At 41.2% G+C, this 72,089-nt stretch overlaps 2 long non-coding RNA genes across 7 annotated transcripts in view; both read left to right on the forward strand.

Moving 5' to 3' along the window:
* Nucleotides 1-27,326: 27,326 nt before the first annotated feature.
* LOC111259508 (uncharacterized) lies at nt 27,327-46,737 on the forward strand. Of its 6 annotated transcripts, XR_015310623.1 has the most exons (7): nt 27,438-28,625; nt 28,817-28,932; nt 32,787-33,315; nt 34,119-34,447; nt 45,505-45,656; nt 45,813-45,899; nt 46,158-46,737. It is a non-coding gene; the product is annotated as an uncharacterized LOC111259508 (long non-coding RNA). The 6 variants fall into 6 exon arrangements; XR_015310624.1 differs by lacking the exon at nt 45,505-45,656; XR_015310625.1 differs by lacking the exons at nt 45,505-45,656; nt 45,813-45,899; nt 46,158-46,737 and adding an exon at nt 27,327-27,426 and having other exon boundaries at nt 28,311-28,625; nt 34,119-35,918.
* A 21,535-nt stretch (nt 46,738-68,272) lies between these two features.
* The window catches only part of LOC111259510 (uncharacterized), a 10,804-nt gene continuing 6,987 nt past the window's right edge, over nt 68,273-72,089 (forward strand). The window contains exon 1 of the long non-coding RNA XR_002679678.2: nt 68,273-69,016. This is a non-coding gene — a long non-coding RNA (uncharacterized LOC111259510). The remainder of the gene's footprint in view (nt 69,017-72,089) is intronic.

Raw genomic sequence — 72,089 nt, forward strand, 5'->3', positions numbered from 1 at the left:
CTCAATCCACACATAAATTAGGCAAATGATCTTGTAGAACCGTGAGCCATCGAAGAACAGGGTTGACAAAAAACGAGTCTTTGCAGGTTAGTCGCTTTTATAGTCGTTGCTTTCCAAATAGGACCAAATCGGTTGTGCGTAGGTGGGCTGACGTGGCCAACAACAGGTCGACGTCAGCTCTCCGCGAAAGGAGTTGCTCTTCGACTCGCTTATTTCTGAGGAAATCCCTTTACTTATACACAAAATCTGCTAACGGTTCAACGAACGATCCCTAATGATGAGCTGAGCCCGTGTAATTTCATGGATATGAAGTGATTTTTAGTTCTAGCTACTGTAGAACTTAGAATTTTTATAAATACAACCAAGTAAAATGTATGTTGTCCTTGGGGAATTCTGGTTTTACCGTGAAAGTATTTGAATTTATTAGGTTATCTAAAGCTACTTGGCGGGGCGAAAAATACGCACATCGTAACGTTATAGTTCGGGTCTCAGTCATGCTTGTGATTAATTCTAGCGCCACTTGGTATTACGAGATATTGCCCGAGACTTAAACGGTCAATGCACCGAAAATATCTGCAAGTATCTCATATGTAGATATTCAATGATAATCGGCAGCAGCGGTTACTCGTCGCCGTCGCCGTCGCCGCCATTAAGACTTCGATCGAAGACAGAGTCGATCGATAACTTTATCGCCCATAATCTCCATGGTAAAGTCTGCGTGATTTCAATTGGTTTTATGTTTTCAAGAAGACAATAAATGGGGTAGCGTATTGCACCGTTAGTTCTTTCAATAAAGCGAGCTGAAACGCGATAGTGTGCGCTATAAGCACACAGTAGTTGAAGGACTTTTCGGGTGCTGGCTCTAATACGTATATAAAGAGAAGCGCAATTTGCATATAATTCATATTTAACGTGCAAAAGAATCGAAATAAAATGTATATTTATTTTTCTATCGCAGATACGAACTTTAGCCTGTGCACCGCTAGTGACGGCCTGTTAATAAACGTCCCATTGGGTATTTCGGCACGATTTCTCCCTCGGTTAGCCTTGGACCTGAAGAGCAGGCGAGGTGTTCCATGAGAACTTTTCGTATAGCCCGTTTATTTGGAGGACTTTGCACTGTTATATCGCGATGACACTGCGCATATGATTCCTCCTGTGAGGAACAATATTCGCCATTTTCATCAACAATGCGTAGTGAAATAGATTCTTATGGTAACTTCAACAGGTACCATTTATTGTATTATCAAGAAGAGATGCCGTAAGAAACGCCACACCACACGGTAACTCCAACGGTCCTATAAATGCAATTCGACTTCATTCGGGCGTAGCTTCATAGATCTAAACATTTTTCTCTCAAACCTGTTTGTGTATTTTAGGTGCCGTTCAAGAAATAGTTTTCTCTGATCCGAGACGCAGTTGTTCCATTGATAACAATGTCTTTGTACGATGGACACTTGATCCACTAATAGCACGTTCACAGTTGGATCAACTTTCGGCATGCTACGCTATAAATTTTCGCGTAGGCCCGTCTGCCTGAAACGTCCCGCGGCATTTTCATATTCTAGCCACGTTTTTCTGGTTCAATCGACGTCGAATTAACTACACCCTGAAAAATATACACTATCACAAGTCTATGCTGCGTTAGCTAGTGTATTATATCGAGTTGTTGGATTGTAAGACCTGCCTCGAATGAGCTTTTGCTGATAAAATAACCAACCCCAGAGCGAGGGGCTGCTTACGCCTAAAAGCGACCCACCCACCCACGAAGTTGCCATGAAATACAGCCTCACAAAATCACAGCTGTTCGTTTCTAGAAGAAGGTTGCCTAACCTTCCAGTTTTCCAGTTGCGTATAGAAAATCATCGTGACGAATTAAAGGGTCAGATGAACTGATTATGCTTGAATAAATTATGCCTTTTCTGTTTCCTCGCCTTTTTTGGATGGCGTGATTTTTTCTTGAGCATCGTTTCATTACGTCAATGAGCAGCGTTTGCCAGATTACCTGATCTACTATTTTAACACCAGTCAGGCTTATCACCTGAATGAATAAACATAACCATCGACCGCTAATCAGGCCAGTCAGCTGCCGAATTTCAGCTAACTACGCTTAATACCCGCCCGCAAAGGGGTAGCTCAAAATCATTTGATACATTTATGATATGCGTCAGCGACCAGTGGCTTTTCTTACAGAATCACGGAACTACTGAGAATTCATAGAACTCAGATAGCATACCTCTAAACTAGTAATCCTTCCCTCTATTTGTAAAACAACTTGGCACCCCAAATGTATATTCAAGTTTAGTGTGCAAGCTTTTCATGCTTCCAAATTCAGCAAGTCCATTTAGTACAAGGTACCCGCATGTCCTAATTATCTTTCCCTATGGCTGGCAGTACTGTGAGTATCAAAGTGTTTGTGTTAAAAAATCGATTAGCTCGTTCTGTCGTAAAGCGTCGTTAGCTTGTTTATCGACCGTCTCTTTCGTTAACAAATAACTCTATCCGCTCCTTTCTCTGACGGAAAATAGAAATCCTTAACTTCTCAGTAACTGTAGTCAAGTCGGTCGCATCTATGCTGACTGTAAACGTACGAAAGGTGAAGTTGACAATGTGGGGGGAATCAGCTAAAAAATGCTAGATAATGCCTATGTTTTCTGGAACGAAATTCGGATTCGTCCCATGAAATTGGCTAGTAAGAACCTCTTCATTATTCTTATCAATAAACATCGCAACTCGAGGAAGTATTCATTTCTAGGATAAATGTAAACATACCAAGTCATATGCGAGCATTCAATCGTTTCTAGTTTGTCCTTCGCATACCATAATGGAGTTTGTATCTTTATTAGTGTAAGAAGAACATGAGTGCTGCTTAAAGAGAGCTTCGATTAAAAAAAAAGGGGTAAAGTTATATTGACCAATTGCGGTTTCGGAGAAACGCAAATTTACGCGTCCTAGTTACATTTGTTTTGACCCGACGATGGGTAGAGGTCGTTACAAATGTGGGGTCAGCCCACCGATACAATACAGTGTCTATTGCACGTTAACGGGGCTTTTTCTCATTCACGTATAAAAGGACTATCGTATTGACGGTTAGGAAAAATACTGAACATCTGCTTACTGTGCCTAGTGGCGACAGCCCGCAGTGGAAATAAAGCCTCCGTTTCTTGGTAGTGCCGATAATAATTTCTTTTCTTCTGAACCTCTGTTTAACCAACAGTAATGTCTAACAATTGCCCCCAGTCGACGAAGGACTACAACAGAAACAAGTTAAAGAAGGACTTGTTGGCAAAAAATAAACGCCGTAAAGAGGCTGTGCTGTATTGTGAATTTTGCAGTGATAATCGTAAAGAGTCGACCACGGATGGTTTCAACACAAAGATTGTGAGCCACACCATTTACGTCGCTGGATTTTTCATGCACTTCCACGTATCGTTTTAGAGTCCGTTTCCAAATTCATATTGTGCTCAACATATGGACCACGTTTACCATCAATACAGAAGCCACAAATGAAAAGTTTCATGCACAAATACGTTCAGTTAAAAAAACACACGTTCATACAAGCCATATTTGACAAAGGATCGCTTCCTTAATCGACAATAGATCTGCATGCATACATGTGACGAGCAATCTTAACTAGCCCGCCTAAGGCGCATGATTTCGATAAAAGGTGAATCTATAATCCGGCAAGCGCACTGCTACGTGTCTGCTCGTCATTGGGCAAAACTGGCATTGTTCCTTTATTTTCCATTTTTAGAAGGTCCTGACGCGTGGAACTGGCTAGGCCTCAGCCTCGTTCTCTTCATTCTGGCGGTCGCTAGGTCCCATAAGGACAAGCAGAACCATTTTTTATCTTTTTTTTTTTAGCGTTTAGCGCCCCATGTTATCTCGTAATTATTCATCCCATATGAACAAGCTCTTGGACTCACCTAGTTTCAGACACAGTATGAAGGACCTGCCCTCGTTATGATTTTAACCGAAATGGATCCTGCTGGACTTAGCTTGGCTTTCTCCAACTGATCTATGGACCGACATGACAACCTTACAAGCAGCTATTAACCTGAACAATCACACCTAATCTTCTTTAGTTCTTCATCTTTCCTTGATTCCATTTTCCTGAGTATTAGTAGCTGGTTATCATTTTTGATAACGTTGGGATTCGAATTAAGGCAGCAATATGCTTCTGAGTTATGATTAATATGGCAACGCACCCGGAAAAACGTGCATCAGCCATCCAGACCAGGTACCCTAATAAGTAACGACGTAACGGTGTACAAGATTGGAAATTACCGATGCAGATGTTGCTAAATCAGAGGAAACTTGCTGATGTGGAGATGGCAATTCACATAGCAGTAACTCTACCCTCAAGACAGCTTAACGCGCTCAGCAGTAACAGCAGTAGTGATAGCAGAAATGAGGAAAGGAGTATTGAAAACAAGTAAATGAATACCTTTAATCTGTCACGTAAGATCTCATCTGAGACAGACCCTGCTGTCGTGGGCTTCGAAACAACATCTTTTACATTTTCGACGGCGTCCATTGTATAAGCGTCTTTCGATTGGAAATCTGCAAAGAAAAGGCAAGAATATTGGTGCAGACAAGAGAAAAACAATGGCCTTTGTAATTGATTGCGATCCATGGAGAGTGTACGCAGCATTTAGGTAGATGGGCGAATTCCGGTGCGCTAGTTTTCTTTACTCTGTCCTGATATATCGTTTGCCTTTCCTTCTACATGCGTTGAGGAACTGGCTAGCGACAACTAGCAGATAACCCTACTGTTACGACCACTGGTCATTCCACCGTTGGATCCTTATCGCTACCCTTTTCCATTCCGCAGGCCACATACACATGAACGGGGACCGAATGTAAACGTCTTTACGGGGCAGAAGTAATCGGGCGTACATATGCGTACATGAGATGAGATCACAAAAGATGTAGGCTACAGAAAATAAAGGCCTTACTAACACAAATTGTACCAAGAGCTTGATAAACATTCGTATTATAGGTTCCTATCAGTCCATATCTCAATAACTCTTCATCTAGCTAGTGTTCCGAACTGCACAACAAAATTCTGCGAGATCATTTTCTAGAAATACGTATGCGATATAAACGCCGTTTTGTCTGAGTTCCCAAATCCTATCCGTTTTTCGAGGCGCCGATTGTGACCGCAATTTTTCTCTCGAACAAGCACCAACATCGCTACGCCCTCCACCCATAAATAGACAGGCGTTGCCGTATTGCGACTAGCTATCTTAGTCGGCGATTACTTGAACAGTTGTACGGGAAGAGCTTAGCTCTCTTATTTTTAGCTACAGCTGACTACCACCGTTTCGTCGCTTCAATTTGGCTAGTGAACTGCTTGGTTTTTTTCTCTAGTGTAGCCTTCTGCACCCCAATGAGAAGAATCAATAGACCGACGCAGTACGTAAACAGTATAACCAAACCAATCCAGAAGCTCAGGGTTCAGTGCTTAACGCCTGTGGCACTCACTCCCGAATGGACGTCCAGTCGCACTATCAGTGGATACACCATCAGCTGCAGGAAATTAGTCCTCCACCATCCCGATCACGCATGCGCATTTCCTCTAATTGCATGCCCACCTTGGGCATAACACCGTTCCGTTTCGCCAGTCGCATAGTTATAACCTAACGTATGTATTAAGCAGCGGCCACTGGCGTTAGTCAGAGTGACAACGGCGTTAACACCAAAATCATTCCGTCGGCCGGCACAAAAACAGCTTTTCCAACAGGAAAAAGAACAGCGGACCCGAACGTGTCAGACCGAAGCAACAAAAATGTCAAAAACTATTGCACACTCCCTAGGGCCCCATCTGGCCACTGTATGGCGCCGATAGGATTTTTCTACGAGGAACAGATCTGGCTAAAGTCAACTCTCGTGTAGAAGGCACAGCCAGTTACACTAAAGCGCTAATTTGATTTAATTCACACACGGAATTTTTACGAGAACGATAAGCGGTGTGAATAGTGCCCTGTTAATTTATGTGCAACTCAAGATGAGCGCCGGGAACAAATATCCACATCCTTGGTTTCTGTGCTACCGCTTAGTTTCTGCGACTGCTGCTACGAATTTTCGTTAAGATACATGAACGAAGGGGTATTGGGTACCAGGGGGGGGGCCATGAGATAGAAGCGTTATCTGGAGGATAAACGGAGACAGCAGTAGAAAACGCAGATGGGAAAAAGAAAGAAAATAGAAAAGAGAAATCGAAAAATTCTTACTTTTATAACGACATTCTGGAATACAGCCTATCTGGTAGGGTACCAGCAGGAAAAAAGCGAAACACTGTTAATCAGATAGTGCTAAACTAACAGTGTTTATTTGGATAATATTTTATTATTTCACAATCGCATCAGAGCTCTCTTATTTTGAAAAAAAAAAAGCAATTTTTCCCTAAAAAAATCAGTGAGATACTGGTTGTTGCTATTGATGCCTCTCGTTCGTATTTGAGGCAGCTATCCAATTATATTTTCTAAGAAGTTAATATTTTTATTTGCAATAAACTGGTCAATATCAACGTAATCGTTCTTTGTAGGTTTACCCTATCTTAGATATCGTTGAATCTTCGACTTGGATCTTGCTATTTTTTCCGCAACCTGATGAAGGCTCATGTGTGGATTCAGTGCGAATTTCAGTATCCTCATTGTCAGAGGACTGAGCTGAAGTCGCCAATTCGAAAACGAGCAAGCTACTTCCCAACCAGTTAGATTATTAAGTTCCTCACGACCTTGGGATGTATTCAATCCTTCCCAAATACAAAGCTTCAAAACTAACATAAATAAACCTTTGAGACCTTCACCTTTAAGAATTTGTGCAGCTTAATGAAAACATGTAATCGAGGACGGCACTAACAGAAAGCTGACAAACAATTCTAGAAACCACTGTCCCTCGTTTATTTAACATGGTTTGTGGTACCAAAATGTAAATCGACAGAAAGAAAAAAATGGAAATCGAAAGAACCGGTGCAAACGAATGGGACAATTGACCACGTAGATGCAGGCAGAGACATGAATGGTACCTTCAGTACATTGAAACTGCACACCCGGAGGTAACACTTAGGTAGGTTTCAATGACAGGAACTGCGCAGCTTCCCAAAGTGACGATGGTTCTGACAAAAATAACAAGCTTTTTTATGCAACGGAAATCGAAATATATTTCGAAATGGTCATTTCTTTCATAGAGTATGACATGACAAACAAATGATCACGTAAGTACCTTGTTTGTTGACTGCTTATTTCTCGGACTAATGTGAATTGATGCTAGTAAAAAACATTGGCAATATTCTGGGTCGCTACTTCGAAGGAGCTTAACTATTTCTTTTCCTACCATGTTCAAAGCTGGTTTACTCTTATACAACATCCCTTTAAGGATACGACGTGGCAATGCGGGTTGTATTGGACGGAACAGTAATATAATTTTTAAAGTTATCTCAGTTCGTGTGTAACCCTGAAGAAATCGTCAAACCTTACACTTCCTTTAGACCACTATTACTGAAGTTGAAGGAAGGTATTGGATGCAATTCTAACCAATCCGAATCACGCTCAATTTGTTATATCTATGCTTTAAAAATAGCATCTTTTAAATTTAAGTCGCATATTGAGTTACTAGGCATACAGCCACATATTTTCTATATTTCAGATCAGATCTCAATGGCAACGTGTTTTTTTTGAGCTAGATTGCAGAAAAGCTGCAGGCAGAATGCTACGGTTATTAATCAACTCTGGTCCGCCAGTCATTTTGATATAAATAATGAGGAAGTTATAGTTAAGCATTGAAAACGGAAGGCAGTTTACAAAACACGCTTCAGTCTGCAACGTTTACGTTGCAGGCTGAAGCGTTTGTAATGTATATTCTATATTACCTGAACTATCCGCGTGACTTTACTTGTATCAATATGCACGTACTAATGAACGGATTTAGAACACATAAAGATCTACCTAGGATACAGGTATTTTAAGGATGCTCGAAAACTTTTACATGTTCGGCACGTAATCTAAGAATTTACTAAGACAGGAAATGTGATTTCCTGTCTCCATCTGGTAATCCATCTGGAGTAATCCATCTGCATAAAACTGCGCCTTAGTCTACCCAAGAAATGTTCAGCCTAAATTACAATGAAGCCAGATATATGTTTTAGTTATTCTATTGTTCACTATCATCACACAAATGATGCCTTCATGAAACATTTCCAGAATCTCAAATGTGATAGCACATTCCCCGCGAAGCGGGATTGTACATCAACTCGCGAAGTCAATACAGATTCTCTGGAAAAGCTTTACAAGGGCCAGTCGAAAACTGAACCAGATCTCTTCTCAAGGGTTTCTTTCAGTTATTGGCATAGTTAATGACTTCCTGCTGAAGGGCCGACGAGCTAAGCAAACGGACCTACTAGTATCGTATTTTTCCTTTAGCATACGAAGTCCCCGAGCCGTTTCTTTGAATGGATCGTTTACCGGCAATAACGGCCTTGAGCCTGTTTATGCACTCCTCTGGCAATATTCTAAATTGTATTCCTAAGGCTTGTTTTACTCTTCAGATACATGGGGGTCTTCACTGTGTATGATCACCCTGAACGCCAACTATAGAAACACACATAAAGCTTTTGAGGTTTGTAGACTATGATCAAGCACTTAATTTGCATATAATGATACGTAAACTTACTATCTATCAGCCGTCAACTCTCCAAACCTTCCTTATCGCAGGTGACTCACATTGCTACCAGGAGGAATTGTCGCACCCCACAACGCTTCGCATTATCCGGTGGGAATTAACCGCCTGGTCACAAGCAATAGGATGCTAGCATTTCCATGCATAAATCATTGAACTCATGTTCTAAATACAACCGGACAACACTTATGGTTAAGGATGCTAGCGCCAACATAATATCTAAGATTACAAACTTTTTGATTACGCCTAATCGGCTTTGTAGAGTTGGCACTCACTGTAGGACTTCAAAATTCAAGAAAGGTTCCTATACACACCCGAAAATCCACGAAAGAGTTAGAATTGAATGGATTCGAAAGCCCAGCTCAACAAACATACATCTCCGTTGATTCCAGTTTGTATTGCGTCAGTATTGAAATAACGTAAGAAGGCATCGAGCACACACATATTTTGAGAGCTCTTCCATGAGATTCTCGATGGTTACTTAACTGCGTATACTTGTGCGCTAGCATCCTCTATCGAGTTGATTACCATACAACGTAGCCGATCATCTCTGGTTGTTGTCCAACGAGAAAATATCCGAGGTTGATGCCGAAGCGGTTTGGAGATGCGTCAAACGATCGAAGGCGTTCTAATTGCGGCTAGACCAAATGTTCTTAACAATGTTCATTATGCAAGCGCTGTGCCTTACGGAAGACGTCATGTCGATACACCTGTCTCAAGAACGCAAAAAACAATTTGATCCATAAGTACGATTTGCTATGTACGATAGGGTTGAAGACTAGTTTTCTGTTAATGTGAGACATGTTTTGAATCAAGAACATGTAGTAGCCTAAAACTTAATCCTCTACATCTTCCTGTTGACGGCATAATTAAAAGTTAAATTGCCGGTAGGCACGGGTAATTCCTGAAAAAGAGCGTGCGGTTTTGATCACCAATTATCGAAAGAACTATCAAGTCGAACGGTATCTGCATAGAATAATTCGTCGGACATGATTTTACCGAATTAATTTGATCGATAAAAATAAAATGTTTACATAAATTAAAAATAAATTTTAAAGAATTACATATTTGATGCTAAATAATGCTTGCCGAAATCATACGGTAGAAAACAAGAGCCTATAGATACTGAAAAAATCGTTCGACAGTTGGAGGTGCTTCGTTTTGCATCAACTGAATTAGTAGGAGATACGCAAACTATTGCGATAAAGAACGGATTTGTTTAATGAAAACTTCCAACAATTATTGTTCTTTTATCTCAAGAGAATTTTGCCGCCTCTTCGTACAAAAAGCTACAAAACCAACCGTTTCAAACAGCCCATTTACGAAGGCGGTAACCCATTCACCGATTCAACGTCAAGGGACAAACTCGTAATACCCCAAGCGCAACGCCGTTACCGAGAATTACGGCGACGAGGATGACGAAGATGACAACGATGGCTGGCCCGTCGTCTCTATCAAAGAGAACCACCCAGTAAATTCTTTAACCTTTCTGCTTTCCGTTCTCTTGTGCCCCCTTACAGAGCTGAATATGGCTGCGCTGCTAGGCCGGCAATCAGGCCGACGCCAGAGGAACCTCTTAGTTTTAGCTAGCAGGCATGTTGAACCTTTCCAGCAACCTTCTGACAGAACTTGCAGCTCCAAGCGTCTTCTATCGTTCCTTTCAAACCTCGGGTTGAACTTTGTGTTCCTCTCCCGATTGTTCCCGGACTTCTGCGCAGAAATCCCTCAACGAAAAGTCATTGTCCTCGCTGTTGTCGGCGTCGTCCAGCAAAGCGGGATAATATATCGGACTTAGACGGGGAAGGTAAACCCATTACTGGTAGTTCGTCTTGTTCCTCGCCGCCTCCAGCCTGCGGCTGTCTCGACAACAGCAAGGCGGATTTACGCAGCCTAGCTCAGTGGCCTAAGGCTACGCCGACGCAATACTGGGGGGGCAGAACAGATCCAAAAGAATGACGGAAGGAAGAACAGATTAGGATAAGGGCTTTGGGATGAGCTAAGGCAGGAAATCCGAGGATGCCTTGCCCGTAGGCCACCGAAGAATAGTATGGTGCATGACATGAACTCAATGTTATAAAAGCTGGCGGAGAATCCAAAAAAAAAACGTATGTGGTATATAAAAATACGTCCGAACAAAAGGACGTCTAAAGGGACGTCAGAGGTCACCGCATAAAATGGTGCTGTTAGAAGCGAAGGACGGGGGACAACAGAAAGAAAGCTCGTCGTCCGTCTCATCGCCCTTGTATCGAGATAATGTTCAAGGAAGAGAGCAACAGTCTGTTGGCGGTTCATTTGGGCTGACCGTGTCCAGCTAGTTGATAGTGTTAAGTTCCTTGTGTCTACAGAAAAGGCTGAACTGCGACGCCTGAGCTCTGCTAGCTGCTTTCTCCAAAACTATACAAGTACACATTGATCAAACGCTATGGCTTTATTTTACTTTATATTCTACGGCTACATACGCCTCTATGGTTTTTACTTCAGTGTCCCTCCTACAGCCCTTTGCTAAGCCTTGTCTGAACCTTCAGTTAACACATATTGAATGTTGCATATATGTGTAACAGTTACCCCTCGACCATCCGTTTCTAACGATAACATAATCATACAGGTCACAGGTCGCACAGCATAAACCAGGCTCATCCGCGTCACTTGCTGGACAGGACTATAAAACGCTGAATGCCTGTGCCCCCTGCTTCTCAATATTCCTCTCGCTATGTTAAACCCCCCAACAGAACAAGGGGTAAAAGCACGTTCGGGGCTTATGGATGCTCCAGTTACGGTGTCGCACGTATCAATAGGATTTGATATTTGGGGGCTGGACTTCGGCCGAACATGCCGTGCCTCTGGCTTCCAATCAAAACGCAATCATCCAGTATTTCTCTCAACAGTCCGCTGAAATTATTGGCTGGAAGTCGAGCTATTTTTAGTCAAATGATTTTGCATCGTCTCTAAGTTGTGCCGCGATATATTCTTATATAATTCACAGGAAAATGCACACTCGGAAAATTGAACGAACCAGCTACTATGAACGAGAACCATGAACTTGCAATGGAATGAGCCCAAGTAATACTGAAATAGCAGCAGCAGCAGCAACAGCAACGATGTCCGCTAGCAAAAGCAAAGCAGTAAGCAAAATTGGATGGGGCCCGGTTAGACGGCGTCTAGAAGTTTTTCCTCCGAAGAACGGGTGTTAAGCCGTAGTCTTGCATATCTTCCTAAATTCTTGTCGAAATCGGAATCTACCTAAACCGTATGGGCAAAAAACGAATACCTTTATTCTGGAAATTTAGACTAATCGGTTATTTTAACGAAAGGTGAAAGTGATGAAAAACTCTGCGAGCAATTTTTATTATCACGCTTGCTAAGAGTGTACCTTTATGATTGAACTGTGAAGTTAGTTTGTCCATTCAACCTGACTTGAACTAGGAGAACATTCAGCCTCGAAGATAGAGTTATAGTTATGCCATCCAAAAGATGAACTGAGATAATATCCAAATCAAGTATATTAGGCCGCAATGGCTTGAGTGAATTCAAATTATTTTCAATGTAGTTTAGGCTTAAGCTACTTATTACGTTACAGAGATATTACCGAACAATCTAACACAATGTGGTCAAATGGGGAAAAAATAAGTAAAGACCAAGTATAATTCGTCCGTTTCTAGATGTATAGCTTGAGGAAGGGGCCAAAATTCACAAGACTAGTTCAGATACTTACGTTCTTACAACCCAACTACATCTCGGAGTTCTCTATCTTATTACTTTTAGAGTGTGTTAGTTTTTATCTATTATTTTTCAGTTATTTAAATTCCCTTCAAAATTTAAGTGACTTACCTAATCTCAAATCAGACATCCATAATGTGAAAAGGTTCCTTCAGCATGCATGAATTATAGATTTCACTCTTGCCAGCTGAGATATGGTACCACTGTCCTAATTTTCTACAAACAAGCCAATTTCGAAAACCTTACATGTACTTTAGCTGAAGCTACCACTATTAACACAGTGTGAAAATAGCAGAACTGGCTTGTCGCAGTAGTTTTATAACGCGTGGCTACGTTGAACCCATTTGGCCTAGCAGCCGGCCTCAGTAAGCGTAATATCGCACTATCATGCGGAGTCATATCGTATCTTCATTAAGGATCAGCACGTAATGTATAAGAGCTCACTGAAGCGTAACGATATTGAGCATAGCAACCCCCGGATGGTTACTAAGCATAACGGTTTGTCGATATTCCGTAATCATTCAATTTACGAATGGAGCTTGATCTCTCATTTTCAAATGGGGGAACTGCTGTTCTAATTGTGTCTAAATCTCTGTTTGTGCTATACCTATGAACTATGAACCAATCGAGACCTGTGCTTGTCAAAGGAACTAGCAGCCGACGGAGAATGCAAACCTAAAGATAAAGGTATCTAATGATGATCATTTAAAACTAGTTTGGAACCTGATTATGGGCGGTAACTCCGCAATCGATTCCAGTGAGCCAAAAGGCTGTACTTCACAGGCTGTGCAGCTTGGGAAGAAAATCTGCGATAGGTGCAACTGAATTTACATAGCTCTAAGAGAACGTAATGCTGATTAATGCTCACCAGATGGAAACGCCAAAAATGAGACCTTTGTCAACTGAGCATTTCAAATCATAGTTTATACGTGATGCGAACTAGTCCCGTATAAGCTTTTGTTACAGACCCGTATCCGAGTTACAAGAGCCTCTAGCGTATGATACGCTTTCGTTGTTTCTTTGCGTCCCTTTCACTGTCAGCGTTAATGGGAAACGAAAGCTAGATCATCCCTTGCTCATTATAGCGAACAATAGTATTTGAAACGTTTGCACGCCAAATTTTTTTTCTCAAAACAGCCTTAGATTTACGGATATTTAACGATGTTCTATTTAAACTAATACGTACCTTTCAAGCAGTTTAGCAAACTCGGAAACATTTAGTTCAAAAAAGTTGGAACTTATAGAATCTCTGATGGCAGAGCAGACTGATCCGAAGTACTCTGCTTGAACACATGCAGAAAATTCGTTCTTAAAGGCGTATGAAAGCCATCTAGAGTCTTCACGTCCGTCTCATATCGACTGTCTTAGGACGAACTATATCTTCCGCACGTGTGTTGCTTCTATTGTGCCATGATGCAGGAAGTTATTTATGACAACTTCGTTCCTAGTCTCACGTTTTGGCGACATGAAATGAACAGGAGTATTCATGGTAGTTCAAATCAAAGGCCGTCTCTCAAGTGTACTAAATGCAATCGAAGGTTCTGTGGACGGCAACCTCTTATCCCTCTTATAAAAGAGCATTCTAACGACGGAACGAAACTGACATATGGGGAATCAACGAAAGAAGACATGACACCTTGACAAAATCTTCTTCTTGGAGTCAGTGGCCATACTGTTATCAAGTTTAATAGGTGGTATTGATATTGTATGACATAGTGCCATGTACGCATGATTCAAGCTTTGTGCCACGCATTGATTGCGTTCATTAACCCTAATGAGACACGCTTCTCGGTTGTGTTTGCTGCTAAACGTGTCGATGTAATTGAAGTTGTTCAATAAAATGATTTTCTCGAAGTTAGTTTGACACATTCGATACGAATTTATGTCCAGAAGTTAACCGACAGGCCAGGTTTGCGCCTTTTCCACCGTGGGCGTTTGTGGGGGTAGGATTCTGTGAATCGGCTAAAGATAACACTTGAGCATGATGAACGACTTGTGCACGAAAGAGGAACGAGTCAATTTATGTCAGAGCAAGATACTAAAACTCAGTGTACAATAAAAAAGAGAAATAAATTATAAGCTAAATTAATTTTAAACTTACTGTGGTTAATTATTTACAGGCGTTGCATGACGTTTACGAGGTGAACAGGCCTAAGAAATTATTTTTCGGAAAACACAAATAGCAGTCGTGGATGACTGACCCTGATGCCTAAGCGGTAGTGACAAGACAGCTCAACGGATAACCAGCGAAGATTCCAGTACGAAAATGGTTATCGTTGGAGTTCTTTTTTTCTATAAGTTATGAAATTCCTATCCAGCTGGCGTGACATGATTCGTCTTTGAAATGACCAAACTTTACCATTTGTTTCTTCTTCAGTTTCTTGAAATGTGTTTTCATGTGCCTAACTATTCAGTGACTTATCAACTTCCCTTTATAGAACAGCGCGTATAATATTAGACTCTTCTGTCGAGTTTTTTTTGCTTGATCTAAAATTCATTGTAGGGACTATAGAGAGTATTTAAATAGGTAAGAAGCTTTAGTCTGTGGATAGCTCTACAGAAGCGGTTGTCTGAATGCAGTCGCCCTTTATTTGTCTGTGTCAGCAACGTCTGCATAGTCGTTAATCAAATTACGCCATTACCTACTTATTAATTATCTGCATATATTTCCTTCTTTGGGTTATACTTATATACTATATCGAAAGGAAGTACGTAACAAACGAAACTGAATCGAAGAGCGATCCTGCCAACGGTAACGACCGCCTCGCCTATTCGAAAATTCAATTAGTATAGTTCTCCGTTCGGTTTTCGCCGCATGTGTGCACTTTGTCTACTTTTTTCGTCTGCCCCTTGTTTCATCCCAGAGGAGACCTCAGACCTTCTCAAGAACCTACTCTGAGACCTAGTGCTACATATGATTGGAAATACATTGCACACATACGATATATCCTACACTCAAGATGCGTTCAATATCGGCCATTTCATAAGTTTCCATGTAAGTAAGTGCGCGATACAAAATCGTCTGCACCCCGCGGATAATATCGATTATTGAGATATGTTACTTGGAGACACGGACGCATACGTTCACTACTCAATAAATTTCTCATCTATTCTATAAGGAGGGCTGTTGCTCACAATAGGTATGCAAACTGGTTCCAAATTGGATCCACCGCTTAGAGGAGAATCAGGTCATGTTTGTGTATAATCATATATATATATATATATATCTGTAAATTAGTCCTACTTCTAAGCTAGCCTGTCATTTTCAGTTATGCTAGGACTCAAACCGTTCGAATACGTTTCCTTGCGGAAGCAGTGATTTTCATCTGTCACTTGAATTCGTCTGGTTGTCGATGATGTAATGACTTTGTATTATAGGCAAACAGTCTAATGTAATTTCGGGGTACGCTCCCGATATATACGGGTAAACACTTCGTTGACGTGGATAAGAGCATTCCTACATAAACTACAAGGAAATAGGGTACTTCGTTATGCTAAATCTGATTATGATTAGTAATCCGATTCTCTGTGTATACAATATGTAACAAAAGCGCTGGAAGCAAGTAAGAGTAGAAGGAAATTTTCCGGAATAACTGGAAGTTAGATTCGATTCTCCTTTTACGACATGCCCTAAGCGGATATGCGGCTTCGAGATGTCCGAAAGAAGGCTTCCATAAAATATGGTAATGACTGCCATTTAATAAAGTTAGTAAAGTTCCGTCCTTAACGTAATTACAAGGCCCTCCGTCTGTCCACAGATCGCGCTGAGACGGAATAGTGTTGATGTCACCTCTAGAATAATTACTGTGCAATTTCACAGCGAGTTCGTCATAACCAATCTTCGGTGGTTTGCGAGCACCTACAGCACAAATTTTTTTATTCATCAACCTGTTTTGTCAGATTATCACCATATACAAATCCTAGACTAGGAAATACGAAATAACATGAAACGATTTTTGAAAAGGTATTTTTTTAAACCGACCCTGAGCCTCGAGTAAATGTTCGAAACCCTTAGGAAATGTCCTTAGATTTTCATTATTCTATTTGTTCCAGCACAAACTAGACTTAAGTAATTGAAAATAATTTAGCTACATAACATTAGACATAAGTAAGTTCTTACTGGCAGTGAGGAAGGGCGAAAATGTTCTTCCCTTTTTATTGTAAGACTACGCCGTATGTTCGCTAAAGGCCTAATTATCTATTAACTTGTTACATTTATGGCCATCAATAGTTCATTTAAGTAAGGGGAGTACCTAGGGATATTACCAAAACAACAATCACTTGGAAATGGTAAAAACATTAGCTAGAAGCAAAACTTACCCAAGGCACCAGGTCGTCTTTAAAGGCCTCCAAAAACCTCCTTTTATTTCATATAAGCGTAGGTTTTTATATTTCTTTTTTTATCTAAAATGCTTTTATGCAAGTTAATGCGATGAGCGATAGGACTTATAATATCCATATAGAACTGACCATCAGAAAATAAGGGTTCTTGAAATTAATGTATTGGCCGTCACATCATTAATAACGAAAAATGTAAGCTTCTACGCGTATAATATATAGCAATGTAAACATCCACTTTATGTATGGACAAAACCTTTCAATCATAACTTTAGGATCGATATGTGTAAATTTAAAAAGTAAACTCAATGTGTCTGCAATGTTACTGGTTTGTGAGTACATTCAATATCCTTATGAGCGCGCTATTAGGACATATTCGAAAGAAACTACAAGGCTTATTCAATCAAATACGCCACAGCGATATGCTTAGTAACGCCGGTATCTGAGCATATGTATCTATCTGCAGTAAATATAGCAAGTCATAAATATAATTCTTGATACGCACTTTCTCCGAGCAGGACTAGGAATGACTAGTTAATAGTATAGTATCTCTAGACAGAGTAGCTTTCTCTATTTAGATACACCTCTGAAATGTTTTGGGTTGCCATTGCACAATGATCGTGTATCTTCAGGTGGGAGATCAGTTGTGTAACTACGGCTATAGGCAGCCGAAAAAAGTAGATATCCTCTCACTCGAACTCAAAAAGCCTTTATCAAGGATTTTTGGGTTAGTTAAAAATCCAGAAGAAGCAACAGCGAGTAGCGATAACATACAATGGATTACTGAGTTCCAGGCCCGGAGGACGTACTGGAACCTTTAAAGTAACAAGGAAGGCCACTCTAGAAAGCATCGCATAACGCAACCATAAAACAATAGACGCTCTGTTGAAAATTAACGGTTGTAACGAACCAGCTTAGAATATTTTAAAAATGAGGTAAGTGATGTAACCAGCAATAGTTACAGACAGACTTAATTATGATACAGATGACTTGTTTCAAGCTCTATTGCACTCTAGTTGCAGCAGCAGTAGCAAAAGCAGGGCAAAATGAATTTGAAAATAAAACATTACCTAATTTTAAATGATCGTGATAAAAAATATCGCGACTAGATGTGATTGTACCTCATAAATGAATATTGTTCCGTGAAGCTTGGAACGCCTGAAAATCGCGCTGACATCCAGGCCACATGCGTAATGCAAAAAACGCTAGACCTCTAATCAGGCTTGTGATACATTTTACATCACAAATTACTTCTAGCAAGCAAATATAGAAGCCGCTCAAGGATGACGCTAGCAAAAAACGGCTTTTGCATCACAATGAAGGCCATACTGCATACTTCTCTAGAAAGATAATTGTTAATGTATTATGTGGATCTTACATCACGGTATAATATTAAGATATTTGTCTGTGACTGCGGGATTCTTACCCAGTAAACTCTGGAATTCGTATCTGTGAGCCTTGTTGTGTACTTAATCAGTAATAACTGGAAAAAAGCTTTTCTGGTTTTTAATTAGTGAGCTGGTAGGACTTGGGGAACTAATTAAAAGCCCAAGCAGACATATAGTAAATAAAGGTGTATACACTCCCATCATTTAAATGTGAAAGGTCAACTGTGTAGTAAGTTGTTGGTCAATCTGTCAACTTTGATATGTTTAGACAATATTCAGTTCATATATATATATATATATATATATATACGGTCACCTAGAAACTTCATATATTGTAGATTTTTATCGAAGATAGCTCCGCATCCGAACTAAATATCTGTTTGCTACTTTTTTAATGATAGCGCATGTGATGACAGTGTCGTTAGAGAAGTTTTTAAACTGCTGTAGAAGGCAACGTACTGGTTTTGTCCCACCTTTGGCTGCGGTCAACGCTGCATGATCTGAGCATGCTCTTTTACATCATCTACGTGACACCCAAGTCCCAGGCTCATAATGAGGACACTATATCATTGAGCTATGAGGCGTTTGTGATCTCCTGTCGGACCCCCGACTCGCTCTCTAAAGGAATGCCACATGTTTTCGATTCGGATTTAAATTTGGTTAATTTACAGGCCATTGTCATACATGAACACAATCCGGAAACTATTATGGTATCTAAGGCAGTGTTGTTCTTCTGAATTACCTCACTGTACTTTTGTATTTCTATAACCCTGCTAACCAAATGTGGAACTCCTGCATTGTAAATGTAAATCACGGCTCACGCCGTTAGTTTGCTCAGATGCTTGACCCGCTGACTTATATGGAAGTAGTGTAATCCTTCGCTGAAACGCTTGTTAATGTGTTAAACGTGACTACCCAAATCCTCAAATAGAGTTCATCTAAAACAACAAACCTTACCCCCTAACTTTGTAACTGTTTAGTTCATTTAAAGCTTTGTGCAGAGTTTAGCGAGCACCTTTCGGCTGATTTAGGACGACTTATTTCGATACGATGTCGAAGAGCCCTTTTGAACGCAGTAATTTCGCGTCCTTCACCCCTTCGAAGTACTTGAAAAATCATTACAAATAGTTTTTTTCGTAGCTCGACTTCCTGCATCCTGTCTGCGTTGTGTTCCGTTTTCAATTCCTGTTTCCTATTTTTCAAGATTGTAGAGGCACTCTATCGTTAACTGTACAATTCAATATTCTGACCCAGTGAGCGATCTCTCTTTCTAGTCGTGTTTCTTCTGTAAATCTGTTATTAAAGTCCATATTACAAGCTCATGCCTAGTCACAGGAGCACGAAGATTCTTGAGCATCAATTCAAAAGAATGTATGATCATAACAACCTTATTGTCATATAATTAATGGGAGCAACTATCAATATTACGCTATATGTGTTTTCGTATGAAGATGAAATATATTGCCCGATTCAGATGCTGTTTGTTGTCAAACAAGATACATAGTGTAGTAAATAGCCATTGCGTCACATGTTCCAACAAGTGGCCTCTCTTTCAAAAAAATACTTTTCGACGGCGACCATGCCATCACACGTACTAATATAGCTTTGGTGTAACGAAATATTTTTCCTTAGTAACTTTGTGCCGACTAAGTGTAGAGCTTAAATACGCTGCGTACAAACAGTTTCATCGAGATGTTATTTAAAGGCTAATAGAATATCAATGAATTTAAGAACACAACAAGCAAAAAATTCCAGGTGCCCTAAAGAGTACAAAAAGGCACAAGAAATTTCAAAAAAAAGTTAACCGTCTAAGTTTATCTGTACCACTCAATTAATAATCGGTATCTTCTTCACTCCAAAACGGATGTTAATTAAAAATCTAAATATATCAAAAATGGGTCCTTGAGCATTTTTAATAAGCTTTTGAATGTTTACTTTACGGTCTCTTTAGAAGTCGCATGTGGGCCGGCAACGACGTAGATCATAAGCGAGAAAAATTTGCTTCATTGACGCTTCTTATAGGGTGAAGGTAGCTGGTCGTCGCTCGAATCCCATGAATGACGCACTGTTTTTTCGTTGTAACAGGTTTACGAAACAAGCTGGCTTCTTACTGGTAAAATAGCGGATGGTCTTATGACCACTATGCCCGCCAACGTATTCCTGCAACAAGAGGCACCAGTTTGGGCTGTACGTACGGTGAACTAACTTATAGCCCCTAACGTATGGCGTAGCGTCTCTAAATTAACGTTGCGTGTTAAGGTGCATCACCTTTGCCGGTTATGAAACCTCTTTTGCAATTGACATTAGTAATAAGTAATGTATCGCCAGTTATTACCGACGCGTTTTGTTCCGACGATCAGACGCGACCATTGTCTTCTTCTGACATAACGGGACAAAATGCCGTTACTGGAATAAAATATGCTAAACTTCTAAAACTAACCGTTCTATATGCGTAGCCATGACTTAACAATACAACACTTATTTAGCACTTATTAGATAAATAATTAAGTAATTCAGTAATTTGAACCTATATTTTCAATCTCTATAAATCAATCGATCTGTGTACTCTGCTATCTTGGGATTTCCTCACTTAGTGCATGATACGGATAAATACGTTATCCGCTTTAGACTAGCTGTTCTGATATAGATACTAAAGCATCGCCTTACGCAGATAAAATCAGCACGATGTACTGTCCGAAGTTGTCGCTTGCTCAGTGAGAATTTACTTTGTTGTCGAGCAAGATCCTATATCATCTCACTCCGAAATTATCTTACAATGATGCTATCCAAGATAACTTCAACAAGAACAACTAGCTTATAGAGAGGCTCAACTTAAATGATAAATGGACAACTTATTCCAGTTGAGTCAACAGAAATAGGTAACTACTCTCTATCTACGCAAACTCGATATTAACCTAAATCCATTAGTAAGACAAACTGTCTACGGCGAGGCCACTTGTTACATTCTGTTTCGCCATCGTATGTAACGTGTCGTAAAGCGTTTTGGTTATTTGGTAGAAGTCCGTGGTTACTTCCTTTACCCATTCCTGACGCGTTAAGATAGGCTGGTTTTGATAGGTTGACATGACAAGTTTGTGGCTGATAGAAGACAGCAGAGAACCTAAGTTTGACCAAGCAAGGCAACTTTTGCAAATTACTACGGCTTACGCAATTGAATAGAAGCGTTTCTAGGTACGACTAGGTTTGTCGGTTGATATCAGCTTACTTTTGCCACGTATTTAGAATCCGATTGGTCCACCCGTGTTCCCGTCACATGAGGCAACTAGGAGGAGGTCTTGGCGTAGTTTCGAAGGTTGTAGCTGAACGCCCTAACCGGATATTTACTACTACGGCTAAACCACACACCAATCGCAAAGAGTATCTTGTTAGCGGATGGAACGCATTTGAGCCTTAAATTGTAGTTATGCAAATGACTATAGGGTTATATCGGGCTCTACGCAGGGTCCATAGTGGAATCACAGCGTAAGACATTTCCAGAAATACTTTGTTGGCCTGTCCCGTTTATAGGTGGACGTGGAGTTCCCATCCTTATATATTCGATACTATCCTGAGGAATATTTGGAAACTGAATCAGTTTGCAGAGTTGGAAATGTATTTAGCAGTGCACCATCCACGTACCGTTTTTAAATAGGAAAATTATTGTATAGCCTGTGCAAAACCTCTACGCTGCTCATAGACACCCTCGAAAAATGTGACAAAAGGACAGTTCTCAGTACCAAGCACTTTATGGGAGATGGTGCAACCGCAAAAGGCCTTCCGCGGATACAGCAGGATTCGCCGGCTTTATCATTTCCATAAGACTACTACATGAGAAGCTGACTTCTCTTTACGCAATGAGGGTTCCCCGACGTTAAATAGAGAAACCACTGTAGCAACGTAACTTTAGCACACAATGGCCCACATAAACGTTGTAAATATTCAAAAGTAACGCTGATGTCCGTCAACGGGCTCCAAACATGTTCGTCTTATAAAAGTATATAAAAAAAAACTAGATGGAGGTAATTAAACGATTTCGAATTCCTGAATTAGCGGTCACGTCAGAAGTTACTGACAACGTCACAGGCCCAATCAAGTGACCATAGTAGACCTACATACTTTGATATATCCTTAAACTACGTTTATGAGCCGTAAATGTAAGTAGATATTCATTGCATTAAATAGAGTCTGAGATAACAATTGCAAGATTATCGAATAATGAAAAAACGAGCAGTCCTAACGTTCTTACCTTTACCCGTACTGCAAAATGCCATTTATTTATTCATTTCTTTTTATGATCTGCATAGAATAGGATAGATTTTGTAAAACAGGTAAACGTTTAGTTTAGCCGTATTGTATTTATAAGAAAATATTCACTGCCCGATGTGCAGTGGCCTCTTGATCTATGGGGTTCAGTTCAACTCAATTTTCTGCATTCAGCAGTACGTACATTTCGTCTTTTTCGTTCTTATGTGTACTCACGAATGATCGATTCTAAGCAAAAAGCGCAGATGCTTATCACTCAGCTTCCTGAAAATGATGATCTTGATGGCGTCAGACGACTACTTACTCGTTTTTCGTTCTATTTCGTATTCTCGTATGGCGACGTGAGCAGTTTGTTCTAATTTGGGGCATTAGCCCTGGAGACATGGTTTTAGCGAAACAAGCTGATGCACAGAGTCTGTTCAGGAAGATCTAATATATGATTCTGTGTTTTTATCCACCTGCGGCCGATGGCGACCGGTCTAACAAAACAGTCCAGAAAAGTATCAATGAAACTAAAAGAAGTGGCTTAAGTGATGCCTGATTTGCTTGAAGTTGCTGTCAGCAGTAACACTTATCGTTAATACAGGAACAAAAGCCTCGATATTTCCGTTATCGATGACGGGAGACTGAGTGTTTCTCTGCTAAACTCTGGTGTTCATTATCTTTGGAACATATCATTGTACGTTGATAATAACTTCTAAGTCTAAGAACTGAAAGAAACAACTGTGAAAAGTCCTCTACCTTTTGAGTTTAGAAGTAAATATCGACGGAAACATCTCTGCATATTATCGTATCTATTTGAGCTATTGACTGCAATGTTTTATTGCGCTGTCATTTACGTGCTTGGAGATGTCAGGCCTTTGTACATTTACTGGCAACCTACAATCAAAGAAACTCTAGACCAGCTGCTTTTACCAGAAAGCTGCATGGCCAGGAACATGAACACTACACAACCTACTTTTTAACTAGAATTCCATCGATATCATTCTTGTCCTAGTTATACATCGCGGTTTTAAGGGCTTTTTTGACAATGTGCTTATTGATAAATGACCACCATACGCGCTCGTTCTACCATCTATTTATTATTATATAATAGATCCAGAGCGAAAAGCTGTGTGGCAGTCGAGGCTCAGCGTCGCCCAGTCAAAAGATAACGTAGTTTGAATACGATAACAAAGTATAAAGCCGATTATCTGTTAAGTCAGTAAACTTTACATTTTAGTCAATGTACATTTCTGCATGCAACGAAAGAACGAGGCTGGAAAAAATTTAGGCGCATTTTAATAGTTATTATTTAAGGGTTCGTTTAATGGTTAAGGGTTCCTTTGAAGCATGACGTGAAAAAAACGAAAAATTACTATTGATACATCGGTGTACAGCATATTGAATGCAAGATAATGGAAAAAGTCGCACCTATATAGCTTGACTTTAAATAGGACGAATGGGCTCAGAGAACTTATCTACGTTATTGTTTTCACGTTGTTAGGATAAAAGAAGTCCTTACGATTCGCTTAGGCCAAATAGGTTGAGAAAAAGGTCTAGAAATCCCACGGTGAACAAGTGACCAATCGAGCTAGTGATCTTGCTAGAGCAACACCCACTCTTCGCGAATCGGAACATACAATGAAAGCATCCACAATGTTGAGCACTACCATTCGTAGATAATTTTGATCCACGCCGGTCACAAGTGTAACAGTTTTTCTCCTACCGCTTAAGACAGATCTTTTTCCTATTTAGAATGATTTAATCACATAAGCATCGGTCCTATTCGGTTTGTGCCATGTTTGCGAAAAAGGCAAACATGCCCCTTAAACACCAATCACGACGCAGACGGTACGCGGAAACAGCTCACTCAATTGTCTTGCCCTTGACTGTATAAACATGTAGTAATTAAAGCAGTTAAGCGTAACTACTCAAAACGCGTTGCGAGATAATCAAGTTCAAGTTCACGTGTAGACGGGCATATATCTTCCGTGCCCTTAACCAGCGTATACGTTAGCTTGTTACTCTCTATCCAAAATAACGTTAGGTTCATTTATAAATATTCGAAGACGATGTCAAGTTTTGCCATTCCATTTGACTCGATGGCTGCAGGACCACAGCTAGAATTGCGACTGTACCTTTAAATACTTCTACCTTAAAGCTCTGCTGCTAGACAGACGTTTAGTTCCCCCTGCTTCTGCCATTTCACACAGTCATTTACGTACTGATAAGTGGACAACGCGACGTTCACTTTCATAGTCCTTCATCGTTGGCGTGGCCGCTCGCCAAAAGATATTACTGCTTACGATAGGACAGAGAGGCAAAAAGACGACGTCTCGAGACGAAAAGTTCTACGAGCGGCTGAAGTTGCGTCCGTGAGTTCGTGATTTGAGACCTCATCTCCAACCCACCAGCCTGTATCCACATGGCAACGTGACACATCTGTCACGTTCCTTCAACTCAAGCGGTAGTATTTCGCGCCGGTCACGTCAATAAGGGCCACATGTCAGTAAAGTGCATTTGTTCGATGATTGCTGTTGAGGAGCATATATACTAATTATTTCATCAGAATTAGCCGACGCCAGATGTCCCATTCTACGCTTACCACCATCCGACCCTGTTGCCATTAGCCTTTTCTTATGCTGTCCGGCTTGACGAGCTTCTGTTACATATACCAAATGCACTTCACTGGACAAGAAGCGGCAAATTGTGTTATATACGTCAGTTTTCAGATAATATGCATTTATTTCTCTTTTTAATCCATAAGCTGTGCGAGACTCCGCGCCTCACATTTGCATGCAAAGCAGGGAGTTCCGAAGCGTCAATACAGACGCTGCTCCAAGACGGCTGGTAAATGATCGCAAGGTTGGCCTTTCGACAGGGCAGTTAAAAAGGCAGAGATAGTCGACCCGCTGTACACAGCGACTCAGTCGGCTTACTGTACACAGAGACTCAATTTAAGTCTGGAAACTTCAAAGCTTGCTTGAGTGCCTGGATTTGCTGCCAAAGGCCACTATCAGATGCTGTGAAAATTAATTATTGTCTAGCACAGCGTTGATGGAGTTAGTAGCTGCATAGTATGACGACAGTGACATGGGAAATGGTGCAGACTAACAGTCGAGGAAACAGCAGGCATTTGCTAAAATGACTGCCGTAGCTTGAATTCGTTTAGATTGTTTCTAGCACACCAGTCTATTTCCCCAAGCTATCGCCGAGTCGCACGAAATAGATTCATAAACCATATAATCGTAATAAACCAGTCGGGCGGCAATGATGCATAGTATGAGACTAATCAACGAGGATACATGTGTTTCGCTCTGTGCTGGATTCAGATAGGATGTATGGCAGCATCTATTACATATGTTTATGTAACACACATGTATGCATATATGTGTGTTGCATAAATATTGATGCACATATATGCACCAGACTTTCTGCTAGATTCGAACAAAAAGTCCCGTCGTCAGATGACCTGTTTCGTGGCTGATCAACCCATTCACCTTCAATCGTGGGGCACAACGAATAATGTTGTCAGCTACTAAATATCCATTTATTCTCTATCGGATTGATTCCCTTCCTACCGCCAAACCACCTCCGCGTTGTACCCATCGTTCTCAATAGTGTTTCTCTCGTCGTAGTGATTTTCGCTGTCTGTGCAACCAATGCCTGTTTCCTCACTATTCCAGATTAACAAAAATCCCCTATGGAGATGATTGCCTCGTTTGCACCGGTTCCTGTGGCGCCAAAGAGCTCGGGAAAAAGGATCGGTTATTTGAAGCCCTGTTTGATAGAGTTTGTGGTTTAATGATGAGCGGTATTGCTCGTCCCCAGAGCTCGTTCTAGGACCGGCCTCAATCTTCGTACCATCGTTCACAAACTTTCTAGCTTGCCGCTCCTAAATGCGTTGGCTTGAGTAATGTACGAGTGTGAAAATTGGGCTTACAAGACTGATGTACCATGGTGAAAATATTAACCCTTAAAGCATAGACCAAACAACTCAGCTATCGGTTATTCCTGACAGTGACCCTTGGATCAATGTACTCCAACCGTTGCGATTCGTACCCCAGCACGTCGTCGAACCACTCATTGGCTGGAGGCTACGGCAGCAGAGGCAGCATTAGAAGCACTTCCAGGACACCGATAGCGGGCTGCTGAAGCAGACAGGCCTAGCAATGAGACCAAGATACAATGACAGCAAGTGAATGTATGGGAGACCTGAATCCAAAAGATAGAAGAGAGGACCTATAATACCAATAATGAGAGGCCACAGTCACTATTTGGTGGCTGCTTCCGATTCATCTCTCCGGAAACTCCTTTTGCCTTTCCATGATTCCCGTGTTCAGTTTCCCTCCGGGATACTAGCGAAACTAACGGTGAATTTAACCTTAGGGCGATCTCACTATCACTGCACATTACAACCTAGGTATATATTGGTGTTGGTAGCCTACTTTTTCATATACCAGTTTTCATTTGGGTGACAGGGAAACGGATATTATCAAGCAAGCGCAAGAAATGTTGCAGATAAAGAAGCACCTCAAGGATGTCTGTTAAGACCCGTAGACTGTCAACTTTCTCGACTGCCCCTGTTATCGTTAATGCCCTTCATTCCCATTTGCCCTACAACACCACCGCAGTCTCGTTGGCAACGCGGGCCATTTTCGTGCGTTTTAGCTTTTATATAGTATACGAGAGTAGTAGATTTTCTGTCAGCAACAGCAGAAGTAGTCAATCAATAGCACTCCTGCGCAAACGATCGGACTGGTAATGAAGCTAATGGGACAAATGCGCTACACGAACGATACAAAACGAAAGAGAGAGGTATGAGAGTTCAACAGAATGGAAGTACGTAGCAAAGGTGTGCACGATGCGACACTTCCACAATAACGTGTGGGTGGATGTACAAAGGGCTTATGCGTATTTTAGTTACTATTGGTAATCGTTCAGGTCGTCTAAAGAGACTGTCTGATTTACTGTTGCAGCGCCAACAATACCAGCGAGAGGTGCTGAGGTTCAATTTTCACTGTTTTTCTTAGTTGGACAAGACTTATAAAGTTTGGTAAGACATGATTAGGATTCCTCGACATGATTACGTAGTGCGCAAATTGAAATGTGAAGGCATCTAAAGAAGTTGTAGAGAATGGAAGTAGATGGCCGTCAATTGGATTTACGAAACGTATCATCTGTTTTCGACTGCTATAAAGGAGAGTTGTTTTCAAGGAAAGGAAACACAGTTTCTTGTTGTCGACGTTAGAAGCAAGTCAGTTTAGATGAAAAACTTTTACTATGGTTGTATATTTTTCTATATTACCCTGCTTCGGTGTTAACGCTATCACAGAAGTTCGAGTGTAGTCGTTTGCTACTTCACGTATCTTCCCAGTTTAGTATGGGTCTATTCATTTTACGTGGGTTCCTCTTCAGTCCATTTAACCAGATGTGCGCACCAGAAACTGCCCCAGGTTTTTAACCTGCAGGCTATTCAAGTTGAACATTGTTCATCAGGCACATACATATGAATTTTGTTGAGAAGTTGCTTCCTTGGAGAATAGGTAACCAAGTAGGCTCTGGAATCGACTTCGCCAGAAATTCCAGTACGAAGGCTAAAGCCATGCATTTATTTGGAACGTCTACTTGTATCTAATGTGCTTAGCTCAAAAAGTTGAAAATGTTGAGAATACCGAGCATATGAGTGAAGCTACGAAGTGCATATAATGCCGAGTTATAGCATCTAACCTGGTTTTATCAAGCCTCCATTATCTATTAACTGTTATCAAACGGTGTAGTATATCCTCGTTATGTTTCAACTGTTACGGCCGGCATCGCCGTTAGTAGGCCGCTGGCAAGGTGTGCTTATACCGTAATATGTTCCCCACTGAGCCATTACGTGATGACGAATTTATGTCTATACCTTGTACTAAAGCGTCTATATATATATATATATAGGCTTTACATGTTGCCTAGTGATTTCGTGAGCGTGCGAAGATGAATAACAAGCATAGGAGCTCACTGCTGGGACGGTTTGCCATGGTGCTTTGGCCTGCAAGGAGCGGCCGAGACAAGCGACCAGCTGCGTGAACATACAATGTTTATATATAATTCGCGGTATAATTATCAGTCACAAAGCTGTAACTAGTCAGGCTTGCTATACCAACGGAAGAGGTGTGGTGCGTTCATTTCGTATTTGACGCAAGAAGATCAATGTAGCGACTGATTTTTACACGTATAGAGATCCGTGAAACAAGCGCACGAGTGGAAAACGTAAGTTTCGCTGTACTCTTGGTATCGTACGGTGAACTGCTTAAGTAACAAGACTTTTTCCTTATAACAAGGTGGAGCTTTTTGTTCAATTAATGATAGAAAATAATTTTTGTTGAAGATTAAACAAATCCGCGCCTAGGAAGAAGCAGGCGTCAGATTAGTACATTATGATTGCTTAATATGGTTTTCAGACCAATTGATCCACGACAGATTGCGAGGTCTATGAATACAGCCTTCGAGGATATGGTGTTCTTTCTAGGGTGACGTCAACGAGAGAAGCCCTTTTCGTTAAATTTCTATCGAACAGGTACTAGTGAAGGTTAAAATAGCAGACTGTTTTCTATTTGCAGTACTTATATTGCTGATAGAGATTTAAAAGATACCTTAATGCGTACACAGGTTCTTTAAAGCGAATGTACCTCTATACGTTCCTCGGTTTTCACGTTAACGTTACTTGTATTAGCTAAGGGCAATTTCCTTTTTGCGTAATTGTATTATCAAAATATTATATATATATATATATGTATATATATATATCGCAAAACACAGTAGCTTGCGATGCTGTTATGCAATTTCATTAATTAATGCTAATTTTTCAAATATATTTTTTTAGTTCTATTTAAAAAAAAATTACTTATTGCTTTCCTTACTGCTTTCCAGGAAGGAGTGTAACGTTTTAAGCTAAGCATTATGAGGTTGCACACATTTTCACTGAACGTTTGTTATTCTTTGGCCATATTATATTCAGACGAATGCTTAATAAAGTATAAAAGTTACAACTGAAGACAATGAGGTGTCAGCAAAGCACCCTTTCCTAATGAAGGGATTTCATCCAAAAATACTGTTTTACACTATTGTACGCCTTGTATTTTTTGTTTTCATTAATGATTACACCGATCTTGGCCAAGCAATCAAATCAAAAAGATCATATATCGTGCCAAATCCGGGCTGTGCAGTCTTGCATCTTTGGCTAGCACAAAAATTAGTTCTAATAGGCGCAATACTGTGTGATAATACGAGAAGGTCAAAGATGCCTAAGCCTCAAGGGTTGTTTTAGATAGGCTTGCCTTCGAAGTATAGACGAGCTTGCTCCCGTTTCGCAGCCCAAGAAACAGGTCGATGCTCGATGGGCAATGATCATATTATGTGAAATGCTGTCAATACAGCGCTCTCAATCTATATTCGGTAATACACACTAAAGTGGGCAGGCGTGCAGCCCAGAAGTAATCTCGTGACCAAAGTGGTCGGCGATCCAAGGAACTTCGTTTCGACACGTCCTAAATATCAAACAGGAGCGAGTGCCAGTGGCCTGCTAGCAGTCTGCCGTGCTTTTATTAGAAAAATAAGGTTAAAGTCTAGGGCTCGAACATCTTTGCTATAGGCTTACGCTAGAATGGTGACGAAGCCTAATTTCAAATTCGCTTTAGCAGCTTTTCCTCTCAGGTCCGAGCTGCATTAACAACTGAACGCAAACAGCCGGACACTTCTATACGTGAATCAGCCTTAACAGAAAAAGGAGACGTGACCAAACACGAGTTCCACTAGCCGAAAATCGTTGATGGAAAACGCTACTTCGACACCCGTAATACTTTGTAAATATAAACGCAAGAGACATTTTAAAAAACAGAGCATTTTCACCAAACATATGTAATTATATACTTTAACAAGATAACTGAACGAACATCCCGACTTGTTTTTGTGCTTTATGCCAGATTCGAGCGACACTAAATAGATAATAAGATAGAAACAATAATATGGAGTAGGACATGTATTAAGAAGAGTGCTGTTTATTCATTTCCTGGTGCAGCTCGTTCTGGGACATAATAAATACGTTGATTGTCCAGGAGTGACAGTTAAAGGCTCTTCTTTAAGGCATTCTGAGATATCTGTCAATGAGTCTGCTGCCACCTTGGTGCCAGCTATACCAACTTGAGCAACAAACAGAATGAACTGGATGACAATTTGTTCGCCTTAACTTCTCTGTAGGTATTCTTAACATTTAAATTCTACTCATATTTAACGTTACCGTTATCGAGATTTGTTAAGCCTTTTGTTACTATACGTTTCGTGTGCACTTTTACACAGTTCTAGCGTTCTATTATATCTACAATAACGGTATACATTCGCTCATCAACCATCGTCGCCTGTTTTGCAGTTATCGACGAGGCACATTTTTACACGCGTTTCCTATACATACACGCCTATACATACCTATACATACGCATGTATATATCGCTGTTCGAACTGGTTCTAGTTACTCAGTTCCGCATGCGTGCATGCGTTGTTTTTGCAACTTCACGTAAGATCCGAATAACTGATGATGGCGGATATTTCCAACAATCTCCAAGAAGAAACGGTAGACAACGAGTTCCGAGTCTCCATCATGCTGATCTTATACTGCTACCGAAGGCCATCTAGAAGAACATAAGTTGCGTATGACGCTGTCGGGTAACAAAGCTTGGCCACCGACTTTCCGTACATCTATTACTCTTTTCTCAATTATAGTGCCGACAACTGTTACAATCAAGTTGCATTTACATAAATTACATAATGTCACACAGGAAAGCTGCACTTATACTCATTAAGTCTTAATTACTTATTTAGCATGTTTTACTGCGACCGCTAACATCGGTACGCCGTTGTCAATAATGTAGCAGTAATAACGAAAGCGATTATAGCACACGACGAGCAGATCCGTGAAGCCCCAAAGGCGTAGGGGCACGCACAGTAGACACTGTGTTACCGGGTATGCTGCAGGAGCCTGTCAGATAACGGGGGTTGTGGAGCGTTGGGCCAACGACCACCGCGAATGAGTAGCAGGTCTTAGTTTAGGAGGGTCCATTGCTTATTTTGCTGCAAGAGACTAAGCTCGACATACGACACTACGTTTACTTAGTTAGCAAAAACAAACAGTGCCCGCACACTCGAGTACTCTACTTGAGCAAGCGAATCTTAATTTTTTTAAAATAGCGTTGTGATTGGATAAGTTGAAGTGAATGGTTTACGTTGCCGATACCAATCAAATCATTTGCGTACTGCCATATAGTAGATGTCTAACATGGAGCATCAACGGACACCTTTAGTCGGCAATATGGACTGTTAAATTGAATTTAATAATGAAGTCGTTTAATAAACGACTTAGTGTAATTTTTGTGGCACAAGACGAATCAACAACTTTCTTTTCTCTGCCGGTAAGTTGAACAAGAAATTTTCCGGTTTCTTCGAAAATACGCAAGTGTGTATTGTTCACGCCCTATTACCCTGATCGAATGGTAAGCATAAAATCTAGAGCCAGGTATGATTTACACCCTAGTGACAAAGGAAACGTTCAAACAAGCCTTCTGGTCGTACTATATAAAAATCACTGTGTGTGTCAGGGGACAGACTGTAAATTCAAGACTTCTATGACAATTAATAGAGAACAAGTTGCTATTCAAGGGTGTACGCACGCTAAATACCGGAATTGTTTACCTTACCATTAGCCTATCATTCCCGCACCCTTGATCCATGTTACGGAAATATAAAAAGGATTATTTTGGGTTCCTTGCTTCGCTTGTTGATTAAAATCATTTTTTTCTTTACTAACTGGAGCGTTAGACAAAGGCTCGTGAAATACTAATACGTATATGTCTATAATACGTCTAGTAATTTGAGTACATCGTTGGACGCCGATTATATTAATCCTCTTCAAAAATTACGAGTTCCGTTAGAATGTTCTCCTAAGAATAACCAAATAAACATTCAGGACGTTCGTTAGACTAAAGAAAGGCCAGGCTCTTCAATAGAGGTGACCTTAAATTTTACGAAAGAAAAAAAGTTTGATAACAAGAGTAAAACGATAGGAAAAAAAGGAACCTGATTGACGAATTGTGTACAATGATCAGCTGGTGTGTTAGCAGAGATTCCTATTGGAATTTCGATTATAAAACTATTTCAAATGATCAGGGAGCGCATATTTGCCAACATCCGGCCAGGTTTTCCAGTAAATTTGGAACACTTAAGTTAATCTAAATAAATAACGGATAGGACAATCCAGAACACATTTAGCATTTGATTGTTTCAAATTATTCGTGACTGCTGGCGAGCAATCGTTAGGCTAATTATTTTTATGTAAGTTTATTCTCGTTTAACTTAGCCATGCGTACGACTGTTGTCCTCCAGGATCGAGCGTTGTGAACAGAAAAATATGAGCCTCAAATTCCAACGATCAGCTGGCGGCTGGACGAAGACGTGCATTACCCGCTTAAATCGATCATAACGAGGAGCGGTTGAGCCTGTCATTTGTGTCACATCTCATGCACGGATGCCGCTGCCTTCGACAGCAGGTGCAAAAAGCAGAGAAGCTGGTCAAAAGACTGCCCCTCTAAACACTTTTGCGGTTGTCAAGCAGTTGTATGACACAGTCGGATTGTGTACAACGGCCCTATAGGTCATTTTAGGTGACATGGCGTGACCATTAGAAAAATATGAAATGTGAGTGAGGCTTGCGAGCTTAAGCCTATCAACCTTCACCAAAGAAACAAAGAGAGACAGGGGTAGTTTACGAAGTGACATTATGCTATGTGAATTTCTCTAACAGCAATGTTTTCACGTACTTTTTTTCGTTCTGTACTGCGAAGATATGACTCAGCAAGAAACCACTTCTAGCGTGCAAGCACCCGTCATCTACGCAGGAGAGCAAAAAAGAAAGGTATTAGAGGTTTAAAGTTGAGCTCCAGAACGAGTTATCTTCGTCGTAGTGATACGGAGCACGTTTTTACACTAGCAGTATAATATAAATTAAACTATTGTGAAATATGCTAAAGTATTCCTAATCACAACGCTATAGATTGTGCAAACAAATGTTTGTTGTGTATTCTATACGAGATCACACAAACGCATGCACCGTTGCCTCTGGATCTGATATTGCTGTGTTTCAAGTCAATTGCTCTACAACCCTATTATGTCCAATAAACTTAAGGACATCCTTGCCATAAAAATCGAACCGATAGTGGAACAAGGCGCTGGATGATACGTAAAAACGCTCACTTCCGTCTTGCAACACTTGTCCACAAGGAGCGATTCGATGTTTGCTGGTATTCTTCTAAAAAGTTTCATCGCTTAATATTTAGCCGAAGCTAACGCTATCTGTTTTTGTTCCGCTCTACACCAAAAGGCTAATACAGATACAGGTATAGGTTTCGTAAGTTACGAGCCGTAGTACTTCAAAGTGTACTTTTAAATCGTAAATCTCTTCGTTTGTTCCACAGTAGTACAAATGACTGTAGTTAAATTCAGCTTTTCTGCTATTATTTTCAAAATGCTTGTCCGAGATGACCGTCTAACGCGCTTTGTGCTTGGCCTTCTCTCAGCAAACGGCACAACAGCTATAAATACTAGCTATGCCCTGGGGTACGATACATAAGTTCACCGCTGTTTGTCATCGGGTAAATGCGGTGTCGCTATCCGTTATAACCAACTGCAGTCTAAAGCCCGTTCAAAAATTGTTTGTAGGTGTCTCGTAACGGATCGGTCACTGCTGAGCAACTATTATTCAACACAACGAACTTTGAGTTTGTAACATCCTTCGTTGGACAGGCAGAAAGTGAAAACAAGCCACAAAGGACGACCTTTCCCACAAGGGCCTGCTGTAAGTTGACTTAGGGTGCTCATAGAGAAGCAACGAAATGAAATAGACAAGATCCGCAAATGAGTCGCCAAGATAAGCTACACTACGACTCCGAACAAACGCAAATAGAGACGCAGCACCGCACCGAGGCTACTTATTATCTAGCTAGCTAACGGGTAGATCAACCGTACGGATGTTTGGCTTGTACACTAATGTGAGTCTATTATTCAGCTTCGCTTTTGTACAACTTTATACGAGAACCGGTAACTGAAGATAACGAAGCCTCTTTACGGCGATAAAACCAATGAAGAGGACGATGACAGCAGCAAGAAAACTAATTATTTATGAAACTAACTATTGTGTTAGTCTAGAATGCAATCACGATCATACTATGGCGCTGGAGGCGTACTAGCAATCCACGCGTGAAGAACGCCAGAGCACTACAGGCGTGTCGTGAAGCCGACAGGCTTACAGATTCACTGACAGAGTTTTTTTCCAGTTATCCATCTCTGACTTCTAATGGCGTTCTTACGCGAAATAGAAGTAGCTTGCACAGGATCGCTTCTAAACAATCTCTCCTTTTCAGAGAATGAAGTGTCACAGCGGCGATTTGATGCTTTCCTTATAACATACATAAGAATTTTGTTGGCCTCTAAGCATTTGGGGTATGATCGTTGCCACCGAGTTGATAAGCGATACTTACCGACACCGTAAGTAATGTCGCAAAGTTTTCCATCTATTTGTGGTATATATATGTGTCCATATATCAACTGGACGCATGAGATATGAAAAAATGTTGAGCTATGTTTTGACCGAACATTTCTGACAGGGCTGTCACTCTCGATTGGTTATATGAGTTATGGTAAAAGACGTTTGACGTAACACTAAACTGTGGCCAACACCGAAACTGACGGAGGAGCGGGAGGGAGGAACAGAGGCTTAAAAAATGCCGCGTCTGTATCCGCTATTGCAGCCGCATATCGGACGACACAATCCCGCTATAGTTTGTTTAGTCCAAAGGAAGAAAAATCGTTACCTTGATCTACAAGGTCGATCAACAATATTTAGAGCTTTGATATTCAATAAAGTGTTAGACCGAATGCATTTTTTTTTAGTAAACATTTTTTTATTATATATTAAGAGTTGTTTAAAGCGATTATTATGTGCTTTTGCTTTGAGCGGAGCGAGTGGAACCGTTACCGGATCTTAATTATCTACCTATTTCCAATTTAGAGCGTTATGTAATTGATAATGACAAGGCTTATGTAAGTTAAGCTAGGGTAAGGTCGTATAATTCAGTCCATACTGTTATGAAGTGGTTATTATCTTTAATCAAAGTTACTATATTCGGCCCACTAAGAAGAAAAAATAATCTAAAATAGCGTTGATTTTATACTTGAATAGATAGACAACGGTTCTAATATATTATCTAATTATTCAGAAATTGATTAGTTAACATGTAATGGTAACGGGCACCATCCAGGCACTAACGTAATTGACTTTGTTGATAAAGCCAGATCCTATAAAGACTGACCTGCAGTACTGAGACATTATTTTCTGGTGGCGCGAAACACGTATATTTCAAATAGATTTCTGCTGGGCCATAGGTGAACGTCTCGGCCATTATTTACCTGGTGTTCTTCATACGTGGTGGAAATAAAATGTGCTAAATCAAATTTTCCAAAGCGCTCGGTTAATTGATAGTTCCGTTTGTTCTTTTAGCATTGGCTGTCGGTTCATGGCAAACTCGGGAAACCTTAGGCATGGCCAGACTATTCTGTATTCTAAGTGGAGTCCTCGTGAACGCCATTGATTTTTCAAAAAATTTCAGTCACTACATGATGTCGCACAACAGAGGCCTGTTCTATTAAAAGCAGGTATCGTAGGCAGACAGTCTTGTTGTTGTTGTGATGTTGATGCGAAGATGAGAAGTCCTGCTTTTCTATATAGAAATTTGTGTATTATATTTTGTCTATTAGCATCGAGATCTGAATTTGAGGCTGGCCTACCCCAACTAATCCCTTCTTTATAGATGAAAAAGGGTATTGCAGAATTACCTGTTCGGGCGTCACTGTTTCCGCCGGTGCACGTATCGCTATACTCTACGCTATACCGCTGTGCACTAGTCGCCCTTGTTCAAATCACTATGCGATTAGTAATTAAACGAGGCTTGCGGATATGCCAAAAACAGTTTTGTTTAAATTAAAAAATGGAGAAAAGCAACATGAAAAAATTAGGTACCTTTGAGAACCAAAGATTTTAGGCTGTTGATGTATGGGGGCCTGTCATCGTCTTAGTTTTAAGTTCTGCGTTAATTGTGTCGCACTGAACGTGGATTAAACTACACTTGTCTCGTACGCTTTTTTAAAGTGCTATCAGAGAATAGTTATCGCCTAAATTAAAGAGAATCTAATAAGAAAGGTAAACAACAAGGTCTATTTTAAGCAAGTTTAGTTAAAACAGTTATGAAAATCTGGTACTGATACGCAGCACTCTGCCAAATCATCTAGATAAGAATGATGGGTCTAGAAGAATTTCTAGTTGAGTTTTCCCCTCGAAACTCGACCTTGCGGCCAGGGCAAACTATTTACATGAACTGAAGTACCCTTTTATGAGTTTGGTGTTTTAGAGACACAGAAAAGATAACCTTGCCAATTCCCACGGCCAAACAGCTTCGATTTGGGATACACCTATAATTAGGGCCTTCTTGCGCATCTTCACAAGTACTGCTTAGCTATTTTCTATGCTACTGCCATACTCACATACTGCATTTAGAGCAACTCTCAACTATTCTTCAGATTCCCTTTCTTATTCTGTATCTTGTAGTGCCATTTAGTGTTACCCCTTTAGAGAAAGGAAGGTTGATGGAGTCATTTTTGGAATATTTTTATCAGTATCTTGGCTGCCAACAAAAACTCATGTTCTAAGTTGTAAGTGATAGCTAAAAGCTACAATATCGATGAGTAAATTTCAACTGACTTGCCCACTTTTAGCTTTTCAAAAGACTCCAAACCTAATACAGCGTAGGGCACGTGTGTTTTACCTCGCTGTCGCGATAATTTCTATGACATGTTTCTGCCGGCAGGAAGAACTACCAAGCCGTAGCAACCTCTAGTATTATGAAGACGGTAGAGGAAAATGGTTGACATTTCAACGAAAATAAAAATTATACCCATGTATTTTTCCCGAAGGCTGTGACGAATAGAGATTTATGCGAAGCACGAGTTCGAGACGATATTTAAAAAAACACGCACCGAGGAGACGAAAAAAGCCTAAAATAACTACAGGGTAGTTCTCATCAAATCATGTGTGGTCCAAAGCTACCCGTTATCAATCGAAGCGTTCCTAGTACTATAAAGGTAAGCCAGTGTTTGATAAGCTCAATGGCACATCTCCAAAGCTGGGCACAAAAAAAGCGACTTCTCTCAGAAAACGGAAAATATAATTCGCTTAGCCTGCACACGTACGTTTTAGTGCTAGGCAAATTTAACTAACAAGTGTATGAAAAACGTCTTTAAGCCCAAGCTCCAGACTTCTATTTTGATTAATTCTGTTTTAACATGGCTAGAAATCTGTCACCACTTAACAAGCATTCAGCAGTTTCGTAAAGATAAGATAAATAATAAATAAATAAATACACCACGTCACTAAATCTCTTTCAATACAAACCAACGGCTCTCTATACGCCTCTAGCTATAATGATTTAGTATTGAATAAAGCCCATTGCCGCTTCGTTGAATCAATTCTTCATTTGTTTTAGTTGCATATAGATAGATATGTATCTGTTCCAGATGCCCAGTCATTTCCTTACACCTATAGGTGCCAATCCTGAAAGAAGATGGAACTAATTTATCGAACGTGTTTCGCTAGATGCAACAACTAAGTAGTCATTTGATGTTAAGAAATAAACGCCTATATAAGGTACATACACCTTAGTGAATTTTTGGGAATGATGTTTGTCTACTGCTTCGTGCCTAGGACAGCTGATCGCAGTGCTGCGACAAGATGCTTTCAAACCCAGGTTACAAAAAGCGGAAAACGTAAGTTTCACAGTTAGCACAAAATACCAACCCACGCTGAAAAGAATTTCTAACCTGTACAGCCATATAGTCGGGTTTAACCGCATAGCCATGGGTTTAAAGTGCGGCTCCAATCGATACGTCTACTGCTTTCTAATTTACTTTTCGACTGATCAAACATATGCGCACCTGAGGAAAGATGTCGATTCTCTTGTACTATTTCAACAGATATCAATCACTGAACGAAATTACAAACAATAGCTCCTGACTGCGGGTTAACACACGTTTAACGCTACACACAAAACAGGCCGAGGTAAGTTATTAAGCTTGTTAAAATCGCTCGTTAAAAACTTCGCTCGCAGACAAGTGCAGATCGCAAAATACGTCTTGAAGGTACTTTTAACTATTCTGTGGTTGTACGATGGCGATATCGTAACTTATCAGAATATCATCATAACCTACTATACTAGTCGTCCCGCAAAAACCAACGAGGAAAAAGAAACCCTATAAATTAGTAGGGTTCCGAACCAGGTATTGAATTCACCAGATATGACAGTGTCTAATCAAGTTGGTTCTCATAATTTAACACCTAATAGTTCCCTGAGGTTTATAGTTATTGTTTTCAAAAAAGCCCTGACAAAACGTCAAAAAACTTCCTTATTCATTATCATAGGCGCTCATTCTTTAGATACCGCAGAATTTTCAAAGATTGAACATATATGTTTTCAAACGCAGTTACGGCGGTAATGAAAGATCGGCGTTTTGGCAAAACCATCTATTTCCCTACAGGTAATGAATTCTCAGCCATCAGCTTGCTCGACTTCGGAATTTATTGGCCACAAGTGGCGGAAAAAGGTATATTTTTTGTAATAGGTCGGCTAAACCAGATGAGCATAAACAGCAATAGTTCAATGTAAGTTTTAGACGCCATCTTAGTATTCCGTTCGGACAAATCTTCTGAGGCGTCCATGTGATTCAGGCCCATTTCCGACATCTAATTATTATTGATCGACCTAGTTTACAGGTGTGAATTTTCGTTATACTATCGATAGATATTACACATCTAAGTAGATATAGGCTCATTTAACACAAGTACTGATAATTTCTGTCAGAGCTTTCACAGTAATCTAACGATTTTCTATAGCGTAGTTTTGTCGTTCCTGCACTGTTTGCCCCGATAATATTATTGAATTAATGGCATATTTGTGGGCATCGTACCAGCATCGAAAATATTTTAAAACTTCAGATAACTCGATTTCCTCTAGAAACGTCATGCCACGTTCTATTGCTTTACATAAAACCGAAACCCAGATCGTATCCGTATGAAATATTTTCTTGTAAGCGTGCATGCGCCTCAAGTGAGAAAAAACATAGAATACAAAATTGTAGAAACAATACTGTTCTAGTATTAGGGGATGACTAAAAATTTTACAATTAGGTTCATACGCTGACCATTCATCGTTTACAAAAACGAACATCGAACAAAAATGTTTGTATTGATCGTTTGTTTACGCTTAAAGATGCATACAATCAAATAGAATGCCCTGTCTGTAAGCTTTCATATATATGGAGTTACCGTTTAGGATCGCTTTTTTAAATGGCAGCGAAAAACAACGGTCATATTTTCTGTTTGCAGATTGACAAAACTAAGGATTGCCGATTTAAATGTCATATTTTTTAAATTAGCTATATTAAAAAAATCAAGTGTATACAATTCAACAAATAACGGCTTGACGTGGACACTCGGAGAAATATGTCTTCAAAAACACTAAGGCCTCCGGTCATCACATTTACAGCTATTCCTTTGTTATCTTTTGAAACAGAAAGACTCAATAGTTCTGCTGGCAAGATTTCTTTCTGGGTATTGTAAGACTAACTTCTGAATACCCCATTTTTATAGAAAACTTCATGAATTTCTACATGCACCAAATTCGCTGGTAATCATAGTTCGTTGTGTATACTGATTCGTCAATAGATACGCTCTAGTCTTCAAAATCGCTGCATGACCAGTCTGGAACAGTCACTAAACACTAAATTTTCTAGATAGATAGAGGGTAACTGAGCCTGCTTTTTAAAACAAGACAGCGGGCCATTGGCCTCACTAGCAGCTTGCCAAGGTCGGATCCCAGGGTTGTCGCTGTCCAGTTCATTACACAGCCGCTGCTTGCAGAAGCACCAATGGTATACGTACAAAAATGATACCTAAGGCATAACAAATCGTGACCTATAAAAGGTGAAAGGTTTACATTAGAATTTTTCTGTGCGAGGGATGACGTGCTGGAAAATCGTAACACGTAAATGATCGTCAAGTATGTTGGTGTAATCTCATAGCCGACAACTCGATATCTTTTGCTAATCACGGTTCGTTGTTTCTTTCGAAATACACATATTTATCGACGTCCCAAAGGTTTTTGCTTCCCTAAAAATTTGAGCAGTCTACCTTCTGCACCACATCTTTATGAGAATTAGGTATCACAGTAAACGGCTTTTACTAAAACGGTAAATGCAAACTACTCCCTCAGCGTCTCAGGAACCTAATTAATAGTAGAAGCTACACATGTGGACGCATAATTTACATGTGTACGAACGTCTTAGACGCGCTGGTATAGTCGACGGGCAAAGAGAGTGCCTCCAGGGAACGGCGGTCCTTCCTTCCATATATACATCTTCTTTTCAGCCACCGACTGTCAGGATTATTGCAAGAATTTTTCAAGAGCAATTGCGTTTTTCTTGCAGTCTTGTAGTCATGTCAGGGAAGACTTATGGCGTTGACGGACGCTTCGTGAAGTAGATGGCGGGCTACTTCTTGCAAGAATAATTTATGCACAGCAATGAAGCCATATAGATGTAGGCGACATACCGTTCCGCATAAGTGTTCTACTACATCAAATGACTTATGATACTACTACTACTGGTGTCGAAAGGGTTTCTTTGAGCCTTAGCGCGCCTTCAACACCCAGTACGGATACTTCATGTATCGTACGTCCTTTCCAGACAAGTAGTGCTCGAATCCTTCACTCGAAGTACAGCGTTCCCCTATTTGGGTTGATGTAATGCATAGTAAAGGACTGCAGGCTAAGGCGTCGGGGTGGCGCTAAACTCGATTCTGCGGCACAGAGCAGAGCTTGTTCCTCAATCAACAGCCATCTACCGAGGAAAGTTTGCAATAGACTAAGAGCGAAAAACAGCTGTTATACTTTCTGTCTGCGGACCGACAAAAATAACTATTGATAAAACAGCATTTAATCCGACTTTGAAGTATACGTAAACCAAATCAAACAGTCACTCGACGCGACATGATTGGATATCACTGCTTGCTTTGCTGTTTTCAGGCAACATCATGGTCGATTTTTAAAGTGCAAAATCTATTAGGCTGATGAGTAAGTTAGGTAGAGCCCCGGTAAACCAATTTTGACACCTCTCTTATTATAACTCACGCATCACCACCAATTTAACCTAAAAATTAGTTGAAAAACCTTTCTACGCTCCATTAAACTTTAATAAAGTATATCAATTTATCAAAATATAGAGCATATAACATTGAGATATCGTTAGTGTCATTAGTAACGTTAGAATATGCATACTTTCGTATACGCTAGAAAGTTTGGTATCTCACTGGGACAAATTAAGTCTGAACAGAAATCTCCTTTAGGGATTTGGCTATCTTCAAAGGGTTACGAAGTTGCACTGTCGGAAATCACGCCACATCCGTAAAGCCTGCCTGTTTTTAAACTGAAGACTAGTTAGATGAGATAAATTATACATAAATAAATTTCTTATTTTGAAAATATAATCAACTTTAACCGTTAGATAAGCAGGTGCTCATTGAAGGGAAGTTCTCCCTCGAAAGTTCTTTTTAAATATTTTATATGTTTTATTTATTTTATAGGAATGTGGACCGGCACGTCCGGAGCTATTTCCTTTTATAGTCCGTTTAATGGGGAATGGGTTTACGACTTATTCAATTCCCCGCAGATGAAGTAGAACACGACCATAGCCGCTAAACCGTTATTTTTTTTGTTACTCCGTCTTAGGCCTGCAACCATTTTAAAGCATTTATCAATAGGTGGAAAGAGAAGTTGCTTTTTTGTCCTTAGCCTCCTCCTGCATTTATATTTCCGTGTCAGTTGATTTGATGATTAACATCCCACATTTCATAGCCAGGCAGAGAAGATTTCCATAAGCGAGCCAATATTACTCATTCTATGACTAAACGCTACGCTATACACCATCTGCCATCTTGGCAGAGCAAAGCACTCACAGTTATATTTCAAGTTACACTTCAAAGTTATACTTAAAAAAAGACCAGAGTAAGCTCGCAAAGTTTCGCAGGCTCAATCCGATCATCTATCATGTACACTTATCTAGCTTCTGGTTGATTACTGTAGGCATTTGTTAGCCGCCATACGGCTCTACAGCAGCTTGAAAGGACTACCAAGCGTAATGTACAATAGAAACAAAAACGCAACGACTGTTCCTTTGGTTAAAGACTTACCATACTGGAATTTGCATACTGAAATGCAGGTCTTGTTAGTGGTCAACATTGTCGATAACTGCTAACAACGACTGGCACCAATTGGAAAAGGTCTTTTCCAGTTTCACTTCCACCATATATATTATAGCTGCGGATAAGCATACTTTCCAGCAGCATAGGGACACGATGGACGAAGCTAAAAAAGGGTTTTCACTGACCGAAGCACCGCATTTTTTTTCTGGCTTATGAAATCATTTGACGTACGATCACGATGCCACCCTTAAACGTTAACCATAAAAAAAAAGGATGAAAAAAACAACTTAAACGCCCATTCGTGAGTCACTTTACCTCTGTCATATTTAGAAAATAATTAGTATCCATTCCACTGGCCGCAAATGTTGCTAACCGTAACTAGCATAAAAACTACTCCGTCCAATAATTCCCAGACTCCACGTTTCACTGGGTACTCAACGGAGTTACTAATCGCTTGTAACATACCTCTAGAACGTACCTACACCAGTAAATGGGTCAGTAGAAAAACTTGAGGGGCTGCAAAGTAAACGGTTTTGCCTTTCCGTATGTACTACCCATGAAGCATCGGATTTGTTGATCACCACTAACGACCGATACTGTAGAACTAGGACTGGCACTAAGACAATATATGTAACTCTGTAAATCTTAGTTCCTTAAATGACCTGAACATGGAATAAAAAGTACCAGAAATGTTGAAGTTTTAGCGGTTTGCTAACATGGCCTTTTGGACAATTATCACTACATGCTCATAATTTAATACGAACTAATCGATATTGTCGTGTTTCTTATCTCTATCAATCCTGAGTCGTCTAGCCTCTTTAGATATGACAGAAGGGATCTTTTTGGAGAGCAGAATTAAGCTGAATTGTATCTGGTGAAACATATCCCGTCGTTAGATACGTCTCATACATTATGTACAACAAATGACGAGTATGTGCAAGAGCTTTCGTTAGAGGTGTATTGCAAGTGTTCCAATAACGTTATAGAAGTTCCAAAACGCAGCCAAGCGGTTAGTGCGTAGTTACGCGGCTCAATGCAAGGCTCTACATATACTAAATGTCGTTAGGCCTAGAACTGAGTTTGTATTATAAGCAAACGCTCTATCTAAGTAATTGACTTTATATATAGTTATAGTAACTTATATAGATACCATTACGGTGAAATGATTTACTTGATATCTCAAAAGCAAATTAACCTTTATACTTATATATAGAGGTACTCCCGCTATAGCTTGTGTAGTCTATGAAACAGGAATAGAACTTTGACAAGCGTTCCCTATAGACGCAGGAAATCCATAATTGACACAAGTAAATTCGTAACTTCGAACGGTTGATCGTGGTCAGAATATTATCAGTTGACATGTTCTGTTGTCATACTTCATCAGGCGTCTATATCAAACATATCTATTTACGTATCCGACGCATGTAATAAATTTACCTACCTGGTCGTTAAAATATACCGCCATGGGGCAAATCTAGGTTTTGACAACTTTCTATCTGCACCTAATGCCAATACAGCGTAATTAACTGACGGTGCATTTCTCGTTTTTGGGAAAATGTTGTATATAAAAGTATAGCTTTGTTGAGGAGCTGATTATTGTACTTCGGCAAAAAAAATCCGAGAAAGCTCAACGAACGCTGAAATCACGATTCGATCGCTCTTCGTTGTGAGCCAGAAGCTATCGCGGGCGATATTTTGCTAGGCACAAAGCCGAAATGAACGATCTCGAGTATTTGAAGACAAAGCTGACAGGGGCTTTAGTCAATACGCGCTACTCGTGCCTCGGTGCCACTCGGCTCTATGGATTTTTGAATGGGCTCAAATTTGTGATCGAGGGTCAGCAATGATTTACTTCGACGGTTAGAAGAATAACTACGCATAGACAGTTTTCTCTGAAATGTTCTATATGTAAATGCACTTCTCCACGCATTTGTGGAGAAACAAATGGTGTTTTGCGCGCGCAATTTGAATCATGCAGAGACAAAGACTTCGAAATACAATGCTATATATAGATCATGTGTAGCGATACTTACACAACATTATCCGTGTGCTTTTCCTTATCTGTATTTAAAACGACAACGATGAACATACAAAGAGTATTAGACATTACATTGTTCGCACGTAGAAGAGCCAATCTACATTAGACAGACTGAATTACAAACGTTACGTTTGACGACGATTACGCTCAGATAGAGTACTATAGTGGTTCAATCTGAGATATTTTATCTTTTATTGTGCTTAGTTCTAGTCGATACGGGATTCAGGTGCCACAATGTAAATTGTTGGGTTGTGATGCATTGTTTTTTGGCGTTAGTGCTTGCTTCGTGTGTTACGCGTTTCCACGTAATCTCCTTTGTCCTTGGGCAAAACCTAGCACAGCGTTAACTCAAAAATTTCGAGTTTCGTGCCATGTGGGGTGACCTGTTGTAGTTGAAACGAAAAGTCGAACATAAGATCAGAAGCACTGAAAATCTCGAAAATGACCAAATTAAGGTATATAGCCTTTGTAAGGTTTTCCCTATTTGCGACGAACGTTGAACAGCTCTCCTACGACAACTGCTTCTCTTCTTGTTGGTCGCCCGCGGCGCCATTAAGGCTTCCTGATTTTTAGGAAGTGACCTGTGTTCAGCACCACGTTGTCTCTTCGAACCTACTATACGTGGTGCTGTTGAAGGTCGTTTTAAGGAAACCTTGGTCCTATTTAATTTTTCTGAGAACTTCTTGTCCGTGATATTCCCGTTTCAGACGACTATGTTGTCTAGAAGTGGTTTTGCCAATAGCATTCTATCGCCAAAGCTAGAAAACCAGCCTTCTCTACTTTAACAAGAGTCTATAGTGAACCTATAGATGTTGGATGTCATTTGGTGCGATGAATGGATCCTACATATGCCTATCAGGTAAGTATGTTCGAATGTTTTAAGCTCAGCTTAAAGAAAGAAGCTTGAGTGAAAAACTCAAGTGATGTCAACATTCAGCGGTAGTCTATGCCCTAACTCTTCCTTAAAGCTGTTTTAGCTACAACACAATTTGTGTATTTTTTTTTTATGTTTCAGTCTACCAATCTGAGTCACCTTATGGCACGCAGAGTCTCCTATCTCAGGATTAACGACAGCCGGAATGTCGTTTTCGTCATTGCGAAGGTGAGGAAAATCTCCGCTTTAACATAAAAAAATTCGTGACGCAAATGATGGTTTTTTTCCTAAGGAGAGGCAAATAATTGCTGGACTTCGGCGAAATATTACCTTTAAGTAAATTGGGAGTTTCTGCCAATCGTCTCTAATTAAGTACACAATCGATTGATTTTCCAACTAGACGGTCCACACTCATTGGTAAACGTTTTCGAACGGTTTGCGGCCAGTTTTTTTTCTAATTTCTAATTATTTGTTTTTTTTTTTCAGCAACTCTTTATAAGGATAAATAAGATGACGAAAGATCAAGGGCAAACATCAAGCAATATCAATTCATCCTAGCCAAACAGGATAATCAAGCAAAGTTGAGGATTCTAAAGATAAAATTTTCTTTCTATCCTTTGTCAGAATAAATAAAGAGTTATCTCTACAGCTTTTTTGAATCCCTTAGGGCGCAGCATTGTCTATTAGCTATCGAGCGATGAATTGCCATTGTTCAGTTATCCATCTACAGCCAACCTCTGACCGCAAACCGTTCCAACCGCTTTACGATGGCGGCAAAATGCACACTCCACAGCCGGAATGTTTGCTGTACGGCTAAAAAAAAAGCGCATCGTGACTTCTTAACCATAGTTCCTAAAAGAACTGGACAAATTTAGCAATTTGTATAATGTGCAGTTATATCACGTCTCTCATTGCACATGATAAACACACACCTGAGACAGATAAAACAACCTGGGAAATCCGACGATCTTTGTCCCTTTTACTTTCGGCTCGTGGCCATTGCACATTGTTACTGCTCCGCATTACAGTCGCATCGCCAGAAACACCCGGGACCCTTTTTGGACTGGATGTTTTTACTTATTCACGTTAAGTTTGACGATAAGCATTGTTCATGCGAATCGTCAGCTGATTAGTGTTTATGTCCGGCCGTTCTCTCCGTACTGTACTTCGAAAGTCGTTCCAGCAATAGCTCGAGTATACGAATAATGCCCCAGCAGCATTTGCCAACGATCATAAGCCCTAGTGCATAACGCTGCAGCTCTGGCAGCCCAAGGAAAATTAAAAAAAAAACAGTTGCCGGAAGGTAGAGCTCAGCAAAGAGTGCTTCAAGGTCGCCAGCGCCTCGTCAGGCCGGTGCTAACATAGGAGGAAGGTCGGCACCATCATCGCCCACGCACTCGACATACATTTTCTGGTCAGTGAGTATACATTGTCGAAATAATGGTCAATAAGATGGTAATAAAGGTGGATCTCCTTTGAGAATTGGGTTAAATGGGAAACAGGAAGTCAAAACAGCAGAACAACGACAACAACTCTCTCTCTCTCTCTCTCTCTATATATATATTAAGCAATATCCTTGCGGGCCAATTGCTATCGGTACGAGTGCGGGGTGTGTAAACCCCCCAAACCATAAAGGCGTGTTCTGATACCTATTTCCGTTTATCTTGTCTTCTGCCTCTCACGAACACGTCATCGCAGCGCATAGACTCACACACATAGCTTATGAGAGCATTAGACGAAAATCTTTATAACGAATACTCTTCCTTCTAACCAGCGCCCGCTCTGTTGTGACCAGTATCACACTTTATATAAATTTCCACCTGCCGCATATGTAATACGCTATCGAATGCCTCTCATTTCCGGCATCCAGAAAAAGCAGACCAGCTTGAAAGGCGTCTCTGCTAGTGGTTTCCGGAGAGCAACGCAGCAGACGCGGCAGAATACACAAGCTACATGGAAAAACAACAGTGAATAGGCATTTAGCAAACATTTGCTAGCTTCTCCACTTGCCTTATAAGCTTTTGTCGGAAGCTGTACTTCTACCTGTCGTAATCTAGCGTTCAGAGGAACTGAGTTGGAATTACGTTGGCCGGTTATCCAGCGGTGCCATTTCGATCGAGTTGCGCTGCCTGGCCGATGGTATGGCACTTGACTGCTCAGTTGGCGAGCTGTGCCATCCCCAATAGGTCGAAGTTGCCCGAGCTGATTTCCGATACCAGCAGGTTATTGGATAAGTAATATATAACTTACAATACAAGGATCAAAAGGATTCAGTAGAATGATAACGGATTCCGTTCGCGTTCTATGTACGCTCTCTTTGTGGAGCGGAACACGAGGTGACTTAACTGTATATAAACGATCAACCAAGTGGGCCAGCGTCTCAATGAGACGATAGTTGAGGCGAGTCTTTAAGCAGAAAAACGTAGCAAATATAAACACACTATAGGCTAGCTGCATACTTTTTTACAGCAAAAGGGCTAGACACTATGGGCACGGTTTGACCGGGAAATAAAAAGTTCTTAAGTGTGTGCCTGTCTATTTCGAATAGTTTACTGTGTTACGTCGGTCGTTTGATAGGATACTAAAGGACACTAGGAACTGAGTCACCGTTGTTCCGGAAGGTGGCAATTCGAAAGAAGAGCAAGCGAAGACGTCCGATACAAAATAGCAGATAGGAGAGCTTTTTCAAGCCAAAAGATTTCGAAGTGCTATTTCTCTCTGGTGTATCCTGCACGCTGATCATTGACGCCCATCATGTCCCTTAAGTGAAACAAATTACATGTCAAGATCCCGGCGCGGTGACTAATCTTTAAACTGATAAGAAACAAAATCGTCGGCTGATTTATATTATATATATATATATATAAGTGTACAGCTATAATGTTGTTAGGCACGTACTAGGTAGTGCCTTTTTCACAAACTCACTTTTCAATGTGGTTGTTGGTCTTTCGCTGAGATGTCGTTGACTGGTCCGCACGCTGGAAATCAAAGATATTCGTGGGCCCGTAGTTCTGGATTCAACTTCCTCATTGACAGATGCGAAATTATGCACAGAACTCTATTGCTGCTGTTTGCTGCGACGAAGATTCCTATGCTGTTTGATGCACTCGAGCTACAGGACCCATGCGTTACCTGCAGCAACGAAAAAGACCAGAGTGCAGTTCGCGTCCTTCGAAAAAATCGCGCGGCTCCGCGATTAGAGCCATCATTAGTATATAGATGCTTATCACGACCACCCCCTAGTCCGAGGGTTAGCATGATTAGGTAGGTCGCTTCAAAGAAATTGATATCCGACTGAGCGAGGCTCGTATTCTTTGACGCACGATAGTGAAGGATCACCATATTGACGCCGTCTACGCACACGTTTACGTAACACTGAACGTACTGATACTTTTTCATTTTCATACAGGAAACTACTGCTCCTTTTCAGCGGCGGCCCAGCTTACACAGGAACGGTAGGAATCGAAGTTGCGTGCGCAATGGTTCTACTGCTCCGGCAATTTAGCAGTAATGTGGCCAGGTGTACTTGCTTCATCCAGAAAATCCATGCTTATGCACAGTTGAGTGGAGCGTCAGCTACTTGTGCCTGCTCATACGGATGCCCCGCAAAAATTGGTGAACACGAAGCCTGTCAACGCTATTATGAATGCCCCGAGATCACGTAATTGGATGCGGCCGTGCCAGCGGGGAAGGGTGTTTGTTCCAGCTCACGAATTCCGCTAGCTCCGACTGGGTGAATAACAACATTCTAGCGTCAAAGCAAGTGACGCTTGAAGGCCGCTGACCTGTACTCGATGGTGCCGACGGCCTACCTCAATCTATGGTCGACCACCAGAGTTTCCCCAATAGCAGCAGCAGTTCTGAATAGGCCATTGACACTTCTGCTTCTGCTAACAACTGTGGTAGTGAGATATTGTGTTAGTTAGCTATGGATCACTCTATTTTTGCATCCGCTGCCCTTTTAGCCGCCACGACTGTCGCGACCACATTCAGCATTCGCTGCTATCATCATGAACAGGTTGGCAGCATTGGGTCAGGCGGGTCGTTGGTAATACCACTACTAGCTATTGTTGCTCAGCTTACACTTTGCCTTGTGAATCTTTCTCGATGTCACCTGCATTCGTTATTTCGTGGATACGTAATATATAGGCCTTCTCCTGTGGAGGGAACGGCCTTAAAGGTACACTCGGTTCCCGAGTAATTATACGACAACGCCGCGTTTTTGCTATAGGTGCCATCATTATCCAACGGAAGAAGGTGCCAATACACCATAACAGACCAAAGGTGACGAGGAGATAACCGAGGGCATCGACGTCACAGTAAGTGAAATGAGACCGCCAATACCAACCGCCATTTTCTTTGCCGACGAATGTCACTATCACTACGATCAATCCAAGAATCATCATCGTCAAACCAATCAGAAGCATGGCCATTGTTCCAGGAAGAGTACAACAGAAGTTGCCAGATACCTCTTTGCCAATTCCTTTACGATACCGTAGCACGAGCATCGTGTGAAATTATTTACTGATTGCTATCTACCCTTAATTGCGTACCACACCGAAATACTAACAAATAGAAGCAGATACAGTAGCTATCACAAGCGGCTTGACCTCGTGTCGTAGTAGCACGCTTGTTAACAGTTGAACGCAGAAGCGATTGCTATTATTCAGAATCAGCTAGAAATCGCGACTGACGTCGTGACCGCGTGTGTACACGCTTTGAGGTTCGCGGCTGAGTAAATTCTGCCGGCACGGTGAGAGCTTCTATCGTACCGTAGGCGAGGGCAACCCTCGACCGGAGAGGGTAAATTCCACTAGCTTCTCAGGGCATGGGATGTTGAGTATGAAGCTCTACGTTATCCTAGCTGGGTTGGAGGCATTAGGAGCGGGCGTGCGGCAAAAGCAGTCGTACCGAACGTGCGAGAATTACCTATCAGTCGTGGGAAAAAATGTAAATGCCTTGTCAGGTGATCTGACCTCGCCTCAGCAGACTAACCGAATTTCGCCTTGCCACTGCCGAAAAATCAACATGCCGGCCAGTGGCCTTCTTTTAGTCCTATTGTACTTGCCACGTTTGTCAACGCCCGATAACACGATTTCTGGTGCCGACCAGCCGGCGTCCGCGACGACAAGGGATTTCTCTAAGCCGACTAAATTTACGTTGAGGTAGGCAAGAATCGAGCACATCAGATCATTAAATTCAACACTGCAGTTTCGCCTTTTCCAAATTCGTTTTTCGCCCGAATGAAGCCTTTGTCGAATAGCTTTAACTTTAAACTTCGTTGCTCACCAGCGGTTAGGCTAGCTTACTTTTTTTTAGCTCGTACGGCTGTACCTACCATCTTGTTGATCTACATGACTACGCTCTTGTTTGAAACCGTTGGCGATTGCCACCCCTGGGGCAAGCCCGGACATTGGTTCACACCAGTCAGGTGTTTCGAAAATAGGAAGGAAGTGAGAAAGCCGCCGCGTAGTAGTCTTCTCGCCCATGCTTTACAGGTAGGTATATTGTATACTTTTCTGACTTAGCCGAAGCAAAACAAGTTTAGTTGAACAGAGCTAGCCTTTTAGCTGGAAAGACCGTTCCAGGTAGTGTTAGCGTCAACCTTCAACGCGATACTATTGACGGTAAAGTCCGGAGCTGTGTCAAATAGACTTATTCAGTTTGTCATGTATTGGTCGGGGTAACGCAGCCCAATTTACCAGCTCTGTATACGGCCATCAGCTAGAAAAGTCGTTGCTGGGACAATATGAGCAAATCGATATATTAAACAAAAAAGGTGGGTATACTTGGCAACGGCGGCCCCAGATTTCTATCTATGACGATGAATGGTGACTATGATGCTGCTACGGGATGGGGTGGCAAATCACACATACTTTGAATTTAGCCGTCCTCTATGACGCATTCCAACGCTACTATACTTAGTAGTTGGACCTCTTTAGTCCGCAACAGTGGCATCAACCGGCAGCAAAGGGACAATTACCCAGTTGCGGATCGATAGAAGGCTGATCATTGGCCTCTAAATACTGCCCATGCAAAGGCGTGCACCAGCTGTAAATCGCTGTGCCGTCATATGTCGTCGTCGGTCGCTGGACGAACCACTCCTGACGCCTGTGGAAGCTGGCGGCAAAGGTCGAAGCACCATTACGATCCGGGTATCTACATGAACAAAAACTAACTTTGCGTGCGGTTCTGCCACCTGCCTTCGGCAAGTGCTGTTTTCAGCCACTCGATGGTTCGAAGTTGCTGCTTGTGAACAGCCACGGATAAGGCCACAATCCTAATGCCTGTTGCGACCGCTGCGTTAGGCCAAAAAGTTCTACATGACTGAACATGCACCTACTGCCCTTGGATATGATCGCCACGGACGCACAGTCGTTTCTGTTCTTTGTTCTGTTGTCTGCGATCTCTGCTGCCACCGCGCAGACGCGTGCAGCTAGCGAGAGGGGCGTTGATCTTTTTCGACCATAGAAACTCAGTAGTCCGCAGCTGGGTGCCGACTGTGCACGTCATTATAATAGCTATGATCATGACGATCTCAAGGGGATTATCAAGGTAGCCGAACGTCACCTTTGTCACCTGTTTTTGTTTATTAGTTGCGAAAATTACCGCTTCACTAGGGAAAAGTGAAGGGTGCTATTAGTGGTCGATTTCTGATAGATAGCGTAATGTCATTGACATAATGTCAACTGTTATTAGTTAGTATGTATAATATCACACATGCGGATAGACAAAGGAGTGTTCTCCATCTCCGGGATTATTGGGGAGGCTTCAATGGAAGAATATATTTGCTGCATTGATCTTGGTAGTTACAAGGCCATCTGCCAAATCAGTTGGCTAAAAATGATTTTGATGTCCTTCTCAGTGCTTCAAAAATGATGGCCAGAACCACTTAAGCTTGTGGCTATAACACTGATTGTAGTTGCATCATAATCTGAGCTGCACTCGACTAAGCTTTTAATTCCAAATGCTTATGAACATACGTGCTTCCCGTATAATCGGCCAGGTTGACGAATAAAACGCGACCTCAGACGCGGATAGCAGTAAAACGACGTCCATTTAATCACGAAAATAATGCCAACAGGTACCTACATTTTACACTACTGATCACCCCCGAAAAAACTCTTGATGAGCTGGTTAGAAACAGGCCGCTGTGTACAATGACTACACGCACAAATATCGATCAGGAAAGATGCATCCCATTAGGAGCCTACTATAAGGCCTTTTCGTACCATAAAATGGGCCATCGTATGAGCGCGAGCGATTCGGAATTCCAAAGTGTCACTGGCCGAGGTGCAGCAATCGCAAGTTCATGGCACCAGCAACAGGCGCTATTACGAAGACAGCGACATTACTATTCCCTTTTGAAGTTCTAATAGTGGAGTCATCGTCTCGAAGGGGCTTCACATCTCGACTGTCTGCTCTGCACAAACCGGTCGTTTTATTGGGCCATAGTTTGAATTCCTTCGTCAGCATAATCATATTAATAATTCCAATATCTCGAATACCTTGGGAGTCTAACAAGCTGCGGCTTGGTCAGGAAGATCGTCTGCTATTCTCTATGGAACCTTGCCTCGTTCGCTCTGTAGTGCCCATTGGATAGCCATACAAGCTCGCTTCTTTTAGGCTTGGCCCAACTCGTTTTTCCAAACAGGAACGAAAGAAGCTGTCGAGGCTGTTCATTGATAACCATTTTAAAGACAGCAGTCGCGACTGTGCAGCTCAACATCTACCTCAAGTCCGGCCCAGCAAGCCATCTGCTGTCCAGAGCAGGGAACTTTCGCTACGAGACGCCGTATGTCAAATCACATGAGCTCACGTCAAAGGAAACAGCCAACCCAAGTGTCGTTGCCAGATAAATGAAGAGAAAGAGGGAGGACGACGGAAATATATGGACTGAGAAAGAAAATTATAGAGTTAACGGAAGGAGAAACTCAAGGAACGAGCAACAGCTATATCTTACATGAAGTAGGTTTCTCACTGGACCTCCCTGAACCGGACAATGTCAGGAGTATTGTGCTTCCTTCGCCCCGTAACACTACACAGCAAACCCTTTGAAACTTGACGCTGGCTGGCACTGTAGGAAGTATGGCCTGAAGCAACACGAGCCGTCCGAGTTCAAGGTCACTGGGTCGCATGCTTTAATTGGATGCCAAGGATGACTCGCTGGCAGAGTTCCTGATTCTAGTGTCGATTTCCGCAGGTAATTTGTAGAAGTCTTCTATGAGTTTAGCATGGCCAAACTACGGTTTATGATGGTTTCGTTTCAGCGGCATCAAATGCAGGCTTATAATCGAACTTAGGATGTCATTAAGAGCAGACTGACTGATACACTGGGTTAGTGCGTTCAGTAGTGTTGCCTAAATGCTGATGCATAATGTACACCGATAGGCTTTGCAAATCAAAACTTCACACAAAATTAGCGCCGATTCGTTGTGGTCTACTTCCCGTCGTATTTCGCATTTCATGCGGCCTTATTATGATTATGTTTCGGCGTGGTCGTCGCGCAAATTTTTGTTTTATGTTTGTGTTGCGTTAATAAAGCTACTAAAAGGAAACAACGTGCATGTCGTGTTGAGGCACGTGCTAAACCACTTTTAATAAAGTTAATATGATATATTAACGAGCAAAATTAGCTAAAATCAATCATCTTCCTGTCACTCTGTGTGGTCCTCGCTGAAGTGTGCGAAAACAGAAAAAAAAAGACGCATTGAGCCACTCACGTAAAGTTACGTTTAAGCACGTATCGATCATCCTGCGTCCAATGGCGGAAGTCAAGTGATACATCAATGCCGATTACAAACTGGTATGACTTTATCGTGCCGAAGTTATCGATGCATAAAGTGTTTTCAATTGTCATCATTTCGAAATCGAGAGGTAGTTCGTGCAAACTGAAATAAGCCTCGGAGCATCAAAGTATAGCAGGCCGACTAAATAAGGACCAACCGGCCGATTAAATAATTATTAGGTAAGCAAGGAGAACATCCACGAAGTATATGAGGAAACGGATAGACTTCTTCATACGTACAAAAAAAAGTACTTCATTCAGGCTCTGTACACATACACAGCCAGTAACATTGACAATTCAATCAGAGCATTAGGAAAGCTAATTAAGGGCAGTCCTAACTGAATACTGAGCCAGCGAAAATTGCTAAATTGACCGTTTAGATAAAACATTTTCTTGATTGAAAATCTTCCGCCATTAATCTCGGTAAATACTACTTGTTCGATCAGCAGTAACAGTGACAAAAAAAACACGTTGAGTTAACATCGCAGCAGTGTTACTTACTCGGTATACGGCTGATAGTATCTGAGGGCTGGTGCTAATCGCTTACGCCTTATGCTTCTTGTATGCGTGCCGCATTATGACTAGCCTTTCGATTCATTATTTCTTTTGGAATACTCACACAGTTCACGGCTTCTTTCTTATTCTTAATGTAGTTATTCCTTCAGGAAGCAAGAGGTTTATCCGAAGGAAGGCAAGCAGCCGAAAAAGATTTCGGGGAATCAGTTCGATGTGACCATTTTCCAGATCCTAGTTCAAAGGCTTTTTTGTATTTAACTGCTATCGCTTAGGTCGCTGATTCAACTTGGCTAGAAATTAATAGCCACTCCTGGTTGACAGAGGACTTGTCGCAGGAAAATTGTCCTTACAGGACCACTAGCAACAGTACCAATAGTAAAAACTCCCTTAACCATTTTGCTGCTTTCATAAGCATTTGAGCAGGTCCTATTCAGCGTGCCTTCAAGCACACGATTCATAAAGGGCAAACTTCAAATTATGTAAGCGTTCGCCATTATCCGAAGCTACTTGCTTGTACGTGCGTCCAATACAGTTCTCAGTTTGAAGCTCTCCGGACCTCACTCTGGTTATGCGTAACGAGGAACAAAGCCGGCTATTTTACTCAAAGCGCTTAAAAGCATAGTGAAGTCGCGGCGTAACTAGATCGCACCAACAACATACAACCGAATACATACACAACAGTTGGGCCCTCTGGTCTCACATGTATGAGAGAGGCATCTCTCCCGAAGGGGTAAGTCAAGGTGACGCGGTAGGATTCGTCCGGAGTCTAGACGTGCTATGTATGCTACGGTTTAAAGGTAAGCGTTTGGCACTTGGCCAAGTAGAGAGGCTCTCTGCATAGCTTTCTGCATAGCAGACACGTTGGCGCCGTCGTTCCATTGTTTGCCGCCGACTGCTAGTGCCTCCACCAGCACTACCACGGTTACTGGGGGCAATCGTGCGACAGAAGCAGCAGCATGCCCATTTAACATCGAGGCGCTAACAGACTACCAGTCGGCGTCTGGCCGTCGGTTAAGATGTGGCCACGACTACGATACTGAAGCTATTGCTAAGCTATCGACAACGGCGGAAACAAAAGCCGTTTACGAAGGAAAGAAACAAACGCTATCGTTCCTATTGACACCGCGTTATGTTTCAAACAGGCGGTGCTGCTCCTCAACTCAACCCGATTTTTTTTAGACTACTACCCTGCTGGGACGCTGTGCTACTGCGGTTCAGCAGTCCTCGTCAACGAGAATAACAGCAATAGCAGTAGGAAAGGCCGCGATAGAATAGTACCTATTGCATTGAGTCGCCGAAAGGAAGTGTGAGAAGGTACGCAAGTACGAAACGCAAACGCGCCGCTTTTTTAATAGACAGTGTGCTAGCCTGTGGTTCCTAACGGCTGGCATGTACCGCTGAGGTTGACAACGACCAACAGGTAGCAGTGACGTGTTTGCGGTGCGACTACTATCGTGACATCCCAAAATCAGTGACAAAGCAAATGAATTTTGCAGCTTTTCGATTTCAGCGTGTTGCTTCTCCGACGAGGCTAAGCTTAGAGTAAAGGAACAGCAGGGAGTGGCTCTTGAAGTTCGTGTTCGTGTGTTTCTACGTTCGGCCGTTTCATTGGACTGTCGGATCGTGGCTAGTGGGGGGGAAGGGGGGGGTCATCGGGCGTATTCGTTGTTCTCTCTTAAAACAAGAGCAATCTTCGATCGAGAAGTGCGACTACCCCCTTTGCGGTTTGGGACATGACGGCCCATGCGACTACTCCCGCCGCTGGCACTGTTCCCGACTTGCACAGCGTCTTTGTGCTGTTCTAACTCGAACGTCACCGATTACCGACAACGGCCAGGACTCCACCCGAACAACGTCGTCGTCATAGACTGCCAGTGCAGTGAGATCTCTTCCCTTAAGTGCCGCTGCTGCTTGTTTCCTTCCATTGACGGTTGTCCTTTGATTTTAAGAAAGCAAAAGCAATATCAAACCAGTTAGAATTTGCCACCAGCCTTATCCACAAGCTTCGTAGCAAATAGTCGACCGCGTCGATGGCCTTAGAGCTATATCATAACGTCCCTGGGTTGTCGTGAACATCCGTGAGCCATTGTACGTTGCTGGGACTTGCTGCATGTGCATAAGCTTGCTGTGTTTAGTGTATGGGTGCCGATAGATGGTAGTCCAATGTACTGATGTGCAAAGATATGGAGGTTTTCTTCGATGTTTGAATAAGGTGCTAGTTTTGTCTGTCAGTTTGTGTCGCAACTTACAATTGTCAGTTAACACTGAAGGTTCAAGTAAAGTTTAGCCGAACATCAACCGGCCGATGCGATTCGAACGTACCCAAGGAATACGATCTGTTCGAGAAAAAGCTACTCTTCCCTCACTCTGCTTGAGTTAAAAGTAGAGATAGTAGAACCCTGCGATTCGGTTCCCCGAATATATTCAGCACCGTATTACTACTATGATAAAAGCGCACGCGTTTTAGTAAAAAGAAGGATATTGGCCTTGGTTGAATATGCTGACTGTGCGATATCGTGGCCGCATGAAAGGACATGGCCAACCTGGCCTGCACTGTACGCGTACCTTTTGGGTGACGTTCCTGACATCGGCGGTCTGCGTCTGCTTTATGCTCTGCGTTGTCTTCCTGCAGAATAACCGGCGCGTGGCTATGGGGTTACTCGCAGCTGCGATCACGATCGTTTTACTGGGTAGCCTCAAGTTAATTCAAGAGAAAATTGTGACGCGTAGAAAACAAAAACGTCGAGACGCAGAGGTACAAACATCAGAAACTAATGTTGAGGCTATTTCTGTTTAAACCGTTGTCACCCCACTGTATGATGAGCAAATAAGCAGGCCTAGCAACAAATAATTCACATTTACAGGATTATCATAGGAAAAACATTTTGAGTCAACATCGCAGTTTCACGCAGCTTGGACGCATCCGCAAAATGTTTTTATGCCACCATTAAAAATTCTAATTATGGTGCTCGAAGACATGTCTTATCTATTTTCTAATTTATTCATTATCCAGCAATATCTACTGCAGGACTGAAAATGGATCTGAGTAAATCAGGTCCTGAACAGTCATTGCTCTTCTAATCATTATCAATATTTTCAGATCATATGAGTAACTACCTTATTTGGGCCTAAACCAAAGCGTTCTAGCGTGTAGAGCTTTAAACAGCTAAAAAAAAGCGACAGCAGGGTACGGACAGCAACGTTTTTCATAGAAAGCGATAGTATAGACGGTGGTCATAATATCTTTAGTGCTCTAACTCTGGCACTGCTCTTCTCGGCTCTAGGAATCCCCCAAATTTATCGTGTAGCCTTCCTTCCTCCATACAAACGTAATAACAGCGACGAGCCCGATGAAAGATTTACAGTTATCGGGACCTAGCCTAATTTTTCCACTGTAGGTTATCGTTGCTTCGTTGTGACCAATGGTTCCGCAAAGAAACAGGAAACAAATAGACTGAGGCAAAGGACACATCGTGAAGCGTATAAACGATCCTAAGCTCCAGGCCTAAGCTTGGCGTGTGTTGTCTATGCCCAACAGGGACTATTCTCCCCTTAACGATAAAAAAACAAGTAGGAAAGCAGAATAAAATAAGATGTAACATATATGAAGGCGAACCTGTTTTATCACGATAATCTAAATTATCAGTTTTTATAATATTACCATTATAATATTGCAATTTCGTAGATCCTCGTTAGCCTTTCATGTGGAGGCAAGCCTTGGTGGCTGAACGATATGGACTCGGGTTAGAAAATCTAGACGGGTTCTACAAGTTGTATGAATTTATCTACGCAGTAGGAACAACAGTAAAACCGACAGCAGCGGTGGCTCTGGTCATAGCAACAACAGCTCAAATGTTAAACGTGAAACAATTTTATAAATAGAAGTCCAACACTGACGTTGCTACTACCCGCTAGTAAGGACAACTACTGTGGTGACTATGGCGATATCTACGTACCGCAGCTGGAGTCGAGGACCAAAACGACGACCTTGTAGAGCAATTATGCCTGCATAAATCGAAAAATGAGTCTCACATGGATATTGTCTGCATTAACGATTAATCCCACTCTCTCTCTCACTCTCCGACTCGATCTACATTGGGAGATAACATAAACTCATTATGAAGAAGCCCTAGCGACGTGCGTCATATTATTTCAACTTTTTTAGTAAGTAGGTCGGTTATACCCAGTACCAGAACTGACCCTCAGTGATGCAATTCGGATGCGCAACATCTATGAATGCTACGAAGTTCAATTGTAAACCTATTCTACGTAGATTCTCGTCCATATATATATAAATATATATATATATGTGAAACATACTATACGAATTTATATATTATACTAATCCGCGTTACCAATTCACGTTTTTTTGTACCTGCCTTCTACTCGGGCTAACGCTCTAAGTGAAGACCGTTATAGAAATCACTCAAAGCGCTAAAGCACCTGCCCATTTCTGTATCTGAGCGCATAGTGCCTTTTTAAATAACAATTGCTGTTGTTAGTATCAATAACAGGCAGAATTTCGAATAGATACGCGCGCGTATGATACGTAGGTAAGGTTGTGAATCTCCGCATATACCTATATATCTATATATAGGTAATCGAAAGATTAGCGACGATTGGCCTTAAAGTAACATATCTCACGCAATATGGGCCTTGTCGAGTCGGCGTTAGTGTTATTTGAGAGCTGAGAAATTATGGTAGTTGAAATTATCGAACTGGCTTTATTCAGATTAAAGATGCGTGCGTATGGTGAAGGTAGCGTAGCGACAATAGGCGCGTGTCTGCCCATCTATGGATGCGAGCACAGTTGCGTCAAAGCGTACGCTTATTGTTAACGCTCATTTTGTTGTTACGACGGCTATTGTCATGTGGTCGTTGGCAGGCGGCGGCACGATTGAATTGTAGTGACCAATTAGACTGCTAAGTAGGTAGGGAGCGAGGTAATGGTCAGATAAGGCAAACGACGGACGATTTGCCTAAGGCTCACTGATCGTAAGCTACATAGAACCGGTGTCGTCGACCAGGCTACCCGACAGGGAGTTCGACACGGTGACTCGAAGCTAGAGAACAACAAGTACCAAACCCTGCGCAGTAATAACTTGTACCAGCTTTGCTAAACTGGTCCGCTAACCTTGGCCAGACCTGGGCACACGAACAAATGATCGAAATGTCAAAACCGATTACATTGAATACATGTGTATTTCGATAACGTATGTACGTGCAACGTCTTTTAGACCTTTGCCTCAGAGGTTTTTGTGCTCTATATACCATCCTCTTCATTCATTTGTCTATAGGATATAAGGAGCGCGAGCCGCGTAGTTGATAATGTCGTGCGATACTTTGTTACCGTTAGAGTGAAAAAAATTAGTGCAGACCCGACAAATCTAGTCAGTCACGTTCAATCGTTTTTAGTGTGCGACAGCTTTAAATTTAATGAGATAGGGAACAGTGTACGCGTGCCGATAGCAGATTTCACGCTTCACAGTTCTGGCATGCTTTCACGCGTATGGATTTCTTCTAGATTTAGTGTATGCACCGTGATAAGAAAGAGATCGTTTTTAAGATTGTCTCGCAGTGATTCAGGTCGTATCTGTGAAGCTCGCACCTTCGTATGGACGAGCCATTTCTATCGGAGATGGAAAAACCATTGTGCCGACGCTTGTCTGTGTAGTGCTACGTCTTTGTATGATACTGCACCAGGAAAATTGGCAAATATCTGAATGTCCTCTACACACTATAGCTACAAACAGCGTTCCTCCGGTAGGGTTACGCTGTATGTTATTTTTATTACCATTACTTGAGTTTATCACACATGGGTGAACTAATGTGAAATCAGCCATATTGATCAATAAAATGGCTGTGGGCAAAGCTTGATTGCAACTATTTCGCTTGGCATCCTTTTGCGTGGTATAGTAATAGTGTATTCTATTTTTACGTTGGATAAAATCCCTGCTTGGCTCGAAGCAAGTATAATATCTGCTGTCAATTAATAAGTCTTCAGTGTGCTCACGTTGACTATAATGTCTAATAAAAATTAAAATAGTTTTCATCAGTAGACCACATTTCATGATCGCAACTAGTAAGCTCGCAGACAGATGATCAGGCAACGCGGACTTCATTTGGATGAACAAATACTTCTGTGTGTATACGTTATATGCAAACGTTATTGTCAGCAGCACTGATGTGGTAAAAAAAAAAAACAAAACGCGCGGACAAGGCTGGCCGCAAAACGAAACTAAGCGCAGATGGTTGCCGACGAGGCGAATTTTATGGATAGTTACCCACACTTGGTAAGGTCATTTTAACATTCTGATAACGCATGTCAACATGAGGGCTTCGTTACCTATTTAAGAAAAGTGCTCCTCGTAAGGCGAGAAAAGACTCATAATTGCACAAAAAGTTTTAGAAGCTGCGTTTAAATTCCCTCGAATACTTTTCTTTATTGTAAGTCGAAATCTAGAAACGGGCCAAAAGATACTATATTCTCGGTATGATGAGAATGCTCATGCCCAAGTGGGCGGACGATGAGGCTGCTAACCGACTGATGCTGCACACGGTGACCCAAAACGTATCTTTAGCCGAAGCACGTAAGGTTAATTCCTATATATTCAAAATTGCCGAATTCAGTATTTGTCTTTAATATTGATAGTTTATATCTGTGTTTTTTGAGCGTTTTATCCGCTCAATACACATAAAAGTCTATGCATAATTTAAACAAAAACTGTTAGTCGTCATTTTATGCCTAAAAAATGCCAGTGACCTACTGTAGTAAAGAGTAGATTTATGGACGGATTTAATTTAATATGACATTTTCAAATCGTCCGTAGATCGTAGCCGTGTACTTCGTCCAGTAAGTGGCACATACCACGTGTGTATACCATCGAGCTCTATAGCGTTCAGATCAAATTGTACATCGTAGGAAATAACACATATGCGCAGGACATGACTGCCTTCTGATAGAATCTTGACAAATAGAACAATAACAAATTAGCATTTGGACCGAAATGAATAAATAAGGCCTTTGACCCCATTTTGACGCTTTTTTTTTTTTTTTAAGAATAGAGCCTTTAGTAAATTCAAATAGATAGCTGATTTTGAAACTTTACAGGTAGAGACAAGCTAAGCGAGGCTTTCCGTGTGGTCACTAGAAACATAGGGTTGGCTGAAGTGAAAAAGACCCACCAAAAACTATAGACGATCATTTAACGAATATCTTTTTTAGTTCACGAACAGAGAGTAGATACTACATGAGAAACGTACAAACTTACCTGCTGAAGAGTGCACTCGACAAGCAACGTTCAGGTATAACTATATCAAGCAGCTGATATTGCGCCGTTTTTGAAATTATTCTATTGGATAATAATCAGCTGGAAACGATCTCAAAACGATAGATATGTTCAAAGGCTGATATGTACGAGTACATCGGGTGCCTGACAAAACGTGCTCAATTTAGTATAAGAGAGACCATTTTTGTTACCCGTCACGGTATCTATCTTTCATCCTAACCATCTCGTACCATGCTTCGTATCGTGCATTACAAATTCGCAACGGAATATCTCAGACCCACCAGTCAGTGCAAAGACTATCATGTACGTTCCTATATAGACTACATTTATGAAGATACATATTCAATTATCTTGTACTAGAGCCGTTATTTAAATGCTTCCAAATTTTAGATTTTCCAAAATACGTCAAAGCCGTATTGGTAAAGTATCAACACGTGCTGAATACGAAATGATGTTGAAAGTGTTGACAAATGCCGATTTTGGTTAAATTTCCAGCTGGAGTATGTTCATCTAATAACACTATGTTGGGTGTAAATTTGGAGAGAATCAGGCGCAGACGAGCCACCTTCTTGCCGTGCGTCACTTCGGCGGGATCAAAACTTGCAAGACTGATGAGGTCTATAACTTCCGTCATACTAGACGCTGACTTCTCTAGCCAGATGTCTCAAACCAGTTAGAACTCATATTTGCAGTATTCATTCCACGTTGGATCTATTGAGGATATCATGATTCTGTCTTCTTCTCATCAATTTATTCCAATAACTTCCACAGATGATTTCGATTCGGGTATTATTGAATGTTATTTTCGTGTTAAAAGGAAAGCTTCGCTTTCATCTTACGGCTGCCTGTAATCCGTAAGTAATTGCTATCTCATGCCATATTTGTTGACTTTGTATGGATATGTGTATAAGGCTCTAGGTATTCGACCTCGTATAACCTTATTATTGTCACATCACTAATTCAGGGCTTAACTGTACACCAAGGCCATGGTTGCACTGATATGGACTAAAAACTTCGTCGTAAAAAATTCATAAAAGACAAACATGCGCCCTCTGATAACCCTTACAAAAAACCATACATTAGTTTCTGTGTAGATGCACGATACGTAATAAATTTAGGAATTTGATCCACTCCCCATTTTAATTAAAAAAAAAAGCAAATGACGGAAAAATAATATTTATAGAGAATACTAACTTCTTTAAAGGTTCATGAAACTTTTTTTGGACAAAGTTAAGACACAAAGTAGGTTAGCTAGCAAAAGTATTTCAGACTTTACTCTAAATTTACTTTTGCTATCCCTTTCCCATAAGGTGTCCTTTCAGATCTCCAAGGTAGAAGAATTTCGCTACACAATGCCACGATAGCACTGCGTAATTTTTTTCATATCGAAGGGACCGCAAAATCAATATATTTCTCAAATACGTATAGATCCTCTTTACGAAGATTACGTAATTCTAAACGAGCGCACACATCGGGCACGATATTTAGCACCGAGTTACAAAGACCCTTACATTGAATCATGTACCAATCACAACTAACAGATTCTATCTTTGTAAGAAGGCAGAAAATAGGCATCACGAGAATGTTTTTGCTCACCCTTTTTAGGTAAATATACGCAATACAAGGAAATGTGAATACTTGGTTAAAAAGAATAAACACTGTATATTTTTTTGGACCTCAACGAGAACAACGAATCTCGTTGTGCCCCTAGATTTTGGGCTCCAGCTGATCAGTGGACCAGCTAATCCCTGCGCAACAGCTGCAACGTGACCTACGAATTTTGGCGTATTAACAACGATAGATTTTGTTAGGATACATCTGTTCAAGAATACAGGTTAATTTTAGAGAAAAACGAATAGTTCCGCTTAAATCGTTGGCGCTCCGAAACCGAATTGCCCGCTCTGTAAATGCATCATAACGGACGATTCACGTCTAGCCTCAAGGGCAGCTTTCTCCATGTGTTTTGGCTGTTCTTCAAGTGATTGGCGCAAACGATCTAGCGAACACCATGAAGCTTTTTTCGTGTTTTTATCATGTATAATACTATACGCGCTGCTATCTCGCCTAATCTAATCCTAGCAAAATTTGTGCATCAGCTCATTCGTTCAGGAGCCCCTAGTAATTGGTAACGAGTCGCGTTAGAAGTGTTCGCACTAAAAAAAAAAAAACGAAAGCGCGGTGTAAGCAGCCATGACTGATTTAATTAGAGGATCGTTTACAGATAAGCTAAAATAATAGTCGAATATAGAGAGCACCATACTGCTAATTCGGCTTTCGCTCAAGATAGAGATCGGACCACTATCGGCCGCCATTTGTTGTAATGCCCACTTGCGAAAACACTTCTGGTCTAGCCGTTATGATATCATCAATGTAACAGAAAGGTCTTGAGTGCACAGTTAGCAATAAAATCAGATTTTCAACCTGTTCGTGATAATCATTGACGGCACACAGAACCTAGTTTAACGTATGGTCAAATCCTTATCTAAGCATTAGCACAAATCGTGTCCTCGATTCTTTTGATAATCGTAATCGAGGTGGCGTTCAACCTAGCAAAAATGAATTCAACTGGTTTATTAGTATAGGTGAGAAAAACATCATTTGCCTACTATATATCTCACGTTTTATATGTTCGCGCGAATTGATCTCAGTTGACCGCATTAGATCGTACCAAAACGACCGCCAGAAGCATTGTCTCTTCAAGACATCAATCCGTTCGTATCTGATATACGTGTACGGCAGATGTGCAGAAAATGCTACGTGCTACTATACCCCGTAGCCCGAGTCGTGACTTTTGTGACTCCAGCCTCTAAAGAGTAAAAATCCATCATTAAATCTACAAAATAGGTTAAGACTTGTGGTTTAGCTTTTCCTCGAGCGATTTGGGAAATCCGCGCAGAAATACTACGAGCGCGTTGACTATAGAAACGACGTAGATCTGCGTTACAAATACAATAAATGACATGCATCCCAGAAGCTGCACTCCTGCAGGAACGCCAGATCGATCGGAGTTCGCGTCGCCCCCTCATGGATACCCTAACATCAACTCATTGTCAAGCAACATTAAAGTTTCAGTTGAGGCTTGCCACTGCCACTACCATGCCAGTTAGCCTCTATGATGACGTATTCGCGTTTTGCACAACTCGCTTGAATGTCGTTTTAAACTATTCAAAAAAAACAGCCCCTAGAATGTTTTAATCATAGAAACTTCTGCAAAAGCGATAGGCTGTCCGCGCGCAAGCTGCTTGTTATTGTTATTTAACTAGACTAGTTATGTTATTAAATTTGCCCAATTTATGTAGTCCCGCTGCTTATCCGCGACAACGTATAGTTAACGAACGGTTGAAATACAACTCACCACTGTGCCAGGGCGGACCATTGCTAGCGTTTTCCTAATAAGCTGCAAAACCTAGCACATATGTGCATAGAAAATGGACAGCTGTTATAGTGAGATAATTCAATCATTGATGCGTGCTCGTCCGATTGTTTCGGTTTGATTGCCAATCACAGGGGATCGTTTTATTTGCTAACTGTAGTCTGACTCAAGTTGAAAGGGAACCATATTAGAGGGCCGGTGTAGTTACAAACCAGGCCCTGGTTTCGGCAGCGGCGGAAACGTACCTTGTGGGCTACACTTATGCTCGCGTTCACTGCGACGTCAATCAGGTTTTTTTTTACTGTCCATGCGTTGATCCCATTTCGAGTCATCATTGGCTTAGCGGTGTTGACGGCGCTCGTTGCCATGGCAGAAGCTATCCATCACCATATCGAGGAAGAAGATAAAGAAAAACGCCGATTTCGCCTTCAGATAGTGCCTTTCACGCGTCTTATTAACGGCCTGGACAGTGCGGCAACATGTCGTCCGTTACATTTCATTCTTGTCAGACGCGACTACGAGCGCCACGATAGACACCAAACTACAGAATGAGGAAAATGAAAAGTCCATGAATATTATAACAACAGCAGAGCTAAAATAGCGCGGTAATAGGATTAGTAATTCTCTTGACACTGAATATGCCTTTCACCGGGAACATGAATCACCGAATATCTTTTATATACGCTAATTATCTTTATACGTATAGGCAATGTATATATATACTAGTAGCCGAAAGAGCTGTATATGAATGAGTAACGTTTAAGCCGAGCGATGACGTTCGGATTGATGAAAAAGAACGCCATAGCGCTAGCAACGATTGAACGGTATTGTTTTACAGTATCAACAAATAATTGACGGTTAACGTTAACGTAACCGGAACATGCCTGTTTAATGGAAAAAGTAATTTGTCGTCGAAAAGAATCTTTTAATAAAAAGACAGATTATGTAGCGAACTGAGATTCCTTCTAAAAGAATACGAGGTGAACCTAAATTCATCGAACCACACGCAGACTTCCACGCAATTGATCGATCAATAGCCAATGAAGTACGCACCTGAATCAGGTCGTTTTTGTATCCCATGGAAAGCAGCAGACGAATCTTAGCAAAGCCTGTTCATCGTCAAACTTCAAGTGGAACAATTTTTAAATTCTCTCATCAAATAAAAGCGACAATGTTCCACATAAGACTGTTTAATTCAACCCACCCAATTCATGCCAACCACATTATCTCAGTCATTTCTCGTCCTTTAGTGAAAGAGTACGGGAACTCTAGCTGCTTCTTTGAATTCCTATTTAGTGTATAACGGCTAGACCAAATGCTACAGGTAGTCACCATGCATGACTTTCATTCGTGACACTTTGGACTATAGATACTTTGAACGAAACCTAGTTTCAGATGGTTTCATGCTCGATCGTTTTCTGCAGGAACTCTTGCCTAAAAAAAGAATCTCTCGAAGGCAGATTCGTCATGTGCACTTCAACTCTAACGATATTCTAGAATAGTTAACATCCCGAAGTCGTTCCATGACGTCTCTGTCGATGATAGGTGGTTCGCAATATAGCTATCGAAGAGATTCAAGGGTGTCTAAGCTGAACAGAACATGAAGAACGTTTCTAAGTAGAGCTTGAAGAAACCACTTGAAGAACAGCTATTTCGCATTGTATACTGATATAATTTACCAACTTTTCCATAAAAATGGCGTCTATGTGTAGAGATCGAATAGAGAGTGAAAACACTTTGATTATAATTGACCTATATTTAAGCTTTAATTAATTTCGTTTAGGCCAGACGATGAATTCCCTCACTAATACATTGTCACCAAGAGGCCAGTGTTTTGTATAACCTACCGCATTTAGTATTTTTCTAGTATAATAATCCTGTGCGGACCCTGAAAAGCACGCATATTATCCAATGGATGAACACCTGAGAAAAACGCCTGTTCTGTGTGGGTAGAGACCCTTTGTACAATATCAGTGTGCAGATGATTATCTCTAGACGGGATAGTATGGTATTGTTCGATCATGACCCCTGTGATAGCATAAGGCTGAATACTAACTAAAGTAGACGCTTTAATCAAACAACTGTTCACCCTATCTAGCTAGATACGTAGCGTTACGTGTATTTAAAAGTAGAAGAGACTGAGCGTGACGTTAGCTAACTACAACTACGAAAAGACCCGGTTGACTAATCCCTATTGGGATGCCCACTAGACTGTGAGATGATCTTCAACGAATATATTACCTATTACTGTTAGTATCGTTTGTGTTATATTCTGCGATATATTGGCTCTGTGCTGGCGTTTTAACTAGATAAAGGGTCACATACTATAACTGTAGCCGTTTAGTTCTAATTGCGATCTATGATGGGCTTTGCGAATTAACATAACGTACATACAACAAAGTCACAGATAATATGACCCTATGCGAAATGATAGTCTCTATTCCCTGTGCTAACGAAACATGTGACGATGAGTCACCAAGATGAAAGGATCGAATCGATAATCCAAAAGCGTTACGCGCTCGAGGGAACGAGTGAACGCTAAGAAGATCGATACATCTTTGGCGCATGACGCGTCGACGACCCGCGAAAGAGCAACGTGCATAATCCCTTTGACTGTGTAGAGGGGTGAGTGAAAGCTGGCGAGGCCTTGCAAGGTTGCCTATGGTCCACATCACCACAGTCAGGACTGCTAGTCGAATGGTGGGCGTTCTAGTCAGAGGCAGTTGTCTGACGGCGAATGCGTAGCTCAGAAACGAAACGTCTTGTTTGCACGGGACGGGTCATTTTGGCCCCGCACATATGCTGCTATGGACTGCTTTCAAGTTGCTGATGAGCAAGATTGGTCTCGATATCATGAACAGTATCAGCCATACGTTCTCATCAACAAATCGTCTTGGATAACCAAGTAAACTACGAATCATAATCTATCACTGTGTTTTGTTTAGTTGAGTCACAGGTGCGAGTAAAATCGGTTGAATGATGAAATGTCGGCAATGATAGAGTGACGAGTGCTCGCGGGTGATATCGAGGCGCGTAAAGTGGAGCGTCCGTTATAAGCCACGGTGATAACTGACGTGTCTGCTGTTAACATCACCGAGTATCGTCGTCTGAGCGGATATTTTGAAAGAGTGCGCTCTTCACGAAACACGATCGCCAATGGCATCAGATACTGTGAAAAAGGGCGGCGTTAATTGTGATAGATCGGCTCCATTATAAAGGGAGCGGGTCTGCGTTTGAAAGTGCACCTTCTAACAGCGATAATCAGTTGTCGATCCCCGATTACATCTCGCCCCTGAGCGCACCCCTGAAGAATGAGCTGCGTAAAATCACCTATAGGATGTTTTTGCTAACTAGCAAATCTGCGCAAAGTATGATTCAGGTGGTATTAACTTATCAAAATTATTTTCTACACAACAAAGTGTCGTAGTAATTTTTCGTCTTAGTTTAATAGGGGTTCTTCACGGACGTACTGGTACAGCTAGTTTCATTGAAGTAGTTTCTTCTGATTGTAAATACGTACGCACAAATCATCACGGAATCACCAAACGTACTTAAGCAATCTATTTGTTTGGGCGCTTGTAAAAAAAAATGTGATACTTTAAACTCTGTTTGACCGCAGTGCATTGCACCTATATATCATCTATAGAATTGAATGATGCATATCACCGCTCTCCGATGCGTGATACAATCTTGCCAGAGAGACTGTTTGTAAATATAACGACTTCGATACTGATCCAACAAATGGCATGGCTATGTACATATTACTATACATAGGTTTTTCCCAGCGCCTTGTGGTCATAGTAATTTTTCCAAACACGTAACGTCACGTTTTTTAGCGTCGGGCCGATTGTGAAATTTTGGTTATGGACGTTTCATCACGCCTGATGAACCGTACCAGAACTGACTTACTTTCGTTGCGTTTCTGCAGAGTTTCGCAGCTGCCAACACACTCAAATAAATTTCGTTGCGTCAATTCGGCAGCGTTCAAAAATCGAGCTTCTTTTCGTAGCCAGCTTTTTTTTCATACGGCTCACAGCTATTCACTTGTGAGTGATTTGTTGTTTAATGTTATGGTTGCTCGCGTGTCGGTCCTGCTCAACTTTCACAATAAGTTCAATTGGTCAACTTTTTTTTTTAGAACTGATCGACCTTAACGAGGCGCATCTTCCCATTGAAATTTTCAGAACCAAAGCAACAGGGAAAGCTTTGGACCTTTTCTACCAATAGCGGGCTCTTGAAGACACTCAGTACAATTTTTTTTGTCGGCCTAAGCGCCATTTACGCTCTCGTCAACAGAGTGAATTTTTTTTACAAAAATTTCACTTAATTTTAAAGTGCTCTACCTTGAGCCTGAATAAAGGCACTCTAACAATTTTAGCATATCTGTTAGCATCAGCTACCTCAGCCTTTAAGGACATCAACGACAACCGCCGCTACTCATTTCACTAGACTACGTCATTTTAAAGCAATCCAAGTGGAAGGAAAACGTCAATACTTTTTAAATAATACAACATATTTAAGTCTCGTTTCATGTAAAATAATCTACGCTCAAATATTGTGTTGTATTTATAGTGTTATTTTGGTGTGTATAATCTGACGACACACATGTACAACACGTATGTATTTACCTATATAAACTTAGGAGAGCTCTGCTTAGAGAGAACGTAAATAAATCTAGCAGAAAAAACCGTTAAGTAAGCATTAGAAAATTACGCCGAACGTCTATCTTTGTCGAAAGAAAAGTCCCGAAAAAGATCAGTTTCATTAAAAAAAAAAAAGATGGTCAACACTCTATGTCTATTACCAACGGGGGCAACGAACTCGGGCTAGACGCGCTTCCGAAAGTAAACCATGATAGCGATCATCCTTGTTGACAAGCGGTCTTATACACTGGTACAGAACTCCTGAAATGCCTAAATGTGGCTTTGCATCTATGAGATCTCTCATTCGAATTCAGCTATCGTTGTTGGTAGTATTTTTTTCGTAGAAAATATCTGTGTGAAATTTTCCGCGTATTCCTTTAAACCGACCATAACGCAGATTAGTCCTTGAAGTTTTAAGCATCATCAATAACTCCGTATTATTATGTTAAGCGTGACATTTTCATTTTGCGGATTTTTATACCATCTAATTTTTTTTGCTTCGTGTGTAATGTGTGAGAAACACGTACCCTCAGGTGGGATCCTCGAGCCCAATTTACGAGCATCCGATCATCAGTGTCAGAGTTGGTTTACTCTTTAACCTTAAACAGTTTAATGCGAATTTCAAGCCATCATTGAGAAGCCAGCTTACGAGAAGTAGTCGAGGGCAGCACATGTAGAATTCTATGCTTTGTTTATGTGAGATAGCAGATTGCCCTACAACGGTCGTGCGAAAAGTATTCCCTTGTATTGACTGAAGCCTTAAGTTATCCATGGTAATAAACAACGTTTCTAATCTATGCGTACGATCGTTCCAGTGTAGTCATATACCTAACCTACGACCTCCACATGAAGTTCAAGCGAACTTGACTCCAGCCGAAACATTTCGTATTAATAACTAAAACGTATATACCTAGTATCGAAATATATGTACGAGTTAAGCACTTATTACAAGCAGTTATTAGTTAATCGTAAAGATTCGATTTATGAGGTGACTGAAGTAAATATCAGAACCTTTATCGAAGCACTGGAGATTTTCTGAAAGAAAAAACACAATTTTTCAACGCCAATCAAACGAAGACATAATGCGAATATTATCGTTTCAAAGGTGCTTGCTCCAAAAAACTTACCCTCACCAGGCAGCTCTGCTTCCAGTCGCGCACGTGTCGATTTCTAACGTCCGATAAATTTCCTTTTGCCCCCAGCCTAACAGGGGAGAGAAACAGGCATTATGACAGCAGTGGTGAACAAAATCAACGATAGCGTTTTTTGGTTTTTATGTATCAACGCCAAGAACTATCCTCTGGCAAAGCTATATTTCCTAAAGGCACCTGCAACAAAGCCTAAACCATAAGTCAGGTTTATGTACGTTTAAAATCAATAGGCCACATACGGCCACGCAACTAGAGGCTGCGAAGCAGTTAACATGGCCTCATTTCCTTTTCCATTGTTATGATTATACTGCGGAAATACAAATTGTGTAAAGTGTTACAATTAATTAATCAATTGCTATTTTTTTCCTTCAAGGCACTACAAATTACGTATTCGAATATCTAACTGTGATTTGTTTGGCCTCAATGTACTCGCTATTGAGTTCAGCGACCTTCCTAAATCATGGTAAAATTTGTCCTGTCAGCAGTCACAGTTGCAATGTGCTTAAGGATTCGTTATACCGATATTATCAAGAAGCATATAGGCGAAAAAAAATTTGCAATAATGCCTTCCAGAGCGAAGTGTACGGCTGAGCTGAAGGCAGCTAAGGGTCCATTCAGAAAACTGAGTACAACGACGCTTGCCGTAGATGTTGAAGGT

This window comes from Varroa jacobsoni, unplaced genomic scaffold, assembly GCF_002532875.2.
Source record: "Varroa jacobsoni isolate VJ856 unplaced genomic scaffold, vjacob_1.0 scaffold_340, whole genome shotgun sequence".
Classification (NCBI taxonomy): Eukaryota; Metazoa; Arthropoda; class Arachnida; order Mesostigmata; family Varroidae; genus Varroa; species Varroa jacobsoni.